The 63,387-nt window shown below is 41.9% G+C and overlaps 1 protein-coding gene across 1 annotated transcript; it reads left to right on the top strand.

Moving 5' to 3' along the window:
* Nucleotides 1-21,388: 21,388 nt before the first annotated feature.
* HEMK1 (HemK methyltransferase family member 1) lies at nt 21,389-55,423 on the top strand. Its single transcript, XM_044676046.1, has 9 exons — nt 21,389-21,455; nt 22,508-22,601; nt 39,868-40,026; nt 40,855-40,919; nt 49,992-50,041; nt 51,715-51,823; nt 52,151-52,246; nt 53,856-53,969; nt 54,504-55,423. Exons 2-9 carry the CDS (start codon nt 22,509-22,511, stop codon nt 54,565-54,567), a joined length of 750 nt encoding a protein of 249 aa, XP_044531981.1. The 5' UTR covers nt 21,389-21,455; nt 22,508; the 3' UTR covers nt 54,568-55,423.
* The last annotated feature ends 7,964 nt before the right edge of the window (nt 55,424-63,387 follow it).

Below are 63,387 nucleotides of genomic sequence, written 5' to 3'. Positions count from 1 at the left end.
GAGGAAGAGGAAGAGGAAGAGGAAGAAGAAGAAGAAGAAGAAGAAGAAGAAGAAGAAGAAGAAGAAGAAGAAGAAGAAGAAGAAAAAGAAGAAGAAGAAGAAGAAGAAGAGAATAGCAGTAGATAGAAGCTGGACCTACAATCCAGGACTCATCTTCCTGAGTTTGTATCTGGTCTCAGACACTTACTAGCTATACTTCCCTACCCAAGTCATTTAACCCGGTTTGTCTTCATTTCCTCATCTGTATAATGAGCTGGGGAAGGAAATGGCAAACCACCCCAGTATCTTTAAAAAAAATAATAATAATAATAAATGGGATCACAAAGAGTCAGAAACAACTGAAATGACTGAACAGTAATAGAAGAATTTGGAATCTATTTCCCTTACCTCACCATTTTCCCCTCTAAGACCATTATAAAATCTGATGAAAAAAATAAAAATCAAGGCTATTTTTGATTGATTTTGCAAAATTGCTTTTTTTTCTCAAGAGAGCCTCTTTTAATGGAGAATAATAAGTATGTGGGTTTTATTTTTTAATGGATGCCTTTTGTTTTTATATCATATTCATTTCTGAGTATATCCCTCAATTCAGAGAGCCATTCATTCCTTGTAATTCTTTTTTAAGCTTTGTTACAAGGGATTGCTCAATGCATAAGGAAAGGGGAAAGGGTATTAAAAATGAAAGAAACAAAAAGTGAAGATATCAGTCAAAATATGGTAAAATGTTTCAAAAAATATCAGGCAAAAAAACTCAAACCAGTTCCCTAAACTCAGCTGCTCAGTTCTCTGCCAGTCAAGATTTTGTGGATTTTAGTCTAGTTAGCTACAGGTAAGAGGAAGTTTTAAATGTCTTCCTTCAATCACCACAAAACAAAACAATTAAAACCGAATATTGCAAAATTGTCAAGAATAACTTTGGTCACAAAGAAGAGATCTGAGGAGATTCCCCCCAACTCTTTTTCAGAGGTGGGAGTCCATAGGTGTGGAGCATTGCATATAATGTCATATTTTTTTAATATGTTGATCAGTTTTGTTGATTTTTTCTCTTCTTTTTCATTCTTTAAAAAATTTTAATTTTAAATAATTTTTAAAGTTTAAAAGTTTCTTTCTTATAAGAGATAGATCTCTAGGAGGAAGAGAAAGAGGATGGATGGACATAGGGAAAATCTAGGCAATGTAAAAACAAAATATGTCAAAAATTCTACTTAAAAATAAAATTCTTCATAGTCTTCATGTTTGAAAGCAGATAGCAAGGGACAATGGGGAGGGGGCAAGCACTGCCTGTAATAGAGGCTGACTCTCCTCCCACAGACCTGTGAATAAACCATCTCCTTTCTTCATTTCTTTGTTCTTTTGTTCCTCACAGAGAAATAATACAGAAGACATCTCACAAGTTTGACCTAGGATAGATCCAAGATCAGCCACACAGTACCAGAATTTGAGTCATCCAAATGTCACAGATCCACTAAGCCTGAGCACTAAACTAATACAATCCCCTCACTTTATATTTATGTAAATGAAAGTGTAGAGAATGGAAAGTGATTAAAAGGAGAAGCTGCTGCCCAAGATGATGCTCAATGGGTTGATGATGCAGTTAGAACTAGAACCCAGGTCTTCTAACACCATTACCTCTTGTGTTTTTAGTCTCAGTGACTTTTCCCCTAAACAGAGCTATCTTTGCAGCAATTCGTAGGTAGTCTAAAATGGCCACAGAGGAAAGGAAATGGGTTCAAGATGAGAGAGACTTAGTATTAGTTTTAGTGACCCCTTCAGGGCAGGGATTATTATTTTTTCTTTCTACCCCCAGCACCTACTTTGCTGCCTGGCACATAATAAAAGCATTGAATTGAATACTTTTGTTACCCTAAAAATGGAATCCTCCTCTTCTTAAAAGGTTGAGAAACATTGGCATATACTAAAAAGAAAGAAGATCTTGGTTTTAGAGGATTTGACAGAAAAGAGATGGGATGAAATCTGATTAAATAAGTGTCAAGTCCTGATTGAAATCCTAGTTCTGAGGTCCTTTCCATTTTACAAATCACTTTTGTCACAATAGCTTTGCTTATAATAAGCAAATGAAAATATGATTATATCCACTTTACAGACAAGGAAATTGAGGCTTAGACTAAGGCTGGGAAGATGTGAGGTGGGAGAAACCTGTCAGCCTAGTATTTGAAGACTTCCACGATCTGCTTCCCACCTATCTTTCCAGACTTATGTTCTATCACTGCTCTTTACCCAGTTAAACTGACCTAGCTATTTTCTGGATATAGCCTCCCATCTGCAATTGGCTATTAATCTTTTGGGGTATTCCCCAAGCTTGAAAGGCTGTCTCTCATCCTCACTGCCCCTACAGTCTTGAGCTTCCTTCATGGCATAACTCAGCAACTACTTCTTATGTGAAGCCCTCCTGATCTCCCCTTCCCTCTCTACCTAGTTGTTGGTACTATCTTCCATGTTGAAGCTGTATCCCTGATAGAATGCAAACTCCTTGAGGGCAGGCTATTTCTGGTCTTTGTATCCCTAGCACCTAGAATAGTGAATAGTACATAGGAGTTGCCTAGGAAACGTTGCATGTTGTTTTGTTTTTTTTTTAGTTGAAAAGTAAAATTGGATATTTGTGAAATCTTGTCCGTGTAAGAGTGACAAGGTATGATGTTTGCCTGTAAGAACAAGTATCTGTGTGAATGGGCACAGGAAACCCACAGGATTAAGAGCTGGAGGGGGATCTAGAGACTGTCTACTCCAACCAACCCCTTCTTGTTACAGATGGGAACTGAAAGCTCTAGAAAAGGGAAATGACAAGACACTACATTAGCAGAGCCAAAATTTGAATCCAATTATCCTGACTTTGAGTATCTGTATGTGTCCATAGATGTGAGAGAGATTAGTACTTCTGCTTGTGATATAGGCATTTAAGTTGAGGGTGTGTATGTACACTTACTCAGTGTATCTCCAAATGAGCTAAAGGGTATGATGAATGACTGTGTGTGTGTGTGTGTGTGTGTGTGTGTGTGTGAGAGAGAGAGAGAGAGAGAGAGAGAGAGAGAGAGAGAGAGAGAGGAAAAAACACTGATTCCACAAACATGACTTTTGGTTGCTTGGAACACAATGTCCCTTGTTGTCCTGCCTGCAGTGTGGCTCTGGCCTGCCATCTGTCATGCTTGGTTTTATCTGCAGTCCTTGGTACTATCATGGATGAAGATATTTTCAGCATTCCCTGAATCCCCAGTTCTGACTCTCCAGCTCATGGTCCCTCTGTGGCTCTAAAGAAGGGACCCCAGGTGAACCTCTAGGCAAGCCAGCTCACTGATAATGGGTTGAGAGCTCAGCCTAGGGGCCATTTTTTCCCCATCTCTGTCACTGGTCCTTCTTGACTCTGAAGGGTAGAACTAGGGGTCATGGGACGCCGTTGTACACAGACTGATTTTATCTCTATAGAAGGAAAAATGTCATATTGGTTAGTTATCCAAGAGCAGGCTAGTTTGCCCCAGAAGAGGGTAAACTTCAGATAGCTGGAAGTCTTCAAACAGAAGCTAGGGATGTAGAGACAATTACTGCCTGGTTAGAGGGTGGATTGGATGCCCCCAAGGTCCCTTCCAAATGATATTCTATGATTTTGTGACAGTGTCTCTCCTCTCCTAACCCTGGTCTGTATCTCACCCCATCTTAACCCATCAATCACATGAGCTAACCCAGTAGGATTCCCTTTATAACCCATTTGCATCTTCCTCCACTTTTCACTTGTACTGCTTTCAGCAGAAAACTGGACCTGCCCTTGGATCCAGGCCAGCTCTCTAGACACCACTTTTCTAACTAGCTTCCTTCTACACTCTTACTACTGTAACTAAAGGCCCAGTGGGGGGGTGGGGGGGTGCCGGTGACCAAGCTATACCTACTCTCTATAGGCACTCTCACTATGACAACTCTCTTCTCTAAGGAATCAGAGGATTTTAGATCAAGAAGAGATCATCTCGTCTAACCCACTCATTTTCCAGATGATGAGTCCCAGGATGGTCCAGTAACTTCCCAAGGAGGGGGCAAAGTTGGGATATGACTTCTAATGCAATACTTGTGGATTCTACTGCTTTATTTCTGTTTCTGGCCCTCCTACTTTTTCCTTTTTCCTCCTTTCCCATGTCCCCCTCTCTTCTCAGTCCTTTTTCTCCTTATACTTCTCTAAACCCGTCTTCTCAGGCCCCATTCCTTCTTTGTCCTATACCCATCTTCTGCCCTATGCCCACCCCCTGATTTTCCAGTCTCCCTTCTTCTTCCTTCCTTGTCACCACTCCATATCACCTTACCTTCCTGCCCACATCCTCCCAGGCTCCTTCCTCTTTCATTGTGCCCATCCTATATCCTCCCAGCCTCCCTTCCTGTCTCCTCTACTGTGCCCATTTCTACAACTTTTCAGATTCCCCATCTCATTCTCTTCCATCTTAGCTCATTCTAGCCATCTGATCTCCTTTTCCTATCCCTTTGCTGTCCTACCTCCTCTCCTCTTCCTTTTGACTGTTCTCCCATCTTCTCTTCAAACCCATTCCATTCTAATATTCCTAATGTAACATAAACAGCTCAAGGAGTAAGGGATCAAGATATCTGGGCTCTTGTCACTCAATTTTTGTGTGACCTCAGACAAATTGCTTTACCTCTCTGTGCCTCATTTTCTTCATCTGTAAAACATGATTAACAATATTTGTATTACCTATGTCACCAGGTTTCTTATAATGAAAGTAAGTTACGGTTGTTTTTACTGTTCACCTCTCTTGTGAGACGTCTAAATTGAGAGATTAGGACTAGACAGGTGATCTCAAAGGTCCCTCCCAAATCTAAAATGTGATGATTCCGTACAATCCAATATAAGAAACATTTAGTGCCTAAAGTTTAAATAAGGAGGTTTTGAGGGAAATAGACAGTTTAGATAAGTTCTCCACCTTCAAGAGCTTCAAAGATCTCCACCTTCAAAAAAAAAAAAAAAACCAGCTATGAAGACCTGAGTTTGTCATCGACTCATTGTGGGACCTGGGGCAAATCAAGTCACCTGTCCAAGTCTCAATGTCTTTCATCTGTAAAATGGAAATGACAATATCTACTTCACCTTGTGAAGCTCTCTAGACACAACTCGGGTTAAAATACTTTATAAGCTATCTACATCTCTGTGCAAATATAAGAGATGCTTATTATTGTTGTTATCCTCCCTTCTCCAGAATTCATCCTGTGCCCTCCCAGTCTTCCTTCCTGCCCATCCCTTGTTACCATCCTACATCTTCCCAATCTCTTCTCCTGTGCCCTTTTCCATACTCATTTTCTCAGGATTGCTACCCATTCCCTCTTTGTTCTATGCTCATCCTCTGCCCTGAGTCCACCCCCCTGCTTTTCTAGCCTCCCCTCTTCCTCCCTTGTTACCTCTCCACATCTCCCCAACTTCTCTGCCTGCCCACATTCTCCCAGGCTTCTCTCCTTCCTCTTTCATTGTGTCCATCCCATGTCTTCCAGCCTCTCCTCCTGTGCCCACTCTACATCTTCTCAGTCTCCCCATCCTGTGCTCACTCCTGCCCTTCCAGTTTTCCTCTCCTCCTCTCCTGTGCCAGCCCCTTTTCCTCCCAGCCTCTCCTGTCCCCTCTTTTCCTGTGCCACCCCTAGCCCTGCCAACCTTCCCTACTGTCCCCCTCCCCTGGGTCCACCCCTTATCCTCCCAGTCTCCCACCTATTTTCCTTCTGTGTGCCCACCCAGCCTCCCCTCCTGTCTGAAAGGCTGGAATAAAAAGAATGGGATCGGCACTTACTTGCTTTCCGTTAAAGTCACTCGCGGGTTTCCAGCTGCTGGCTTTGGTGGACTGGGGACTGTGGGGCTGGTCTTGGAGCCGGAGGATGCGAGAGCCTCTAGCACCCCGCCCCCCTCTCTGGCAGTCTGTCTGTCCACCTGTCTGCTCACTTGCCAGCCGAGCTGCCCTAGCTGCAGAGCCAGGTGCAAAGTAGTCCTGGCTGCCTCTGGGGGCCCCTCAGGGCATGGAGCAGTGAGGGGGCAGCAGGTTAGGGGAGGGGGAGGGCTGCTACCTTCCTCCCAGCGGGCATCGAGGAGGCGAGTGACCTCAGCAGTCCGGGAGGCGCTGGCTCTGCAGAGGGCAACCTGGCACCATGCCCCGGCCTGATGGGTTTGGCAGCGCCGATGCCAGGGCCTGAGCAGGTTCCAGCGAGGCCCGGGGAGCAGGCGCAGCTGTCAGCCCGTTTGTTTGCATTGTATTTTCCGAAATGCCAGGAGTACCTGGTCCCGCCTCCCCTGCTCGCAGACCTGGGCCCGCCTCCTCTTCTCCTGCCCTACGTGGGGATTGGTGGCCGGATTTGGACTGGGGCTGACGATTGGCTACTTCGCCTGCCATTCTCCCACTGCTCGGGCTGGAGTGCTGTACTAGCCAGGCCGAATCAGCACTGGATTTGTGGCAGGAGGAGCTGGCATCCCCTTATGGAAATGCTGGTGGGGAACCGGCAGGGCACGGGCTGACATCCACCAAATCACAGATCTCCAGGCCTGAGGGTTGGGCTAATCTTAGAATCATAGCATGTGAGAGCTAGGAGAGACCTTTAGAGAGCCCCTAATCCAGCGGACCCATCTTACAGATGGGGAGACTGAGGCCCTGCCCCAGATCAGTTATGAACCAGTAAAGAGACAGCAGAGATGCTAGGCTTTAGAACCTTCTATTTAAATTCCTGTGCCTTCCCCACATACACTTTAGAGAGAAAGATGCTGACACCCAGGAAAGGGATGGGCAAAATCTCTTTATGCACTTAGGAACATTAATCCTATTAAGCCCTAGTAAACATCCTCCCAAACCACAGTGAGTCAGTGGCAGGACTCTTCCCACTTATTTTTTTCAGTGAGGGCTCACTCCTTTCCAGTGGAAGGTTGGGTGTGTGTGTGTGGGGGGGGGTCACCTTACAGGGGTATTGTGAGGAATGTACTCTAAAAGTGAAATTGGAGTCTGCTAATGTTATCTCATTGCATCGTTATCAATCAATCAGCTACCATTTGTTAAAGGTTAATAAGAGCTTTTGGGCCAATCCTTTTTCAACGTGTCTGACTTTTCATGGCCCCATTTGGGATTTTCTTGGCAAAGATACTGGAGCAATTTGCCATTTCCTTCTCCAGCTCATTTTAAAGATGAGGAGGCCCAGGGTCACACAACTAGCACATGTCTGAGGTCGGATTTGAATTCATGAAGATTTGAATTCCTAACTACAGATTCCAGAACTCTATCCACTGTACCAAACTACCTGCTCTTAGCAGAGCCAGAGTATGCAAAACAAAAGGAAGAGCACTCCCTGCCCTCAAGGAGCTTACAATCCATTATCAAATGAGATACAAAATGTTTGTAGCCGAGCTGCTCAAACTCTAAAATAATACCAGAACTGTGAGTTGCTGTAGGGTTACCTCTACTCCTGCCCTGCCCAACAGTTCAGTCACTACTACTACAAAGGAATAGAATGGACAGACGGCTGGCCTCCAAGCCAATAAAGTCCTGCTTCTGTCCTGTACTGGACATGTCACCTGCAGCTCTCTGAAGCTCTAAATTGTGCAGAGAATACTGACCCACATTTCAAGGGAAAGTGTCTTCAGCCATGAGAGTCCCAGTGAAGTTATAATCTAGTCTATGCCTCCCAAGGGTGAGACCAGCAGCAGCTGGGTGGTAAAGTAAATAGAGTTCTGAGCCTGGAATCAGGAAGATTCGAGATCAGATTTAACCTTAGATGCTTCCTAGTAATGTGATCTTGACTGAGCCATTTATTCTCTGAATTGGTCTCAGTTTTCTCAACTGCAAAACAGAAATAATACTAGCAATTACCCCCAAGGGTTGTTGTGAGGATTAAATGAGATAATATTTGTAAAGTGGTACATAGCAGGTGCCTAATAAATGCTTATTCCACTGCCTTCTAATAACTTCATTAAAAACAGTATAAGATCAGTGGATTGAGAGTCAGGCCTAGAAACAGGAGGTCTTAGGTTCAAATCTGGCCTCAGACACTTACCAGCTGTGTGACCCTGGGCAGGTCACTTGACTCCCATTGCCCACCCTTCCCACTCTTCCACCTATGAGCCAATACACAGAAGTTAAGGTTTAAAAAAATATATATATATAAGGAAGTTTTAAACAGATATCATCTCCAAGCTATGAGGAAACGGAAAGCTTCCAAAATACAGAGATCTAACAGAAGAAATTTAAATCATATGGGGGTAGGAGGCAGCTAGGTGACTCAAAGGAGAAAGCCAGGCCTGGAGACAGGAAGTCCTAGGTTCAAATTTGACCTCAGATTTGTGGGTGACTTCTAGCTGTGTGACTCTGGGCAAATCCTTTAACCCCCATTGCCTAGTCCTCACCACTCTTCTGCCTTGGAACCAACACATAGTAATGATTCTAAGACAGAAAGTGAGGGTTTAAAACAAAAATCATGTTGAACCAGGATAAGAAACACAATCACTCCTGTCATCCTAACTAATGTTGGAATTCTCCAACAAGCTACTCCTTCAGAAAATCTCCATCGTTCTTGTTATTCAGTCATGTCCAACTCCTTGTGACCATACTGCCCAAGGGGTTTTCTTGGCAAAGATATTGGAATGTTTTGCCATTTCCTTCTCCAGTAGATTAAGACAGAGGTTAAGTGACGTGACGTGTCCAAGGTAACTATTACTATACCTAGGAGGCTGGATTTCAACTCAGGTCTTCCAGAGTCCAGTCCTAGTGCTCTATCCACTGAGCCACTTAGTTACCTTCTCCAATACTCTTTCTCATTTGTAAAAAGTCAATTTTTTATGTCTATCCAAAATTCCTAAAAGAACATTAAAAGAGTAATAGCAGGATAATGACTTATCCCAGGATCCTTTCTAGCTGATTATTATTGAAAAAAAGGTGAGAAGAATCATAATAATAAAATTCTGAGTGAGATCCTTTACCTATCTGGTCAATTGTTTTAGGACTGGTGGCTACATCTAAGAAGTGATTGAGGCTGGAGAAGGAGTTAACCAGCTCCAAGGATGGAAGGTTCTAAGGATGTATGCCTAAAGACCAAGGAATTATGTATAGATAGAAGTTATTAGCTCTGGAGCTGAGCATCATCAGTAAACTCCATGAAAGGCTGTTAGGTAGCACAGTGGATAGAACATGGAGCAGAAGTCTGGAAGGCCTGAATTCAAATTCAGTCCTAAGATACTAGCTCTGTGGGGACAGCTAGGTGGCTCAGTGGATTGAGAGTCAGTCCCAGATATGGGTAGGTCTTGGGTTCAAGTTCAGCCTCAAAGACTTCCTAGATGTGAGACCATGAATAAGTCACTTAATCCCCATTGCTAAGCCCTCCTGATTTGAAATCGATAAATAGTATTGAGTCTAAGACAGAAGGTAGAGGCTAAAATATATATATTTATTATATATAATTAATTATTAATTATATTAATTAACTATAAATTGTAATGAATATATAAGATATTTATATACTAGCACGTGACACTGGGCAAATATTTAACGGCTGCCTGCCTCAGTTTTCTCAATTGTAAAATGAGGATAATAATAGCACCTGCCTCCCAAGGTGGTTGTAGGGACCAAATGAAATAATATTTGTAAAGCATTTAGCAGTGTCTGGCACAGAGTAGGTGTTTAATATAACTGTATGTTTTCTTCCCATACTAATGGGGTTACCCTTCAGGGATGCCTAGTAACCGGCTTTTCTTGAGATTTAATTTTCTCTTTCTGTTTTCAGGGGATCCAGAAACACCTCCAGTGGCCAACCGCGGGCATAAACCGCCGGCATTTTGAGACTATCCATACAGGGGATACTGACATTCCAGATAAATAGAGGCATCGAGAACGCCTAAAAGCAGACACACTGAAGCGTCGGCACGCTCGGGCACGGACAGCGGAATTCAGAAGCTTTCTGTGCAGGTAAGGGAGGGAGCTAATCATGGGGAAGCAGCAGAGGGAACCCGGGTCAACTGCGCCTGGTAAGATCACTCACAGCCCACGTGGTCTTTACATCCCAGAGGGAGCGCCAGGTGGGAGGAGCCCTGCCTCTTGAGGGAGAGAGCGAGGGAGCGGATTGGATGAGAGAAGAGGGAAGGGTGGGGACTGTTCCGGGCTTGCTGGAGAGGGGAGGAGAACCTATGCCTTGGGGGCGGAGCCACCAGCGAGGCTGCTTCGCTTCCCGGAAGGAAGGAAAGACTCTTGGTAATGGAAAAGGAGCGGGGCTTAAGTCAATTCCCACACTTCTAGAGAACCCCGAACCTCGGCATCCAGTGCCCAGAGCGGCCTGCCCAGGTATGGAGGTTTTTTGTTTGATGGATTTTTTTCTATGATAACATTTATTCCTTAATTACTAAAATAATAACAATATTTTATTAGCTATCCTATAAAATATTTAGTCTCCAATTCTATTAAACATGTATTTTACTGAATGCTTGTGATAGGTCTCTTTGGGGTGTTCTGGTAACTATAAGCAAATTATTTTTGACCAGGGAAGAGGGAAATGGTAGGAACACTTCCATTGGCCAGCATGGATTGCTAGAAAACAAGAAGGTAATTTCTCTTGCAAACTTATCCAGAAAAAGAGGCTCTGAGCTCTCTGGAGATGTGATTTCCAAGACATGAACCTCTAAAGACAGAATCTGTTTATTCTACAAATTAGTGAAGAATAGGGACACTTTGTAAAATGTATATTGATGTATTATATGATAATATATGTACAACCTATTTCAGATTACCTGCCTTCTTGGGGAGGGAGGAAAAACAGAATGAGACAGATTTTTGGATATAGCTAATGTGAGAATTTGTTTCTTTTGAATAAGCATATTTATTATAATTTATTATATACTTATAACAAATCATATGTATTATATTATTGTTATATTATACATGATATGTTTTATATTAATGAAATAAATGGTAACTCAAAAAAGAAATAATGCATATTGGTATATACCATAAACATTAATACTTAATCTTCCTGAAATATTTTTTAAATTACACTTACTATTCATCTCAGAATCAATATAGCATATTGATTTCAAGGAAGAAAAGAGGTACGGGCTAGGTAATAGTGTTTAAGTGACTTGCCCAGAGTCACACAGCTAGAAAGTATTTGAAATCAGATTTGAACCCTGGACCTCCTGTTTTCAGGCCTGGCTCTCAATCCCCTGAGCCACCTAGCTTCCCTCCTTTGAAATATTTTTTATGTTTAACTTACAGCTCTCTGTTATCTATAGAAGTATATCCAGATTCCTTACAATACTATTCAAGGTCCCAGACCTCTTGAGAACTTGATGAATGAGAGATTTGGAGTAAATAACCTCAAAAATCTCTTATATCCTTTTTAAGTTTCTTTTTTAAAATAATATTTTATTTTTCCCAAATACATATAAAAATAAGCATTTTTTAAAACCCTTACCTTCTGTTCTAGAATCAATCCTGTGTATTGGTTCTAAGGCAGAAGAGCAGTGAAGGCTAAGGCAACAGGGATTATATGACTTGTCCAGGGTCACACAGCTAGGAAGTAGCTAAGAACAGATTTGAACTTAGCACCTCCTGTCTCTAGGTCTAGCTCTCAAGCCACTGAGCCACCTAGCTGCTCCCTGTAGAAATAATTTTTAACATTCATTTTAACAAACATTTATTTTTAGTTCCAAATTTTGTTCTTCCTTCTCTCTCTCCCCTTCTTCTTCCTCTCCGAGATGCTAAGCAATTTGATATAGGTTATATATGTACAGTCATGCAAAATATATTTCCATATTGGCCATGGTGTAGAAGAAGATACATATAAAAAAACCCCACAAATCCACAAAGAAATTAGAGTGAGAAATAGTATGCTTCAGTCTGCATTTACTCTCTCAGTTCTTTCTCTGGAAGTGGATAGCATTTTTTGTCATTGTCTTAGATCGTTGGATTATTGAAAATAGCTAAGTCATCCATAGTTGATCATTGTACAATATTGCCATTACTGTGTACAATGTTCTCCTGGTTCTGCTCATTTTGTATCAGTTCATATAGGTCTTTCCAGGTTTTCCTGAAATCACTTTGCTGATTGGTCATTTCTTATAGCACAATAGTATTCTATCACAGTCATATACCGCAGCAACTTGTTTAGTTATTCCCCAACTGATGGACATCCCCTCCATTTGAATTCTTTGCCACCACAAAAAGAGTTGCTATAAACATTTATTTTTAACAAATAAGTTCTTTCCCACCTCCTCTTTTTTACAAAATGTCTTTGAGATACATGATGTAGTAGTAGTATTTTTTAGGAAGACCCCAGGCTCATCTGAATCATCCTTTCTCAGGTGGCTCCCATGTTGGAGCCAGTGTCTAGGGCATTAGGCCCTAGTAGCTCCCCAGACTTACAAAGGACCCACAAGCTTCCTCACCCTCATGTTCTGGGCTCTGATTGTTAGAATCCAGTATCTAACTTGGAATGATAGGCTCAGACAGAGTCTGATCAGAGACATCCATAGAATGTCTGAACTGAAGGAGACTTTAGAGAAGGAATTATTAACGTTTGTGTGAATCCTGGACCCCATGGACAACTTGCTGAAATTTAAGGATCCCTTCTCAGAATAAAGTTTATAAGTACATAAAATAAAATATATGAGATGGCAAAGACAACTAAGAAATAAAGTTGTAATTTTTATTTTCTTTCCAAGGTCATGGATCCCCTGAAATCTATTCATGGTACCTTCCATGAAACCCAGATTAAGAAACCTAAACCTGATTTAAAGTTTGTAGAGTCTGAAGGAACCAGAGAAGCTATCTAATCCAACCCCTTCATTTTAGAGGTGACAGTGAAGCCTAGGAAGGTGAAGGGACTTGTTTGTGGTTACACAAATACTAAGCTCGGAGGGAGAATATGAACCCAGATCCTCTTTACTTCAGAGCCAATGCTGTTAGCTCATTCCAGAATAACTTGTCTTTGTATAGCTCTCTTAAGTTTTGGAAAATACTTTGTGTAGAATAATCCCATAAGGTAAAGAGCTCAACTTTACAGAAAAGGAAAAGGATGTTAAGATCTTCAGTGATTTACTCAGATTGACAGAAAGTATCAGAGTAGGATTTAAATCTAGATTCCATGTTTTGACATTACAAGATGCTTTCAGGCTAACATGACAGGATGAACATTTGAAGTCAGATTCTGGGAAATCAAGCCTGGGATTCTTTCTCTAATACTCTGCTTCCTTCCTAGGAAAGCCAATCAATCCATTATTTTCAGACTCTTCCCCTCTTCTATGCCACCCAATTAGCTCTAGTTCAGGGGAAGACTCAGTCTGGCTTAGAGAGGCAGGCCTGGTATTGAAAATAAGAATAAATCATAAACTATTTTATTACCATAATAATAATAAATAATATATATTAATCATAGTAAATAATCATAAAAATCTTGAAATGCTCCAAGAAGAATATTGTAAACAATTATGAGCACAGATAGCTATAGATGCAAAAGGCTGGCTATCAAAGGAAGGAGGGATCCTCATGGTGGGAAAGACTTTCTGAGAGAGGTGGGCTAAGCAGAACCTAGAAAGATGGGCAGGGTTTGGAGAGAAAGAAAGACAGCCTGTGAAATGGGAGGATGACAACCCCAAGCCCCATTCCATTCATCCAGCATGTATTTGTGGAGAATTTTTTCTATGAAAGGTATTGTGTACTGCAAGCCATGGAAGGAAGATTTCTCTGGTTATATGGAAAGGGCTGGGTGCCTGGTTCAGAGAGAGCTGAAGCAGTCCAGGTAATGAGACCTGGATCAAGATGGTTTGGGAATAAGAGTAGAGATGGGTATCTTGGGGAGATGGATGGGGGTGATGTCCCAGAGGTGGAAGATACCCCGAATCTATCAGAAGTTCTTGGAGGGAGTGGTGTCTGTCTCTCTCTTTCCCAGTCCTAGGTCAACAAAGAATCACCAGCTCCAAGATCCTCAACCTTGGCTGATACTCCTTCTACAAACTCTGTTCCTCTAAAACATGTGGCTTTGGCGCATGAAGCCATGGGGCCTCGGACCTAGAGGAGAAAAATGGAAGGGAAAACTCCAGTCACTTCTTGCTTTGCAACCACTGAGGCTGGCCAGTGGCTGCAGGCCCCCATCGGTGTCAGCAACAGCCCTGGTCAACCATTGGGCACAGCTATTTGAGGAGAGAGGAGTGCCCGAAGCCCGGGAATCCAGCGAGTACATCGTGGCACATGTACTTGGAGCCAAAACAGTTAAGTTTGCTTCTAAACAGAAGCCAGACCCAGATAATTCCCCCTATCCTCCCCCAGGGACAGAATGGGAGGGAGAAAGGTCAATACTGGGAGCTGTCTCTTGAGCAGAATTTGTCACTATTCAACAAGCATGTACTCCTGCCAGGAAACTGTAAGGTCTTTGGGAGCAGAGAGCATTGTGTTTCTATCAGTAGGTCAATAAGCACCTATTAGATGCTTGTACCGTTCTAGACACTGCTCCTTGAGGGCAGAGGCTATTCTCATTTTTGTTTTTGCATTCACAGTGCCTACCTAATACATTTTTTTTTTAAACTCTTAACATGCATCTTAGAATCAATAGTTTATGGGTTCTAAGGAGGAAGAATGGGAAGGGCTAGGCAATGGGAGTTAAATTTAAACTCAGATCCTTCTGACTCTACTGTTCCTTATAGTAAAAATTTAATAAAAGCTTGTTGAGCTTTTGTACTGAGTGGCAGCATCCCTTTATTTATTTATTTAGTGTTTTGTTTTTTTTTTAAGCTCTTAACTTCTGTGTATTGGCTTATAGGTGGAAGAGTGGTAAGGGTGGGCAATGGGGGTCAAGTGACTTGCCCAGGGTCACACAGCTAGGACATGTCTGAGGCCACATTTCAACCTAGGACCTCCTGTTTCTAGGCCTGACTCTCAATCCACTGAGCTACCCAGCTGCCCCGGCAGCATCCCTTTAGGTAAATCTTTTCCCTCTCCTAGGGCCTCAGTTTTTCTAGCTTTATAATGAAAATGAAAGGGTTGGCATGGATAATTTTTGAGGTCCCATCTAACCTCAAGTATCTATGAGTTTACTGTATACTTGGCATTCTATAACCACTGTGGGATGGAGAAAGAATCTAAGACATGTCCTTGTCCACAAAGAGTTTATAGATTAATTTGGAGTTTAGTGGAAAATCATCTCACAGTTAATCCAGGGCATGACCTGACTCTGAACTCATTTTTTGTAAAATGTCTGTACAAGGCCCACTTTGCCAAGAGCTTAGTCATCAGGAAAAATACTAATGTTAACTCTTAGAGTTACAGAATGTTAGAGCAAGAAGGGGCCTTTGGGATCATAGGATCAGAGATTTAAAGCTGGAAGGGGCCTTGTCGGGGGTGAATGATATATTTGATGGCAACTCAGGGTAGGTGGTGTATTCGTTTTATGACTAGAATGGCTCTGGTGCCATTTTGCTAAGTAATTCCTTCCCTTTACTAGTTTTGTAGATGGGGAAATTGACTAAGTAGATTCTGAGGCAAGATTTGAATTCAGATCCTCCTGATTCTTAAGTCCAGTCCCCTATCCACTATGCTGCCTTTTAATCCCTTTTCCACCCCATCACAGTTTTACAGAGGATTAAACAGAGGCCCAGAATAGAAAGAGAATTGTTCAGTGTCCCAAAGGTAGCAAGGAGCAGAGCTGAGTTTAGAACCCAAAGTCCCCTAATTCCAAATATTTATGTGTTCTTCTTACTGATACTCATAGGGAGCCCTGTGGCCCTTTCAGCCCAGGATTCTGGCTCTGCTAAGGATAGTTCCATCCTTGCCCCTTTTTGAATTATGAACCTCTTGGGTAGTCTATGGACCCCTCCCAGAAGCATGTTTTCAAATGCATAAAATAAAATATGTAAGATTGCAAAGAATTCAGTTTTATTAAAATATAATTATCAAAGTATTTTTTAAAAGACAAGTTCACAAACTCCAGTTCAAGAATCCTTGGTTTGGAAGAAGCTAGGACCAATTTCCTCAAGGGTTTAGGAACAAGTTCTAAACTCCTTTATTGCTCGACTGATGATCTGCTGTGAAATAGACAGGAATATAAGTTTTTTTATTTAATTCAACAAATATTTATCAATTTCCTGAACTTATTTATAGTTCTGATCTTTATTACTTAGAGTTATAGACCCTTAGGACTCATAGAGACTTGAATGGTCATTCCGTCTGAGCTTTATCCAAAGCAGTAATTCCATCTGCAACATCACCCATCCTGTGTCTAGTAGAAAAGTCTCCTCTATCCTTAGCTAACATATTTGCCTACTAGTACTATCCACTACTCCTAGGGGGCAGCTTAGGGGATGCAATGTTCAAAGTGCAAATCTTGAAGTCAGGAAGACTTCTCTTCTTGAGTTCAAATCCAGCCTCGGACATTTACTAATTGTGTGACCCTGAGCAAGTCACTTAACCTTCATTTCCTCAACTGGAAATTAATAGCACTTACTTCCCAGGTTTGTGGTGAGGAACCAGTGGAATAATATTTGTAAAGCACTGGCAATAGTGGGCACCATATAAATGTTGATGCCCAGGCCCTTTAGGTACACACTGTATTTAGAGCACCATATTAGACTGTGGAGGAGATGCTAAGTTTAGATTAGGGTTATTATTCCCATCCTCCATTAAGTACACACTGTCTTTAGAACACTGCATTAGGCAGGAGTGGAGATGCTAAGTTTAGATAAAGAACGGGTCATGCCCTAACGGATGTCAGCAATCTAGTAGAGAGATGAGACACCAATATTGATAACTGCAATACACAATAAGAGAGGGCCTATGCATTAGGTAGACACAAAGATGTGCTGGATTGGGGGAGGAAGGATAGTTATCAGCACAGGGAGGGGGTGATTGAGTTAAGCTTTAATGGAAGGCTAAAAATTGCCTATCTCATGGCCTGCCAACGTCTTCTCCAGGCTCCATACCCTTGACCCTTTCTTTCTTTTTATTTCTATGTGATCTCGAGGAAATTACTTGACCCCCATCACCTAGCCCTTATTACTCTCCTACCTTGGAACCAATACACAGTATTAATTCTAAGATGGAAGGTAAGGGTTAAAAAAAAAAAGAATCAATATTAAGTATCAGGTCTTTGGCAGAAGAGCGGTAAGGAGTTAAGCTAAGAAGTACCTGAGGTCAAATTTGCACCCAGGACCTTTTATCTCTAGGCTTGGCTCTCTTCTCCACTGAACCACCTAGCTGCCCCTGGCTCCTTCTTTAAATGCAGCATCCTTCAGTAGAGAATAAGTTCCTTTGAGGAACTTTAGGGACAGATACTTTTTTTAAAGTGGATCCTCAATTTTCTACACTAATTAGGCATCCCATAATTCGACTCTTCCAAATCTGTTAGATAACATCAATACATTTGCAGCCCACTATATAAAACATTCCTTCCTTTCCCTGTTCCCCCGTGGATCTCTTTGAAGCTTTATGACAGAGCCCCAGGTTTTTATCTCTGGGGTAGGTGGGGGAAGCCCTTTCTCCTGTATTCTCTTCCTTAGGAAGATGCATAGACTTTTAACTCTCCCCCTCTTTTTGGCCTGTCTGTCCAGAGTAGGATATTTTTCTTTCCAGTGTGTCCTCATGGGCCTTCTCTCTCCTTGTTAGCCTCTGTTGCCCTTCTCTCAACCTCCCCCAGTTCTGCTGCCTTTCTAAACCACATGATGCTTTCTGGCAAAAACTCTTCTGCTGGAAGGGTGTAAACCGGTCCCTTCAGTTCATTAGCAACTAATCACTCTACTGATTTCAGAATGAGATTGAATTTAAGCCCCTTTTCTGCTCAGGACCCTTTAATGGTCTGCTGGAGATATGAAATAAGACACTCTCTGCTCCTATTCTGTGCTGGCTCCCTCTGAGGCAGTTACAGATAAAGCTAAGCTGGAGTGGGCTCTGCCCTGCCAGAGTTTGTGCCTTGGGGAGTCCTTCTCCTCCAGCCTTCCTGCCAGTTCTTCTTACCCCTCCTCTATACATTAGCCCTCTTGGCCCATGACTGCTCCTACTGCTTGGATAAACAGAGTGCCACAGACCATACTCCTTCCCACAAAACAGAGGGCCACTGGACTTTGCTATTGGCTCAGGAAGATCTGTGTTCAAATTCAGCCTCTTGTTAGCTGTGCGATCCTGGGCAAGTCATTTAATTCTTTTTGAGCTGGAGAAAGAAATGGCGAATCATTCTAGCATCTTTGCCAAGAAAACCCAAAGAGCTAGACAAGACTGAAATAACTGTAAAAACAAGGGATTACCTTGGGTGAAAGGGAGTGGAGATGGGAAGGCTTTGGAGGAGATGTTGCCCGAGCTGGGCTTTGAAAGAAGAGGCAGATCTCAGGAGGTGGGCATAGGAGGAGACCCGTCCAGATGTGGGCCACAGAACAAATAGCATGGAGTTGGGAAAGGGGAAGAAGAGATATAGGAATATCGAATGGTTCCATTTGGCTTGGTGACAGGGAACACTGAGATAGGGCACTTGTGCCTTAGGAAGATGGCTTTGTCAGTTATGTGGAGATTGTTATGAAGACAGGGTAAAATTGGAGATAACAACAACAATAGCTAACATTTATATAGCACTTACTAAGTGCCAGACATTCTGCCAAGCACTTAACAATTATCTCTCATTTGATCCTCATAGCAATCTTGGGAGATAGAGGCTATTTTTATTTTTTTAATTTTTGGTAGGGGCTATTCTTATCTCCATTTTACAGATCAGCAGACTGAGGCAAACAGTGATTAATGACTTGCCTAAGGTTACAAAGTAGGAAAAAAACAGTTAGGAAGCTATTGCTTTAGCCTAGGCAAGAGGTAATCAGAGCCTGAAGTGGAGTGAGTGCCTGAAGAAGTAAGAGCATGAGAAGGAATGCACTTTCTAGCCACCTCCACCACTCAGAGTTCTTCAAGGCTCAGTTCATGTCCCATTTCCCAAGGGAAGCCCTTTCTGAACCTCTTGGTCATTTTTCTCCTCCTCCTGAAATTATGTATATACTTATCTTTTTACATGTTCTATCTTCCCCCCACTAGAATGGAAGCCCCTTGAGGGCAGAGACTGCTTTTCAGTTTGTCTTTATATCCCCAGTGCCTAGGAGCATGCTTTACACTTTAAAGTAGGACTTTAATAATACACTCACCAACATAGTTCATTGTGGTGGGCTATTTTTCTTCCTTTTTTCAGTTTTGATTTTGGTTGCTGTAGAAATAGTAGTAGTAGTAGCCGTTGTCATCGATGTCATAACAAAATGTTCAGTTGTGTCCTACTCTCTATGCCCCCATTTGGGGTTTTCTTGGCAAAGATACTGGAGTAGTTTGCCATTTCCTTCTGCTTATTTTACAGATAAGGACATTGAGGCACAGAAGGGTGAATCTTCCTGATTCCAACCCCAGTGCTTTATCTACTGAGCCACTTAGCTGACCTTGCAGGGAAAGTACCAGCTATAGCAATAGAAGGGATTGTCTCACCTTGGAGTTCTTTGTACCAATGAAATCACAGATTTTTATCTGTCCTTATATTAAATTTAAAACCATAGTATCAACACCATCTGCCTTGTCTTTATCCCCTTCCGAACCCTTTCTGCCGTCTTTGGTGATTAAATTTTTTTTTTCATTAACATACTTTCTGCCTCCCTTTTTTTGTATTATTGTCACTCCTCTCCCTCTCAACCCCCCACCCCCCACCTCATCCCCCCCCAAAAGAAAAAGGATTCTCTTGTAACAAAAGTCAAATCACACGCTTGTTGGGTCTATTGGAAAGTATATGTATGTTCCCTTTTAGCAGAGCACTCAACCTCCAGGGTCAACTTTTACGACTTCTACCTCCCATTCATTCATTCCAGAAGCTTTTAGGAAACCTTTGCTGGGTACCAAACATCAGGAATGCTGGGTGCTGGGGGAGTCTAGATAAGAAAGGGTTTTTGCTCTTGCGGAAATCATAGTCTCACCCCATTGAGAAGGCAAGCGATATATCATGTAAAACATATTTTCATACTTATAACAACTTAATAAAGAAAATTAGACTTGTTCTTCCCGCTTACACTTCCATTTTTGCTTGTCAGAATTCTACTCACCTTTCAGGCTCAGATCATTGTCACATCTTTTTTTTTTTTTTTAACTCTTACCTTTTGTCTTAGAATCAATACTTTGTAATTGGTTCCAAGGCAGAAGAGTGGGAAGGGATAGGCAATGAGGGTTAAGTGGCTTGCCCAGAATCATACAGCCAGGAAATGTCTCAGGTCAGATTTGAACCCAAGATCTCCTGTCTCAAGGCCTAGCTTGAGTTGCCAATTTTTTCAGGAAGCCTTTCCTGTTTCCCTTTTCCTACATATTATCCCCAAAGCCCTTCCTTTATAGCCTCTTAAGCCAATAGCCACCATCTTTTGTGTGTGCGCCTTAGACAATAGGTTCCTTGAGGCCAGAGACTATGGACTTACACACCTCTGCAGTCCCACACCACCAGCCCAGGGCCCTGTAGATAGTAGGAGCTTGGGTATTTAGGGACTGACTGTGTAACCTCACACAGGCCTCTTCTACTTCTCTGGGGCTCAGAGGTTTTTAGCTAGAAACAATTTTTGAGATTATTTAGCAGAAACTGTTCTTTTTCCAAAAGAAGATACCTGCCCCCCTCAAAAAAAAGGGGGGGGAGTAATTGCCCATAGTAGTAAATGACCAGGATTCAGACTCACAACTATTGATGCCAAATATCCAGCACTCTTTTCACCACCTTTCCTTGCCTTGTGAAGTAGTTTCTTGAGGCTTATTTTGTATTGAACAATGTCCAGCCTTTGTGTTTGGGATGCTAAGGCTGGATCACGTAGAGGGGATGGATGACCCATGGATAACTTGCTTTGGTTCTGTCCCTTAGAAGCAGGGAGAGGGTAATAGGAATGTTATCAGTTGTTCTCAAGTTGAAGAAAAGGAGACAACCTATACTTTTACCTGGAAGCTGGGAGCCATGAGAACTGGGAGTCACTTAGCCTCATTCTCCAGTCATCTATTCTCCTGTTCTCTTTTGTCCCACCAGCAAGACTCCAGCTCAGGCATCAATCTTCCCTCTCTGCCCAGACATGAGTTTCTGGATTCTGGAAGCCTCTGAGAAGCTGGGGCTTGACTTAGGGTCATAAAGTTAGAACTCCAATACCCTCATTCTGCAGATGAAGAAACTGAGGCCAAGAAAGATTAAGTGGCTTGCTAAGGATCCCAGAGCTTAAAGTCTGGATCCAGGCCACCTGGGGGAATGGGCATACATTTGTTTTGGGAGGATTCTCAGGAGTGGTTTCAGCTTTTGCTGCTACTAAGCCACCATCTTGGCTCCACCCTTTGGGCATACATTGGACTGGGAAACCAGAGCATGCATCTCAACTCAGAGTTGTTTGGTGGTTAGTTTCAGAGCCTGTCAGCTAGCCAGAGATGTGCCCCCATCACTGACCTTCAGAAGAAGCAAATTGGAGAGCTGTGTACACGAAGGCTTCAAAGGTGAGATTGAGCCAGTCAGGCCCATCACCTTATTTCTCTCCTTCCTGAGCCTTGCCTTCCTATTTCTCCCTCTCAGTGACTCCAGGCTTCTGTTCTTTTGCTACTTCCAGTTTCCTCTGTCTTTACTTTTTCTCTCCTCCTAGCCTGGTTAAGAGGGCCAGGGGGAATCGATAAAGCAAGGCCCCAGGATAGTCCCTGATGTGACTAGGAAAATACAACCCTGCCCTGAAGGAGCCCTTGATCTGAATTAGGGAGCCCTATTTTGGGAGGAGGAAAGGAGATACCTGTCTATAGCCTCCATCAGAACATTATTCCCCTGGTACTGACTTCTGTGATGATTAAATATTCTGAGAGACTTCCTTCTGGCTAAGAAAATGAATTTATTTATTAGATTAGCAATAACCAATAAGTTAATTGATCAGTGTTCTCTCTCAGTGATCAAAGATCCCCGAAAGAAAACCTTGTGGATCCTTGAATACAATTTTGGAAGCTCATTATTCAGCCCTTCCTTAGACATCCCAAGACATCTGTAATTGGTGAGCAACCAATGAAGAAGTAATCCATCATTCTCCCAGTCCCTCCTCCATTCCTTGGTTAATGATAGAAAATCACATGTCTGAAGTCTATGATCAGGTCCCATCTGGTTAAGCATGACATTCTCCATTCACCCCAATGGACAGACAAGGACTCTGTTCTGCTGCTTGCAAATACACCTAGCCTAAGCTGGTTTTTATTCACTGTTCAAAATAGAACCCATAATATCACTTTTCATATCATCCTAAAATGGGAGATACTCTAGAGTGGAAGTATTCCTTGAATTTTCCAGGAACAAAAGAATGTATAAAGAGATCTGAGGAATAAACCTGGGCCTTCATTCAAAACTCAGAAATAGAAATAATTCAGTATATTGGAATTAGATCTTCTCACCTCCTTTGGGGTTGATAGCTACATGAGTGTGCCTGTGTCTCCAGACAGGTTGTTGACTTCTGGGGATCCTTAGTTTTGGAGTGGGCTGAGATGGGCTAGATCTTTAGGGTATTTCTCTTTTATAGAATGCCTGTGCAGTATATCATCGGTGAATGGGATTTCCAAGGCCTTACTCTCAAGATGGCGCCTCCAGTCTTCATCCCACGACCTGAGACAGAGGTAGGAAAGCTGCCTGTGGCAATGAAGCTAGCTCTTCCTGGTAGGAGGAGTGTGGTTATGGATGACCAGGATAATGTCACTCATTCTAGGGGTTCAATATCTACTGTGTGCAAAGCCATGAGCTGGACTGGCATTAAAAGGGATGCAAGGATGAGTAAAGCATCATTCCCATCCCCAGGGAGCCCACAGTCTAGAAGAAGAGATAAACTGCATATTTCACAGTCCCTAGGAGTCTATACCAAGTGATAATATTAGATGTTATAGCTTCTATTTATAGGGAAAGAAATAATCCTTTATTTATTTAAAATCCTTACCTTCTGTTTTAGAATCAATACTTAGGCAGAAGAGCAATAAGGGCTAGGCAGTTGGGATGATGTGACTTGCCCAGGGTCACAAAACTAGGAAGTTTCTGAGGCCAGATTTGAACTTAGATCTTCCTAGGTCTGACACTCAATCCACTGTACCACCTAGCTGTCCCTTTGTATCTTAGTTATATCATAATTATATATAAATATATGATCACATATATCATAAATAGTATCCATGATTTACTCCTCCACCTTCTGGTCTCTGAGATCCTTGCTGACAGAGACTGAACCTTCTTCATCTTTGTCTCCCCATTAATGCCAACATAGACCTTGTCTTATACCTGAGGCAGCTAGGGGGTGCCATAATGCACAGAATACCAGGCCTGGAGTCAGCAAGTCTAGAATTCAAATCCAGCCTCAGACACTTTGTAAACTCAGACAAGTCACTTAACTCATGTCTCCCTCAGTTTCCTCAACTACAAAAAAAGGGGGTAATAATAGTGTCCACCTCAGAGGGTTGTTTTGAGGATCAGAAATGCTTAATACAGTACTTGGCACATAGTAGGTGTGTAATAAATGCTTATCACCTTCCCCTCCTCACACTGGCCTCCATGCTCATTGACTTAAGAGTCCTACACATGTTGCTCAGTAAATATATATATTGAGGCTATCTGGGAGGATAAAGATGATGCTCCTCCCTCCCCCAATTCACGGTGCATTTAGTTTAATTCAACAAACGTTTATTAACTTCCTGCTACCTATAAGGAATACAATATCAAAAGAAAAATAGACCTGTCTCTCTGGGAGCTTATATTTTATTAGAGTGGGAGTCTATAGATAAGTATAGAGAAAATAATTCCAAGGACAGCAAACATTAACCAGTGGGGAAGTGATGGTGGGGGGGGGGGGGTTAGAGTCAACATTAACCACTGGAGGGGTTCAGAGTCAGCATTAACCACTGGGTTAGGGTGGGGGTAGGGTCAGAGACAGCATTAACAGCTGGGGAGTTCAGAGGCAATATGAACCACTGGAAGGTGTTCTTTCCTATAGGAGGTGGCACTTGACCTGAGCCTTGGAAGGAGCTATGAATTCTAAGAGGCTTTGGAGACAAGAGGAAGGATGAGTTTATCAGACATATTGTATCAATTGTACAAAGACCTAGAGGATGGAGATGGAATGTCATAAGCAGTAACTAGAAGGCCAATCTTTGACCAGAACAAAGGGTTCTGGAAAGGAAATGATAGGAAATGAGATTTGAGTGGGAATTAGATGGTGAAGAGCTTTACAAACCAGGCTGAGAAGTTAAGATACTCTAGCCTGGTCTGAAGGTCCAAACCAGGCAGGGCTTCAGAGGCCCCAGCAAAGGCTGGCACAGAGGTTAATTAAACAAAACTTCTAGCCAGGAGGCCTCCTCCAAGACGAGGTCTTTTCGGAGGCTAATGCCTCCAGAAAAGCCAAGGAAAGGGAGTCAGCCTTTTCACTCACCCATGTGGCAATCCAAAAGGAAGTAGTCTGACTTCTCAAGGCTGAGCTCCTCCAAGGCCAAGTTCAAAGGAGAAAAAACCTGCTCATAGGAAGTTACCATCATATTTAAAAGATAGTTCTTTGTGTCATTTCCTATGTCTTCCTTCCACTTAAACATGGACAAATGGCAGCCTTAACTTTGCTTTAGACTGCCCAGAGGGCAGTCAGTTGTTTTTGATTTGTCACTCACTAGCACACATGAATCATAGACACCCCCACACACACTTAAGGATTAAGTGGTGGGGGAGAGTGTATAAATTCCTGGTGGCTAAGTCTAAAGAATAATAGGGGAGAGTAAATCCCATTTTCACAATTTCCCCATGATCATTTGGGAGACTCATCTCCCCAATTGATCATTTAACATAATCATCTTGTACCTCTAAAAATCTTCTAACTACAGGTGCATGCAAAATTGCACCTTCTAAGAGGAAACTACAATAGTTAGAGATAAGAGGGAAAATAGAAGAGAGAGAAAGCAAAACCAATGTTTTGCTAGGTGCATTAACAAAAACCAATTAAGGGGAAATCTCCTTTGGTATAAAAGTTTACATTCAAAATAACTGTTCAACCCCCTTCAGTTCAATCAATTGTACCTCAAAGTTCATTCTGAATCTTCTTGATGCAGTGTAGGTTTTGCAGACATCTTTCTGCAAACAATTCATTCTCTGGATTAAGGAGTTAGCAAGCTTCGTTCCCTGAAAATTTTTCTCAATCAAAATTTTAAGTCTTGGATTTTTATGAAAATACAATCTCCCCTGAAGAGGGTGTTGACCAACACCCAGATCAGCTCTGGATACATGGTTGAGTTATGGAGTGTATGAGTCAATTATCAAAAGAAAACCAAAAACATAAAAAGAAAAACAAATAGAAGAAAAATTAAACTTTGGGAGAAAGAAAAAATTCAAAATCAGAATCAAAATATCAAAAATCTATGTATATAAAAATTTCCGAGTAAACAAGAATAAGTTCATAATAGGCCCTTGTATTAGGGTCCAATTAAAGTAATTTTGGACTCACAAGTCTGTAGGACAAAATGCAGTAATATTGCACTTACCCATTGGCAGCCAGGACTACAGGAAGTTGTCATACTATAAGAGAGAAAAAAAAGGACTAGATATTTGTGTGAAAGGGAAATGTCATTCCTTGGTCTGATTTTACTTTCACGCTCAGGGATAGGGGGAGCCAGGATAATAGCCAAACTTCGGTACTTGTCTGAGAGTATTTCACAAGAATACAATACAAGGAGTCCTGTGTCTTAACATATGTCAAATGCTGCAACCTTGAGTCTCACACTAGGTATTGTCATAGAAGTTCATCAGTCCTACCTGGATTGGTTTGGTCCTTTTTGACCTTGTGCTCCTAGACACTGAGCAGATTCTCATCAATCCCATTGGGATTGGTTGGTCTCCTTGACCTTGTACTTCTTTGCACTGTATAGTGGCTCTTTTGTTCCCTTCTCCTGAAATCAGACACAGTCATTAATCACAGTCCCATAACATTTATAAATAAACGGCAAGTTTCCATAGTCTAAAGCTTTGGGGTATGCATTAATATTATAGCAAATATATTTTTTAACTTATATTACTGCAAAATCAAAAAAATTAATATTGATTATATGTACTTTAAGTACAAAAAATGAGGAAAGGGGGAAAATCATTTAAATAAAAAGAAAAGCAATAATAAAATAAAAATTTAGGAATTCAATGTGTTCCTAAAAACAGTGTCCACTTGTCTATGGACTATTATCTCCAATGCATCTGACAGGATACAGTCAATCAGTTTCGATAAAAGATGCTCTTTTTACATGTGAGCAATGAATCCAAGAGTCCTTTTCTCCAATTTTTATAGCTGTTGGAGTGGTTAACAATATTTGAAACGGCCCTTCCCAGGAAGGCTGAGTTGCTCCAGTACACTGGAGTTCTTTATATACACTTTGTCTCCTGGGTTCAGGTCATGAAGTGAAAAGTCTATTGGTCCTACTTGTACTGCAGCTCTGGATTCATGGAGTTCATGCAGTTTGTGCTGTAATTCCTGTATATAAGAAGCAATAGAAGTAACTCCCCTAATAATGATGTATATGCAGGAGAGAAAGGGAGGGAGGGGTGTATATATTCCTGGTGGCTAAATCTAAAGAATAATAGGGGAGAGTAAATCCCTTCTTCACAGTAGCCATGGAAGGGTTTTGAACAAAGGAATGGCATGACTGATCTGTGCATAAGGAAGATAATTCTAGCCAAGAGAATGAGTGGAGGGGTGGGTAAGCTGGCAAGATAGAGACAGGAAGCTCTAATAGCTGTTGTGATAATCCAAGCAAGGGTTTTTGGAGCTTATACTTCAGTGGTCTTAGTGGACATAGAGCAATGTAGTAGGATGGAATGGGTACTTACTTTAGAGCAAACTTGGCCCAGGTTCAAATTCTGGCTTTACCATATGCTGCTACTTATCAAGCATTCACCTATAGATTTGAGTTTCCTAATCTGTAAAATGAGGGATTTATATGCTTCTAATCATAGGATTATGGGTCAGGAGCTCTCAGAAGCCATCTTATTCAATAGTTGGAGAAATCATGACTTCAGGACAGCTAGATAGCACACAGTAGATAGAGCAGCAGCTGGGTTCAAATCTGACCTCAGACACTTTCTAGCTCTGTGACCGTGAGCAAGTCACTTAATCCCAATAGCCTAGCTTTTGCCACTTTTTTTCTTATAATTGATACTAAGACAGAAAGTGAGAACTTAAAAAAAGAAAAGAAATCAAGGCTTCAGAAAGTTAAGTGACTTGCCCAAGCTCACACAGATAGCAAATATCAAAAGTGGGATCTAAACCCAGATGCTTGAGGAAAGCAGAAAGACTGGAGAAACGCCATCAGAGTGGAAAGGATAGGATTTGCTGACTGTACTTGACAAGTGAAGGGTCAGAAAGATGATGCCAAGGCTTTGAATATCAGGACTGAAGTTCTCAACAGGTACTTCTGAGCTTTAAAATTCTGTGATCAGAGGCTATATCCTCAATGTCTGTAGTTAAGAAAGGAGAGGTTTGTAGGAGAACAGGAGTTTCAGCTCTAGCTTTGGTGCCTTTTTAGGTTTGGGGCAAGTCCCAGGGCATCAGTTGCCTTCTCTGTAAAATGGGGATTTTACATGAGACCAGGAGAGGTTTGTAGTTGAGACAGGAGAGGTTGTAGGACCCCAAAGTGGGTCAAGAAGAATTGACTCACAGACACAACTGAACCTACTGAAAGATAGAAACTGAAACATTGTCTGGGAAAGCTGGGTCGATGATGACGCTGTGCCACCAGAAGAGGGCACTCCGGTCCCATCCATCCAGCTGCCAAATTCTCTATAAGGGATGTTTTGACTTCTAGGAATTATTTTTCTTTGGTTTACTTATTAAACCCTTATTGAAAGCTGGGAAGAACTGAGAAGAGGGTCTGGACTGTGAAAGGAGGAGGACATGACCCCACCAGGACAATGAAAGGGGTAGGAGTCCCTCTACTCTGGGACAGATGGATGTAATCAATTAAATCAATTAAAGTGCTACTCTGTATATTAGCAATCTTGGGGAAATACGAATAACCTTAACTCCCATCTCTCTAGCAATTCAAATTTCGTAAGTGCATCCCCATTACAGCTCTAGGAAGACAACTCATCACAACTCTAGGAAAATCCCTATTTTACAGAGAAGGCAACTGATGCCTTGGGACTTGCCCCAAACCTAAAAAGGCACCAAAGCTAGAGCTGAAACTCCTGTTTTCAGGTTCTTTCCACCCTCCCCTGGGCCCTCTTTGTGTCAATGTGTAGATGATTCCTAGGGACATGAAGCACCTACCTTCCACTGAGGTCATCCCCAGTCATGGATTGACCAAGTGGAATGAGGCAACCCTGATTATCCTGACCTGGCCAGGAAGACTGACGCATAGAAACGGCCCCTTTTCCCCATGGCAGGGGAAGGGGTGTTGAGAAACAACCTCTGGGGAAGGGAACATGATGTCATGGAAAGAGTGCTGGGTTTTGAAGTTAAAAGCCTGCTTTGAGGCTTAGGTTGGCTGCTGATTCCCTGTGTGACCTTGGAAAGATCATCTAATCTTTGTGAGTCTATTTCCTCATCCATAAAATGAGGGCATTGGACTAGAGCTTCTAGCTCTAAGCTATGTGGCCCCAAGGGTCAGGCCCCTTCCCAGCCTCCCCAACTTTTCACATCTCCTGGGGAAATTTTTTTGTGAATAAGTCCTTTCCTTCATTTTGTGACCCTGGAGAGGCCCCTTTATGGCCTTAGTTCTAGCCTCCCTCAGGGTTAAGATGAACACTATCTGGAAAGCCCAGGAGATCACTGACAAGAGATATCACAACAACACAGGAAGAGCTCAGACCTGGCCATTGGAGTTTGAGTCTGGGCTCCTGTTGTTACTCCCTGTGAGACCATGTGCAAATCATTTTATTTCCCTGGCCTCAGTTTTCTCACCTGCAAAATCTGTGGTCCTCTGAACTCCATCATCTACTGGGAAAGTCTCTAGCACCTCTGGGGTCTTTCTTTTTTGACTGGCAGGCATCAGAGGAAGAAGAGGCCAAGGCAGGGTAGAGCTGGGCTGGAGCCAGACAGGGCAGTCCCCAGAGCATTAGGTTCTAGGAATGTGTGTTTCTGGAAAAAGCCTCTCACACAAACATTCCCTGGAAGAGCTGGGCGAGAGACAGAGAAGTGTGAAATGGACAGAATTCAGGTCTTCCCCTTCCCTTTCCCAGGCCTTACCTTTTCTTTCTCCTCAAGAATGATTGAAAATTGGAGCTGAAGGGACCTTGGAAAGTCATTTAAGCTTTCTGCTTTCTTTATTTTATAAAGGCTGGTGGGGGAAAGATATGCCTAATTTCACATAGGTAGTAACTAGCAAAAAGACCCAAAGTCAGGTCTTCTTAGAGTTAAGATCAGAGTAGCATAGGTTTATAGCTGGAAGGGAGCTCAGAGACCATTGAGTCCAACCCCTTCTTTTTACAGCCAAGGAAACTGAGGCAAGGAGATATTAAATGACTTGTCCAAACTCACACAGCTAGTATCTGTGGCAGAATCTCAACCTAGACCTTCCTGGTTCATGTCCAGTGTTTTATCCACTATATCAGTGATGGGCAAATTTTTTAAAGAGGGGGCCAAAGGAAAGGAAATGCTCATTTGTCAGTCTGTTTCTAAGGCAACTCTTTTGAAGTTTCATTGTATTATATCCTACTCATTGTATTCATCAGTTTTGGAATATCTCGTGGCTGGATAGAACATTTCAGGGGGCTGCATCTGACCTGCAGGCCCTAGTTTGCCCATCACTGCACTATACAGTGCTATCTGGAACCTCCTAGCTTGGTTTGCTGGCTCTATGCTATATTAACCTTTCTTCTCATTCAAAGATGAATTTTTTTATTCCCACTTTATTTGGGATGTTTTAGTACAGATCTCCAACTCTCACATATATATTTGGGGGAAAAATGGGGGGGGGGATGTGTATGCAACTGGATGACTCAGTGGATAGAAAGCCAGGCACAGAGATGGGGGTCCTGGGTTCAAATTTGGCCTCAAAAGCTATGATCCTTGGCAAGTCACTTAACCCTGATTACCTAGCCCTTATTGCTCTTCTGCCTTGGAACTGATACCAATTCTAAGGCAGAAGGTAAGGGTTAAAAAAACAAACAAACAAACAAAAAAGCCAAATGGGGTTGGGAAGTGGGGGAGTTCTTCCTTTTTATTCCCTATTCTTCCTTAGTTTTGGTTGCTATAGAAACTTGAAATGTGTAAAGGAGGCTTATCCACTAGGGTACAACTGGTTCTCTATACTTAAAATGTCTCAGATGGTTCATTATTTCCCCCCACTATAGAGATGAAGAAGTTGAGGCCCATAATAGGACTCATCAGATTGGATCAGAGCTAAGACAAGCCCATCTTTCCATATCCTTCCCCTCATTTGATCTTTAAAAGAGGAGGCAGTGTAGTCATTGTTTTTCCTGAGGCCTAGAGACAGGGAGGCCACTTCCTCTGTTGTCTGGAGGTACTGGTGGTGAACTGGGCCTAGAGGTCAGGCTAGAACAGCAGGGATGGTTTGGGGTTATCAGGGTTTGGTAATGAGGACCCCTTCCTTTTCCTATGTGAGCACAGTAAGGGCCTTCCTCCAGATCAGGATAGAATTCACCTGTATGACTTTCTCCTCCTTCCACCATCATTACTGCCCTCTGAGGAATTTAATTCCTTTGCATCCTCTGGGACCAGATCCCGGCCCTGAATTTGGCCTCATTAGTCTTGGGTTCAAAGCTGGCTCTACTTCTACTACAGTCAAACTGTAACCAAGTCCCTTCCCCTGTCCAGACCTCAGTTTCCTCCTTTGTTAAATGCAAGAGGTAGACTAGATTCCTAATTCCCCTTTCTATGGTCAAGGTAAGCTGGAAGATTTCTCCTTTGCCCTAGACATGACTTCCTGCTCTTGGGGCCTGGCTGGTTGGCTGCTGTGCACCATCCTTGTCCCAAATACATCTGGGCTGGCCAGGCAAAGACATTCGAGCAGCCAGTGGGGTGGAGGCATGGGTGGGGGTAGGGATGGGGGCATGAAAGCCTGTGGTTTAGACGCTGAAAGACAGTGTACTAGCTTTCACTTACAGCCTCAGTTCTGAGAAACGGAGGGTTGCTGGGCCCCGTGAGAAGCCATGTGCTGCAGCTGGGGGTGGGGAAGAAGGACCAAAGCATCAGCATCTCAGCAGAGGGGCAATGGGAGGGGCAGAGAGAGCCTATACCAGATACCAAGAATCAGAGAGGACGTGGGCTGTGGTGGGAAACGGGAGGGTGGAATGCTTGCACATGTATACCTTTTAGGGGTAATAGCTGACATACTCAGCTTGGATGATGCAGAAGGAGCTCTGTGTGTGTGTTTGTGTGTGTGTGTCCGTGTGTCCGAGCTGGAGAGCTATCAGGCAGGACAGGCTAGAAGGAGGGATGACACAGGAAGAAGGCTGTCATGGATGGTTCTCCCCTCATTCTACTGTGCTGTTCTCTGATGAGTTCCTCTGGATGGTCCTAACTGGGGACAGAGCTCATAGGATTTAGAATTGAAATGAATCTCCAAGATTATCCTCCTTGTTTTATAAAAAAAAGAAACTGTGAGCTACACAGAAGAAAGGACATGCCCAAGGTCATACAGACAGGTGGTCACAGAGCTGACCGAAAAAGGCTAAGATTCTCTTCACCCCATCCTAAGGAGCCTCATCTCTGTTCTGTCTCTGAATGATAATATGGCCTTGGACAAACTCTTTCATTCTCTGGGAACCAGTTTTCTCACATGTAAAATGAGGTACTTGGGAGAGATCTCTAAGGCCACTCAGCCCTAATAATACTGATAATGATATGACTGTAGCTCAGATTAATATTGGTCTTTATTCATTCCACAAGCATTTATTATACTAAGTGGTAGACACTGGATATTCACAGATAAGGCCTAACTCTGGGAGCTTCTATTCTACTAGTGCAATAGTAGACCTTCCCTAAAGTCCTAATTGATAAGACATAAATTCAGGACAGCTGGTAGCACAGTGGATAGAGCTCCAGGCTTGAAGTCTAAAGGACCTGGGTTCAAATATTGGCTCAGACACTTCTAGCTGGACAAGTCACTTAATCCCAGTTGCTTCACCCTTGCTACTCTTCTGTTTTGGAATTGGTAGTATCAATTCCAAGACAGAAGGGTTAAAACAAACAAACAAACAAACTTCTTCATGGCAAGGACTGGCACTTTTTGGTCCTGCTATCTCCAGGCCCTTGCACAACCTTTGACCCTTGGTTGTTCATCCTCAGATGATGTTAGCAGTCACCAAAGATTGAGTTATTTCACCACAGATGCTGCAGAAATCATCTCCTGAGGCTTTTGGGGGCTGTGATTCTCCTCAGCTCAGACAATCCTTGTACCCAAAAAGTCACGTCCTTCTGAGGTCCTAATAAAGGAGAAACCAGCATTTTTTTTAACCCAGTTTATCCTTTCTCTGCCCCCCTCCCCACCCTGAGATGAAAGAGGAAGAAGCAGAGCAGCCAAGCAAAGAGCCAGCCACTCTATGTCACATATATGTGGCGTTCCACACTCCTCGGCAGACCTCTGCTGAGGAAGGTGGGAGGTGCATTTGGTTATCTGTTTTTCAGGTCTGCCATTGATTTTCTGTGTGACCTTGGATAGGTCTCAGCCCCACAGGGTCTCTAGTTCTTTGTACAAGATCTGGGAGCCAACCTTGAAATTCTCTTCCAGTGCTCATGGTCTGTGAATCTATCCCAGGGTGCTGGAATGATTGGCCCTGGGGAGATCAGGGGAGGGAGTAACGAGTTATCACTTCATCTGGGCATGGAAGGACAGGAAGAATTTCAGTTAGCAACAGCTTGGAGGGAGACGTGTATTCCAGACATGGGGGGCAGCCTCTGTAAATGTAGGTTTGGGGGGACCACCAGTGTAAGAGTTTAAGCAAGCCTACATTTTGTAATTGAGAGATGGAATACTGAGGAGAGAGAATGAGGAAACGTAGGCTTGCCAGAACTCTTACACCAGGCAATAGCTGGAACACTGGCTGTTTGTTTTCTTAATTTTAATTTTTAAAATTTTTAGTTTTAGCTTTATTTTATTCCAATAACAAATTTACAAATAGTTTTTTCAGTTATATAATTTGTGTTGTCTCCCTCTCCTCTCCCTCCCACCTCCCAACACTGAGTGTTTGAAGAAGAATTCTGTGAAATAAGTTTGGGAAAGGAGGTTGGAGCCCTGAAGGACAGGCAAAGAAGTTTGCCTTTTGCTCTAGGGCAGTGATGGGCAAACTACAGCCCACAGGCCAGATGCAGCCCCCTGAAATGTTCTATCTGGCAGTGGGACATTGTTCCTAATCTGACAAATACAATGAGTAGGATACAATACAATGAAACTTCAAAAGAGTTGCCTTAGAAACAGACTGACAGAGGAGCATTTCCTTTCCTTTGGCCCCCTCTTCAAAAAGTTCACCCATCACTGCTCTAGGGGGTGGGGAGCCAACCTCTAAATTAAGAAGACAACTCTGAAGCTTGTGCAGGATGAACTGCAGGAGGAGAAGGCAGGGAGAGGTTATGACCAGTGAGGAGTCCAGGTGATCCATGAAGAGAGCCTGCCTTGGGAATGGTGGGATCCAAGAGGAAGGACAGGAGAGGGAGTTCAGAGGTCTTGGGCTTCTCTCCAAGGTCAGCTAGGTCTAGAGGGTTCTAATATGACTTCAGACTGTGTGACCCTGGACAAGTCACTTCACCCCCATGGCCTAACCCTTACTGGTCTGCTTTGGCACCCATGCACAGCATTGATTCTAAGATGGAAGGGAAGGGTTTTAACCCCCCCCCCCCCCCAAACTCAGGGAGGAGAGTCACTAGTTTTAGAAGTAGCGATGAACTCATTACTTGGGGAAAAGGGTTGGAGAATTGTGTCCCGCATTCTGGGACCCGCTCCGTGTGAGGCCCCACGCCCTGGCGCCCCCTCCCCCCCCCAGCCCCGCTATCTAGATGGAATCCTGCCCGGCCAGTAACCACTTGAGGAGGCCGGGAGGCTCTGGCCTTCTCCTCGCCTCAGAGGCTGTTGGGCTCGGCTGGAGTTCTCCTGGGGAAGCTGGGGACAGAGTGGAGGGGGAGGGGGACAGCGGCTCCCCTCTCCGAGGTCTCCGGCTTTTGTTTTTGCCGTAAGAGCCAGTTGCCATGGGAACACGGAGCGCCTAACAGATGGAGCCGAAGCAGCCGGGGGAGGAGCAAATATCCTGTTTTCGCACCCAGTGCCCGCGTGCCCCACCCCCAGCCAAGAGATAAAGGCTGGGACCAGGCGCGCCCCTCCCGGCCCCTCCTGGCTCCCCAAACCCCGTTTCTGAAGTGAAAGTTGGAGAAAGTTTTCCACAAAGTGTGGGCTGCCTTCAGACCCTCCAGAAGGGGGAAAGTCCAGCCGCTCCCCGACGGGGCAGCTGCTGGTGCTGGGGTTGCACCCCAACCCTGGGACTGAGCCCATCGCTCCCCCGTACACCGTGGAGCCCCTAACCACACGTGTACTGATATTACTGATACTTTGCTCTCTGCAGCAGCACCTCCGCAGACTGCATGGCCCTGTCTGCCAGGAAATATCACTTACTGAGCTCGCCCTACTCCACAACTGTAATAGAATAACAATAAATGTCTCCATTTCTGTATTCCTAGAGACAAGAGGCCCTGGATTCAAATCCAACCACAGGCATTTATTTCCTGGCTGTGTGACCTTGGGCCAGTCACTTCCCTCCATTGCCTAGCCCTTGCCACTCTTCTGCCTGGGAACCCACGACAAAAAGTAAGGGTTTAAAAACCCCCCAAAACTTAGGGAGGAGAGCCACTTGCAAAGTGCTTTTCTCACTGGAGAGCCTGAAAGATAGCTCATAGCACAATTATTACTGTACCCATTCTGCAGAAGAGAAGACAGCCTCAGAGGCAAAGCAGAGTGGGATGAACGAAAGGCCCTGGATCGGTGTCATCAGAGAGGAGGGGCGTTTATTTAACCCTGTGATTAGGCAAGTTACTAGGTCTTTGGATTTGTTCACCTGCACCCTAAAGGAGTTTGGACTCAGGGACCTCCCAGATCCTTTCCAATTCTAGGCTTGTGGTCCTCTAAAGGGACTTTCCCCAGAGTCATACAACTAGGAAGTGTGGGAGATGGTGTCTGAGTTTCAGTTCAGGGCTCTGTCTCTTACACTCCCACCGTCTCTGGGGGTGGGGGCTAGCACTAAACACTATGAGGGAAGAGAATAAAATCAGAATCCACAACACCCTTGTAGAACTAAGTGACAAATACTTTCCCCCACTTCTATGTCTTTGTTCACACCTTGCCTCTCTGCTGAGCTTTGGGGCTGGATAACACAGTGGGAAGAGTACAGTATTTAGAGTCAGAGGGTCCAGGTTCAAATTCCACCCTGGTCACTACCTTTGGGCAAGTCACTTGGCCTCAGAAACTCATGTATAAAATGAAGGGCTCAGCTCAGATCCACCAGGTCCCTTGTGGTCCTAAATGCGATCCTGGGCATCCTGGATTTACTGTCCACAAAGGTACACTTGCACTTCATCTCTGCGTGACCTCAGACAAATAAGTTACTTAGCTTCTTGGGGGTCTCAATTTTCTCCTCTGAAAACGAGGAGGTTGGACTGAAGGTCCATTCCCTGTTCAGGGCTAGCATGGTCCTTCTCCTGTAGATCTGTCTGCTTCTATGCTTATTATATGTCCTCCATGACATCTCTTTTCTTCCCTAATCCCCTCCCTTACAGCCCAGAACGAATCTCTTCCTCTTTCAGAGCCTTGTAGCATTTTTAGAGGCCTTCTTCATAATCTCCTGGGTCTGAGGGGATGGGATGTACCTCCCTGTCTTATCTCTCCCACTGGACCGTGAGTTCTGGAGGGCTGAGCTTTTTCCCTTGATGATCATTGCCCATTCCCCCTCATGACAAGTAAAATGGAAGATTAGATGAAAATGCCAGGCCTGGAATCAGGAGGTCTTGGGTTTAAATCTGACCTCAGACACTTCCTAGCTAGGTGACCCTGAGCAAGTCCCTTATCCCCCATTGCCTAGCCCTTACCACTCTTCTGCTTTGGAACCAATTACATGGTAATGATTCTAAGATGGAAGGTAAGGGCTTTAGGGGAGGGAAAAAAAAGAATCTTAAGAGAGTGCAGCCAATTTATACCTTAATTCTCTTTAGAATTAAGAATGATTTCTTCTTCAGTGTCCAATGTGTTTTGGGGTAGAATAGCATTTCAGATTTCAGAGCACTGGGCTTAGAGTTGGTCAGACCTGAGTGTAAATATGGCCTCAGCCACTTGCCAGCTGTGTGTAATCTCTGGTTTGCTCCAGTGACCTTACCTATGAAATGAAAGAGTTGGGCTAGACGGCCTCCGAGGTACATCCCACAGAGGATGTAAATCTACCATCCTATGATAAGTACATCATAGTTGTGCAAAAACAGGGTTCCACGTTAGGTCCAAGAGATCATGAAAGGCTGCCTAAAGGAAGTGCTATTTGATTCGGGCTTTAAAGGGCTGGTGGAAATCCATCAGATAAAAAAAGGGAAGGAAGGAATGGCAAAGACTACTACTCTGTGAGCAGAGGCATGGAGGTGGAAGAGTGCAGAGCATATTTAAGTGAGAGAGTCATTCGGTTTGTTTGGAATATTGAGTTCTAAGAGGGGAGCCAGGCCAGATGCGGGCAAAGAGTGGCTGATTCTGGAGGGTCTTGAATACCGACCAGAAGAGTTTAAATTCCACTCAACAGACCTTAATGGGAAGCCACTGAAAGTGTCAAATAATGGAATAGCGGAGGCAGGAGAAAGATTTTGGTGGTTGTAAGGCAGATGATTGGAGAAGGGACTGGACAAAGAGACACTTGAATACTCATGGTCATGTGCACATAGATACCTAAGGGCATTCCTTCCTTCCTTTGTCACACCCTATGGGGATGATTGTGATGATGATGATGGTGGTGGTGATGATGACAATGATAGTCATCATGATCATGAAAATTAATAGTCTTTGCATCATGCCTTAAAGTTTGCAAAGGGATATATATACATAGTCCTATGATTCTTTCAACAACCCTCTGAGGTAGGGGCTATGATTATCCCCATTTTACAAAAGTGGAACTGAGGCTGTTCCACAATTAGTATTTGAGATGAGCTTTGAAAAATCAAATCTTTTTGACTCCTGACCAGCACTTTTACCTACTCCACCATGTTATATTTTGTAAACATTCATAATCAAAATGGTATGTGTAGCAGTGAAAAGAGGAAGCTACAAGCCTCAGTTTCCTTCCCTATAAAATAGGACAAGGATAATTCCTGCCCTCTCTCTGGGCTGTCCTGGGGGTGGAAGGACAGAATGGTGGAGACAGAGCTGGGAAGCAAGAAGGTCCAAGCCTCAGGGAGGCAAACATTTTGTCAAATGAGGTTTTCATTGTCACCAGTGACCTCTTCCCACCTCTCAGCCCCCTACTCAACCCCTTTGACCTTCTCACCTGTGGCCTCTTTGCCTTCTGAGGCTGTGAGATAGAAATCCAGGCTGGGCCAGGGAGGAGGAGGCTGACCACAGTGGGTACCTAGGGCTTCCCCAGAAATTTCGGTTCTCAGAAGTGAGTGGGCCCAAACCACAATGCTGGCTCACCGAATCTCCACTCCCCCCCGCTGCCTGAGTCTCCTTTGCTGAGCGAGCACCTCATCCCCTGCCCTCCCCCCAAACCCCAGCAGCCTTGAGAATGGAAACAGAGCTGCTCTCTCCCCATCTTCCTCTTTTTCTTCCCTGCCCCTTTGTCTTAGTAATATTCTCACAGCCTGAAGAGGCTTCCCAGCCCCCTCAATTCAAGGGAAGATGGTTGAGCTCCCAAATTGGGGAACAGATTCATTCAGAGTCATACAGGTGATAAGAAGTAAACTGGGAGGTTTGAATCTTTTTTTTTTTTTTTTTTAACTTTACCTCCCATCTTGGAACCAATACAGTGTATCTCTGTCTATATCATGGGGAGGATGCCCCAGATGTTCTCTGAGATCTCTCTCAGTTCTGACTTTCTCTCTTCCAAGGTCCCTTCCAGCTCTGAAGTCTTAGGATCCCCTAAGATAGGGCCTTCAAGGGGTTGGGAGATAGGAGGGAGACCAGTTGGCAAGTAGAGGGAGGGTCACAATATGTGGCAATCCAAGCCTTTCTAGCCATTCTGTTGGGGCAGAAGACTGAACTTTCTAGCAACCTGGCTTTGGCCACCATCACTGGCGGGACTTGAGCCAGCCAGGGGCCTCCCCAGGAAATGTGGTTTAAAAGGCTCTGTCCCTGGTTGACCCAGAGGAGTGACCCCAACACACCAGATGAAAGTAATTTGACAGCTGCCGATGATAGCAGGCACTGGGTGGGGTGCCACTGCCCACAGATGCCTTTGTGCCAACTCTACCACCTGCTCTGGACATCTTGGTTTTTCTGAGCAGACTGGCACCATGTCACCCCCTGGTGTTGCAAGTGTGTCTTTTTCTCTTTCACTAGTTGGGGAACACCACAGGTAAATCTGGGTAGGAGAGTGGGCACAACAGGGGTATCTTTGAGAGCAACAAGATGGCAGAGGGAAAGAGGCCCTGGGTTCATTTTCTGACTCTTATATTTGTACATTGTTTGATCTTAAGCAAGTTATTTAATGTCTTGGAATCCCTGTTTCCTCACCTGGAACATGGGGCAGTAATTTTTATACATCCTTTCCCAGAGTTCTGAGAACAGGACTCTAAACTTCAGAGTGCCACAGAAATGTGAGCTATTATTATGCATGCTCAGGGATCATATGCCTGGCTTTGGCCACTGGTAGAGCGGAGAAAAATGCTGCCCTTGACATCAGGAATACTGGGGATTTGAATCTGAGTCTTATAAACTGTGGTTTAGGGTTGTAGAATCTGACTTCTCTGAGTCCCAGTTTCTTCATCTATTAAACAGAAATGATAATACTAAGTACTAAGGATAAAATATCCCTGCCCTCAAGGGAGTTACATTCTGTTGGGGGAGGGAACAGACACACATTAAATACAAGACAAATAAGGGATAGTTTGAGGAGGGAGAGGCAGCTGGAGGAATCTGGAAAGGCTTCACGTGTTTGAGCAGAGATGGGGAGCTGCAAGATGACTATTTTGGCTAGTATGGAGAATGCAGGAAGGGCCATCATGTACAGGAATGTTGAGAAGGTAAGTTAGGATCAGGATCAGGTTGTGAGGGCTTCAAATGCCAAATAGAAGAGAATTCCTATTATCCAGGCATTCTGGAAGGCAATTTGAAACTATACCCAAAGGGTTTTAAAAGACTGCCTGCCTTTTGATCCAGCCATACCACTGCTGGGTTTGTACCCCTAATTGATAATAAGGAAAAAGACTGGTACAAAATTCCTAGTTTATCTAGGTAGTCTCTGAAGTGGAGAGACTATGCTTCAGCTTTGCAGAGGATAGATGGAAAGGGAAGAGACTTGAGACAGGGAGACCAATCGATTAGATGAAGGTCTTGCCTCCGGGCCACAGAAAAGAGAATGGGGACCTGAAATAAGGTGCAGGCTATGTGAGCAGAAAAAAGAGGAATCAGATGCAAGAGCCATTGCAGAGTTTATTCGGTGGAAGAGTGAATGGGGAATTGAGAATGATGCTAAAGGGGAGAACCTGTTCTCACTGGGGGAGTCTGGCTAGGCAGTAGTGAATCTGAAAAAGATCTGCTGGTTTTAGGGGACTGCAAGCTCTATTTGAATCATGTGTGATATGTCAGCAAAGAAAGCTAAGGTAACATTAGGTTGCATTGAGAAGCATGTCATCTGGCCTCTATTCAGACTACTTGGGTGGGTGGAGGATGTTAGCCAGCATCACATTCCCCTTTGCACACTGTCTTTCTTTCAGGAGCTAAGTTACATTTCTTGTTCACCTTGTAGGAGCTGGTCAACTTAGTCCTTCACGAGGAATCCCAGAGATGCCAAGAATCCAGAGGAAAAGGAACTCTAGCCCGTCAACCCCACTCCTGCCCACTCATCCTGGATGTGTGCTGCGGCTCCGGGGCAATCGCCCTCAGCCTCCTGAGCAAGCTGACCCAGGTGAGCCCTCCCACCCCTGCCTCTGGACCCAAAGAGTCACACACACACACACACACACACACACACACACGCGCGTGTGTATGTGTATTTATACACATACATATATACACATACATATATGTATATTTATGTATCCATACACATACATATATACATATACATATGTATTTATGTGCATGTGTGTATGTATGCCCATACAGTACATATGCAAATGTATATATACTTGTTATATGTGTTTATATATAGTTACATGGCTAAATAGATGCCCTTTCCTTTTTTTAACTTCCCTATGAGTCATTTTTCCACCCATCCCCAATAAATCCCTCCTTTAGCAACAAATGAGAATAGTCAGATCAATACGAAACAAATCAGTGCCTTGATCAGGTCTAAAAGCGTATGCCTCATTCTTCCCCTATGGTCCACCAGTTGTCTTTCTAGCAAGGGGGAGACCTGCTTTGACATTAGTCCTCTGAAGCCATTATAGCATTCATCCTATAGATCTCCAGATAATTCTCAAATTGATTCTCAGAGTTGCAAAAGACTCAGAGATCATCCAGCTCATCCCCTTCCTGAGGATCGATTCCTTTTATGCCATTCCCAAATGGTGGTCATCCAAAGCTGGAGAACTCATCGCTTTCAGAGGCTGTCCATTCTCCTTTGGGATTAGCAGCTTTTATAAGCAATGCCATTACTGGGTAATTAATTTCTGCATACATCATGCTAGAATCTGCCCTTCTCTAATTTCCTCCTCATTGGTCCTAGCTCTTTCTTCTAGGCCAGGACAGAACAAGGCTAATCGTCTCCTTATTTTTGTCCTTCTGTTGCCAGAGCCGTGTGGTTGCAGTGGACAAAGGGGAAGAGGCCGTACAGCTCACCAGAGAGAATGCTCAGAGGTGCCGAGGGCAGGAGGCATGAGCTGGGGACCAAGGGCAGAGGGCTGGAGACATTGCATTCAAGGCTTTGAGGGCTTTGTAGTATGGTTTGTGGTTCTCTGGGAGCTTCCACCTCCCTATCACAATTGGAGAATGGTGGGGAGAGCAGGACCTCAGAAAGCCTGAGTTGCTGAGAGGTCCCATTCTGTGTCTCAAAGGCATTTCCCCTCTGGCATCCCTGGCAGGGCCCATTCAGCTGTCTGTGATGTGCTCCACTCTTAATCGCCCTCTCCTTGGCAGTGACAACTCTTTTTTATCTTGTGACCAAACTCTAAAGGGGAAGAAGGAAAAGAGGGAGTAGATGTTGGAACCAGGAATCAAGATAGGATACAAATAGTGATAGGAAAAGGGAGGCAGAGAACTCTGAATTGGGTACACTTCAGAGGAAGTCAGAAACATTAGGGGGCTCCAGGGCTCAATCTAGACCTTAGAGACTGGTTGGTTTTAGGAATTAATTTTTAAAAAATTGTCCTGGGCCTAAGAGAAGGGAGCCTGAAAATGGTTTCAAGGAGGAGCTAGAATTTTAGGCAAGCCTATGGTCCAGGGCTACATCCTTCACAGGTCTATTGATAGAAGTGGCAGGCCTAAATGAATCAAGGAATGAACTTTAGAGCTGGAAGGGACCTTATAGGCCAATGCTCTCATTTTACAGGTAAGAAAACTAAGACCCAGAGAACTCAAGTAATTTGCCAAAGGTCAAATAGATAGTGGCAAAAACATTATTTAAGCTACCCAGGTCCTCAGACCACAAATCTTCAGACTGCAGCATCCTTTTTGCCATCCCATGCTGCTTCACCTAAGCTGTTGCTTTATAGGGAGTTGTAGCCAACATTGAGTTCTTTTTTTTTTTTTTTAATAAATTTTATTCTTTTAATAATATTTCCCCCCAATTACATGTAAAAACAATTTTTAACATTCTTTTAAAAAACTCCTAGTTCCAAATTCTCTCCCTCCTTTCCACCTTCCCTCTGTTCCTTTCTCCCACTCTTACCCACTCCCTGGGACAGTAAGTAACCTGATATATATTTTACATGTGCAATCATGTGTAACATTTTCCCACATTAGTCATTTTGTGGAAGAGATCTCAAACAAAAAAAAAAGAAGAAGTAGAAACAAAGTAAAATAGAGTATGTTTCTGTCTACATTTAGACTCCAGTTCTGTCTTGGAGGACAGATGGCACTTTTCATCATGAGTCTCTGGGATTGTCTTGGATCACTTCATTGCTGAGAATAACTAGGTCATTTACAGTTATTTGTCAAAAAATATTGCTGCCACTGTATACAGTGTTCTTCTGCTTCTGCTCAGTTCACTTTGCATCAGTTCATGCACGTCTTTCCAGATTTTCCTAAAATCATTCTTCTCATCATTTCTTCTAGCACAATAGTATTCTGTCACAATCATATATCACAACTTGTTCAGCCATTCCCTAGTTGATGGACAATCCCAGCACTGAGTTCTTAGAACTCACAAGGAAAGTGAGGATTAATAATAGGAATGAAACATTTTATTTTATTTCATTTTATTTTTATTTTTAAACCCTTGCCTTCTGTCTTAGAACCAATATTGTGTATTGGTTCCAAGGCAGAAGAGCATAAGGACTAGCAAGTGGGATTAAGTGACTTGCCCAGGGTCACACAGCTAGAAAGTGTCTGAGGTCAGATTTGAACCCAGGACCTCCCATCTCTAGGCTTGGCTCTCCATTCACTGAGCGACCCTGCTGCCCCCAAATGAAGCATTTTTTAAAGCTTATAAATAAAAGTAATATGGCGTCATGGATAGAGTGTTGGATCCAGAGTCAGGAAAATGGTGTTCCATCCTGCCTCCAACTCTTTCCAGGTGGGTGACCATAGGCAGGTCATGTAACCTCTCTTGAGCTGTCGCTTCATCCCAAGGTTGTTGTGAGACTCAATAAACATGATGTAGACATCAAGCACTTCATAATCCTTAATGTGCTCTGTAAATAACTGCTCGTGTTATTATCATAGCAGCACATAGCATAGTGCTGGGCTTGGAGTCAAGAAGAAGAAGGATTCAAATCCTGTTTCCACCATTTAGTACATGACTTAGTCAAATTAATTTCCTAGGCTTTAGGCAATTGCCTATGATATATCTACTAAGACTTATCCAAACTGAGGGATTGCAATCTATGTCAGCGTTCTTAGTCTACTTAGAATTTCCCCTATCATCATAATGAATTCACAGATACTTTTGTATAGTTGAGTGTTGTTGTGAGGAAGATTATTTAGTTATTAGCTTAGTATTAGTATTAGACCTAGCAGGAAGGGCTGGAGAATTCTACATGGAATGGGGAAGCAGGAAGTGGCTCTTGCTCTCTGAGAAGGACTCCCTGGTGATTGGGACAAGCAGTAACTGATTCCCTGGGAGACCTCAGAGCTTGTGGAGTTGCACCCTGATTCCCTGGGATCCTGGAGTGTGGTGAAGGTTGGAAGCAGAGGACATCTATCCTGCATGACAGCACTGAGAGTAGGGAGTGATCTGCAGTCTGGTGGACAGCTTGCAGACTTCCTCTCCCTACTGGGCTACTTTGGACCATCAGTTCTGGAGGAGTTGGTTCCTGGCATCCTGAAAACATCTCTGTACTCTACTGTGAGGATTCCCACTCCAGTACTGTTATTCTCTGGGCTCTGCCTGGCTTAGGTCTTAGATTAGTGTAGATAAATCCCTTCCCTGACCCTGGGGTTTGCCCCTAGTCTGAAGAGTGTAATAACCCCCATTCCCATCCTTATTCTTAGTTGTCCCTGATTAAAAGTGTTATAAAACTCTTGCTTTTACTTGCTGGTTTCCATAGGCCTACACTGGATACTGCAGGGTGGCAGTTGGGCCTAACTGCCACTTCAGTAGCAGTCACCTCCTTGGCAGTAAAACCTGGTCTCCCAACCCTGTTTGGTCCTGTCCATCTGTCATTCCTGTCTACCTCACCCCATTGTGAACCCACAGACAATTTAGTTAACTTCCCTGGTAATCCTCCATTACAATGTTATTGTTGTCATTGGTATAAAAACTGCTTGCTAAGCTTGGCAATAACCCTCAAGCTTAATCCTTCACTATGACAGTTTAATTTGGGGCACCACATCTTAGGAAGGGCATAGAATAGAGAAATGTATAATATTCCATTACAGTCATGTTCCTCATTGTTTGCCCATTTCCCAATTGATGGGCATCTTGTTTACAATTCTTTGCTATCACAAAACTACTGTATATATTTGGGTATATATGGAGTTTTTCTTCTCATCAGTGACCTCTTTGGATACATGGGAAATGGACAAAAGTGAAAACATTCTTCACACTTATGCAAGGCTCTATATAATAATCTTGAGGAGCAGATTATAAGCAAAGTGCTTGTTTCTTAGAGAAATTTAACCAGTTAAAAATAGTCAGCCACTAATAAGGTGGTTAAAAGAACCCAGAAATTTTCTGGGACAACAAATTTTTCCTCTGCAATCCGGTTAAGAATGACTGGCAGTCAGGGGCAATGCTGGTTTAGATTACAGACTTTGCAAAGCAGGAAGGAAGTTGCCACAAGATTATAAGCATTTTTGTGTCACAAGGCAGGTAAAAGAGAGAGAGGAGGAAAACAAACCTGTAAGGAACTTGGCATGTAACCCAGCAAAGCCAGATCATCCCTAGGGCGTTGTGGATATCGAAAGGACAGACAAAGTAGAACAAGTTGGTATAGCAGAAAGGGCCTTGGTTTTGAAGTCAGGAGATTCAGATTTGGCTATTTATTAGCTTTGTTATCTTGGTCAAGTTCTATATCTCAGTTTCCTCTTCTGTAGAATAAGGATGGATAAGATGTTCTCTAAAATTCCTTCTAGAGCTAAATCTTATGATCCTATAAATCAAAGATTCCTAATCTATGTTCTTTGAATTTTAAAATAGATGAGGGCAGCTAGGTGACTCCGTGGATAGAGAGCCAGGCCTGGAGATGGGAGGTCCTGGGCTCCAATCTGGCCTCAGACACGTCCTAGATGTGTGATTCTGGGCAAGACATATAACCCCAGTTGCCTAGACTGCACCACTCTTCTCCCTTGGAACTGATACTTAGTATTGAGTCTAAAACAGAAGGTAAGGGTTTAAAAAAAAAAAAAAGATAACTGTACTTCTGAATAATTGACTTTCTTTGTAATTCTAAGAATTTATTTTTATGTGCTTAAAAAACATTATTCTGAGAAGAGGTCTATGTTTCATCAAATTGCCAAGAAGTCTATGACAAACAAAAAAGTGAAGAATCTCTGCTATAAATGAAATCTGTTGGTGTTTCTGTAGCTATCTGTTTTTCTCAGTGACAATAGTAAAGCCACTGGCGTTTGGAAATTATCACCTTCGTACCCAGTAGTACCAGGAGAAAGAAGAGTTGGTGGAACTTAATAGAAAGTTTGGAATACTGAATCTGAACAAATGCATGCATAAATATTGTTTTTTCTGTTGGGGGTGCCATGATTTTGAGGGCTTTCTGGGTATAATTTAAAGCTATATCAAGGAAAAGAAGTTAAAAGAATAGAAAAGATCACAGAGGGTGGTAAAACAGGCAACAGAAAAGAACAATTATAAAATAATGTAATATTTTTATGACACTTTCATAGGAGGTATCTTTGATAAAAACAGGAGAAGGGACTAGAAGGAACTCAATAGCTGACTACCTTTCACTGCTGAGATTTGTAGAAAATATGAGAATCCACAGTGCCTACTGTTTGTAGATCACATAAACCATTTGAATTAGCAACCTTAGAAACTCCTGGACAAGATTCTCTGCTTGAATATGTTAAACTCATTAAGAATTCCATGATAAGGAGTTAGCACCATGATAAAGGAGCTAGGTGGATTGAAAGCTATGCCTAGAGATGGGTGGCCCAGGGTTCAAATCTGGCCTCAGATACTTCCTAGCTGGGCAAGTCACTTAACCTCCATTACCTTGGAACCAATGTTTAGTATTGATTTTAGGACAGAAGGTAAGATAAAAAAAAGAGAGAGAATTACATGACAATTCTAGACCCTAAGTTTCTTCTTGCTTTTATTTTTGTGTCTTCAGTACAAGGGGCAGTGCATAGTAGAAGCTTAATATTTACTTCCTTCAGGAATGGCTATTCTTCCCATTTTCATTTATTCTGAAAACACTAAGCAATACTAATAAAGATAAGAGAAAGAAATTTTAAAACTTAAGATAGATAAGGAAGAGACAGAATTATCCCTATTTGTTGACAACATTGTAGCTTAGTTGGAAAATTCTAGAGTATCAGCAGAGATAGTAATTGAGACAGTAACTTCAGCAAAGTCTCAAGCAACAAAACAATCCCCCCAATCAAAGCATTTTAATATAATTTAGTATGTTAATAACAAAATCCAAGAAGAAACAGCAGAAAGAGAAATTCCATTCCAAATGACTATAAGATGCATAAAAATATCTGGAGATCAAATTATCAAAGAACAGAAAAGACTTGTATAGATTGTTACAATATGTTCCTCAAGGAAATGAAGAACAATTTAATTAGCTGAAGTCATATTCAGTGCTCATGGCTGGGCCATGCCAATATAATAAAAATAATAATACTAACAAATAATACTAACTAAAAATAATACTAACAAAATTATTTTTCTGTTTTAATGCTATATCAATTAAGTTATCAAAGTGATACTCTGTAGAACTTGATAAAATAATAAAATTAATTTGGGAAAATAAAATATCAAGGGAATATCAAAGGAAATAATGAAAAGAAGTAAAGATGAAGGGGAAAGAACACTTTGAAACCTTAAACTATATTATGAAGCAGCTGTAATTCAAAACTATCTGGTATTGGTTAACAAAAAAGAGAAGTAGATCAGTATAACAGATTAGATAAGAGGCTATCAGAAACAGTGGAACCCAATAACTCACTATTCAATAAGCTGGAAAACATAAGTTACTTAGTAAACCAATATTTTATACCATATTTACACCATATTCTGCAGTACACTCCAAGTACATATATAACCTTAATATTAAAGATCACTATCATACACACACACACACACACACACACACACACACACACACACACACAATTAGAAGAGAAGTAGGTCATATACTTTTATTTTTTAACTCTTACCTTCCCTCTTGGAGTCAATACTGTGTATTGGCTCCAAGGCAGAAGAGTGGTAAGGGTAGGCAATGGGGGTCAAGTGATTTGCCCAGGGTCACACAGCTGGGAAGTGTCTGAGGCCAGATTTGAACCTAGGGCCTCCTATCTCTAGGCCTGGCTTCAATCCACTGAGCTACCCAGCTGCCCCCAGGTCATATACTTTTCACAGCTATGGATAGGAGGCATTTTCTTAACCAAACAAGGTACAGAGACAGTGACAATAGATAGTTTTGACTACAGGAAACTGAAAAGCTTTTACACAAATAAAATGAATGTATCTAGGATAAGAAGGGAAGTGGTTGAATGGGGGAAATCTATGAGTTTGGTATCCAAATGAGAGAGAGAGAGTCTAAAAGCCTTTCCTCAATAGATAAGTCATCAAAGGATATGAACAAACAGTTCTCAAAAAAAGAATTGCAAACTATTAACCACCAGAGGAAAAAATGCTCCAAAACACTAATAAGAGAAATGTGAATCAAAACAACCTTGAAGTTTCACTTTATACCCTGAAAATTAGCAAAGATGACAAAAGATGAAAATAGTCAATATTGGAAGAGTTGTGGGATGCTAGACAAATGAGAGCTTTGTTGATGGAGCTATGAATCAGTACAGCCATTCTGGAAAGCAATTTGAAGTTATGCAAATAAAATGACCAAAATGTCCTTACCCTTTGACCCAGTGGGCAATAAGGAAATAGGAACTCTATAAGGAAGCAAATTCCTCTACTGGCTTTATATCCCAGACAGGTCCTTGATAAGAAAATCCTCATGTATACCCATATACCACAGTGCTTTTTGTAGTAGCAAAGCATTGGAAACAAAAAAAGATGCCCACAATTGGGAAATCAGTAAACAAAATGAGGAACATGAAAGTAATGAAATATTCTGTGCTCTAAGAGATGACAAATATGATGAATACAGAGAAGCATGGAAAGGCATGAAAGTAAATGAAGTAAACAGAGTCAAAATAACTACAGATTGACAGCAGTGTAAATGAACAGAGCAACCCCAAAAAATGGATGTTGTAAATTTTAAAAAAACAAGCATAGCCCTAAAGAAGAGATACAAGAAGACATTCTTACCCTAAGACTCTGATAGGGAGAGTTATCCATTAATATGACACTTTACACATATCTTCAAACTTTTTGGATGTGTTGATCAGTTATGCTGATTTTTTTCCCTATTTTTTTTTTTGGTCTTTAAAATATTCTTTGTCATATGGAGTGGTTCTCTCTGACAGAAAGAGAGAAAGATACTAGTGGCAAGACAAAAGAAATCAATAAAAACGTATTTAAATGCTTGCTTACTTGTTCAGTCAAGACATGATTTGTTTAGAGTTTGCTAAGTTTCATGATATGCTCATCAAAGTCGATGACCAGTGTTTGGGGGATTGTTCTGTACAAAGTCCAAGACGAAGGTGGATTTCTTATTGATGAAAAGGTTCTATTGATTCCTCTATTTGCTCTTTTACAGAACCAATTACATTTAGCCCCCAAGCACCCATAGAGAACCCTAACCACCCATACAGAACAAACCAAATGAAGAATTAACTTTGCCAAGCTTGTTACAATCAACTGAATGGGCAGCCCATTGGGTTAGTCCACTAGTGGACAGTAGTTCAGACCTAGAAACAAATTGGAAGAAGAAAGCCTGAAGTGCATTTGGAAAAATAGGCATCCTTTTAGTATCCCCAAGCTCCTCCCTGCCACTTTAGTGATGCTATATTGCTTTGAATTGTGACTAACTATTGTGATTCTAGAATTAAAACTGTAGATTTCAGCTCAAAATTAGGAAAAAACTTCCCAGTAATCTATCAGTATGCTTCCCAAAAAGCTATCAAAATGGCCTCAAAAGGGAGTGAATTCCCCTCCCTGGAAGACTTCAAGCAAAGTCTGGATATCTATTTGGTAGATATGTTGGAGATGGCGTTCATATATGAAATGGATGAAATGACTTGAGATTCTGTGGTATGGAACTCTTTGTTGGATTGCTATTTCCATCATACCCTGACTCAACCTAAGCTTCCTCCATCTTTGTTTGCTGGTACTCTTGCTATGCTCAAACATTAATCCTCCCTTCTCTTGCCTCTCTGGACTTTGGCTGATTTCTGACTATTTTGGCCAGTGGCTCTTGGTGCTAACAAGTCTCTGGCTCTTCCCTACTGGAACTAGGACAAGACAGGATATGTGGGAGGCAGCGTAGGTCCTATTACTGATTCACTGTAATACCTTGGGCCTCAGTTTCTCTTTCTGTAAAAATGGGGAAAAATAGTCTATAAGGTCCTTCTCAGCTCTAACATTTTATGGTTATCATTTGTAATTCTAAAATTTAGACACAATCTTAGATTATTCTTTCTGCCTTGATGGGCTTGAGTCACAGGAGGTGCATTGTTCTTGTCCCCTCTCTGGTACATCCCGGGACTTTGGAGGTGGATTAAGCTGGCCATAGGTGGTTATAGCCATCCAGATGTCAATCAAGCTGTCATGTGACATGACCTATAAAGCTGTAGACATTGTGTATGCCCATGTGGCACAGTTGATAGAATATCAAACATTGGTTTAGGTAGACCTGGTGTCAAATCCTGCCTCAGACACTTATTAGACTAAATCATTTCACCCCTCAGCTTCAGTTTCTTCATCTGTAAAATCATGGAAATAATACTTACCTTTGCAGGGTTGATATGAAGATCAAATGAGATATCATGTAAAATCCTTTACAAACCTTAAAGCCCAAGAAAATATTAGCTGGTATTATTACCTCTATATGGACACATCTACTAAATCATGTAAATACATGTATTTATGTTATGAATATCTGTGTTTGTCCTCTGGGTCCATGAGCATATACAATGTGAGACACACTCCTCACCCTGTTATTTTCCTTTTCTTCCCCACAGGCTCCACCTAGAAGATAGGATCCAGATTGTCCGCCATGATATCACCTCTGGTATGTTCTCTGGATTTCTTCTGTCTTCCCTCTCTCACTTGGTCCTCAGTATCCTGGCAGATACAGCCGACTCTTGAATCTCTCCATTGGGGTCTCTCCCAAGTATATGACTAAGTACCTGGAACTCTTGCTTTTAGGTTCTTAATTACATTGATAACTCCTCTTAACCCATTTATGGCTGCATACCCTCAAAGCTTAGCTCAGGTGAAGCCTTCCTTGGTCCATCATGGCTCCCCAGCTATTAGCACAGCTTCTAGCCCTGAATCACCTGGTCTTATCCTTCTCTTCATATGTATTATGGTCTTCCAGGGGATTGTAAGCTCCTTGAAGGTAGGTATTATTTTGTTGTGTTCTTGTATCCCCCCAGCACCTAGCACAATGCTTTGTAATATGTTTGTTAAAAAGAAGACCTTTGTTTATGCTTGCCAAAATAATTATTTTTCCTTTCCCTTCCACCACCTGTTTCCCATACTAGAAATCTTATAGCCAGCTCAGATTTCTTCTGGTGCTTTTACTTTCACCAAAGGAGTCATATTATTCATTCCCGGTGGAAAGCAAGGAAGGAGAAAAGACTTGAAAAATGCTATAGTTATGGGGCGTCTCCCCAGCCAGATCTGAATAGTATGGTTTTATTACATAGTATGAAATGCTGTAAATGTTAGATGAAACTTATTTGAATGTAAATGCTAAAATCCTTCCCCTCTACATAATTTTTTGGATTATACACAATACTGCTCTTCCCTTCATGGGCATAAAAAATCAAGAGTTGATTCTAGCTCTTTAGGACATTAAAAAAAAAAAGACTCTACTCTTTATATAGTTCTTGGGGATTGGAAAATCTTGGAAAACAGGGTTTGGGGGCTGATAAATCTTGCTTACTTATTTGCAAGGCTGATTTACAAAGTCCCACAGCATTGATTCAAATCTTGGCTCAGCATCTAGCTACTGGTATTCCTTTAGGCAAGCCTCCTCAGGGCTGGGGTAGATGACGTCTAAGATCCATTCTAGGTCTCCATCCTATGATTCTGTGATCCTTTGGGCCATGCTATGCCATGTAATCATCCTATAAAATGGGTCCTGGCCCTTTAAGAGTTCTGCACCTAAAAATACAAGTCTAGTCAAGAGAGGCATAGTTCCAGTGGGTATAGGAGGGAACTGATTATCCAAGGTGGAGCTGTTTTCTCGGTTTATAGAATGAGAGGCAATGTGTCATCATAGAAAGAGCCCTGCATTTGGAATCAGGAAGACCTGTGTTTGAAATCCGTCTAAGAGACTTCGTAGTGGTGTGACACTGGCCAAGTCACTCTCTTTTAGCCTCAGTTTCCCCACCTATAAAATAGGGATAATGGCACTTAATAGTGTTATTGTGAGGATCAAGTAAAATTATAAATGGAAAATTCTTTGTAAACATTAAGACACTATATCATTGTCAGCTGTTATAGGATTGTAAGCTTATAGAAAGAAGAATTTTTAACCATCATTAAGTCCAACTCCATTTGGAAAGTCATATAGGAAGAGAGTGTCAGAGCAGAGATTTGAACTGCCCATCTTCTGATTCCAAATCTAGTGTTATTTCTTCCTACCTTGCCTGCCTGTCTGTGGCTCCTCGCCCAGTGAGTCATAGGCTGGGTGCTGTCCAGCCCGGAATAGAGGAGTCTTCCTTCCTGATACAGGAGTGAACAGGGAGCAGCTACTTCCATGGGGACCAGTAGACTTTGTGGTCAGCAATCCCCCATACATCTTCCATTGTGACATGGTGCAGCTGGCCCCAGAGATCCTCAGGTATGCGTATCTTCCCATCCTTGGAGGAGGGTCCCAAATAACAGAAGGGAGAGAGGGAGGAAATGAGAAGCATGTAGGGACAACTTGATTAATTTTCTGGAGTTGGGGAAGATGTCATCCAAAAGGGCCAGAGATACCTTTGAAGAAGCATGTTCTCTAGCTTCCTAAAGTCCTTTAGCCCTGGGTCCCATGACTATTTTAGCATCTAAGCAAGTTAAGGTCATGAAGCCTGACTGTGAGTGGATCGAGGAGTGGTGTGGCCCTGACCTTTCAAGCCCAGGCTACAGGAAACTCCAGGAAGCCCCCTTCTCATTTTTCTTTCTCCAGCTATGAAGATACTGACAGTCTGGATGGAGGAGAGAATGGCATGAGGGTGATAAGAGAGATCCTGTCCCAGGCTCCCGTGCTGCTGAAAGACTCAGGGTATGAAAAGAGAGAAACAGGGTGGGAGTTTTCTGGGGTAAGTCCCCCACTGTTCCCCCATCCTAAGGGGATGCCTCATAGGTGATCTCCCTATTGTAAAGATTCTGCCCAGGCTTAAGGCCAGTCAGGACCACCTGGGATGACAGCTTTTCTCCACTGCCTACCCATACGCTCTGCCACTCCTAAGCATGACTTAATGTGTCAAAGCACAGAATAGAAAAAAGCCTAAGCCGATGGCCAAGAGAGCTGAATTCAACTCCTTATTCGGTCCACTGACTTTCCTTTTATGATTTTGGTTAACAAACTTCCTCTAGGGAGCATTGAATTTTTTTCCCTGCAGTATTAGAATTAATACTACATATTTATTGTATCAATACTCTGTATGCCACCAGGGAACATTGAATTTTAAAGCTGGAGGAATCACAAGGATTTCCTTAAACCTCAGTTTTCCAATCTGTAAAATGGGAGAGTTGGATGAAATGCCCTATGAGAATTTTAAAAATAAATAAACTCATTATTTATTTTTAACATTGAGATTTTTTAAATTTTGAGTTCTGAATTCTCTCCCTTCTTCTTATCTCTCCGATCACCCACTGAGAAGGCAAGCAATGTGATAACAGTGATACATGTGAAATCATGTAAAATATATTTCCATATTAGCCATGTTGTAAAAAGAAAAGCAAGAGAAATAAAGAGTTCCTCAGTTTTCTCCCTTGAGATGGAACCCTTTGGAATTGTCTTGGATCACTATTGATAGCTGTCTTTCACAATTGGTCATAAAACTTTTCAAGAGGCATACTCATAGGGGTCGGCTAGGTGGCTCAGTGGACTGAGAGCCAGGCCTAAAAGATGGGTTCAAATCTGACCTCAGACATTTCTTAGCTGTGTGGTCCTGGGCAAGTCACTTAACTCCCACCACCTATTCCTTACTGCTCTTTTCCCTTGGAGCCAAAACACAGTATTGATTCTAATACGGAAGGTGAGGGTTTAAAAAGAGAGAGAGAGAAAGAGAGAGAGAGAGAGAGAGTGTGTGTGTGTGTAATAATGACAGCTCATATTTATTTAACATTAATTAAACTCTGGAGTTTACAAAACATGCCATGTGCATCATCTCATTTGATTCTAACTACTTTATGAGGAAGGGAATATGAATATTATTATCCTCATTTCAGCAGGAGAGGAAGCTAAGGTTCATCTATCCTTTATACTCTGTCATTCTAGAATATGGACCAAGTCAGTCTCACTTTGCCCCATGACCTTCCTCCTTGGAAAAAAGCTTCCTTTAACAAAGGAGCTGAGTTTATTCTAAAGAGAGCTGGTCTCTTGCCAGGATCTTCACGGACAAGGATGCACTATCCCAAGCCATTAAAAAAAGTCATTTGGTCTCTCTGAGACATCCTTAGCACTTTCAAGTTGACAAAGAATATTCCTATCTGGAAAAAAATGTTAGGTGTTGTTATCTCCATTTTATAGAAGTCAAAAACTGAATCTTCAGCCCAGAGTCACATAGGAAATAAGTGGAAGAATCAGGAATTGAATTTCAGTCTCCTTGACTCCAGACCTAGTGCCTTCTAATCAACCTTCTCACCATTTCTTTCCCTCTCCGCAGAAGCATCTTCCTAGAAGTTGACCCTCGGCACCCAGAGCTAGTTGGGAAATGGTTACAAAGCCAGCCTGACCTGGGTCTCTCTCTCTCAGCTACACATGTTGACTTCTGTGGCAAGTAAGGCTTTGCATCCCTAAACCCCCAACTGTTCAGCCCCTGTGAATACCATCAGTCACTGGACCATTCCTATATGGTCCTTGTGCTCCTGACTTTGTTGCTGCACCTTTTATTCTAAGTTGGGTCTCCAGCAAAGGAGATGAGTTATTCTTACTCTCAGCTAGTCAGTTTCATGGCTAAAATCAGTCATCTGTAAGCCCTCCAATGGCCATGATCAAGGCTCGGTCCTAGAGCTAGGCCTAGGCAGTGGTCAGTCTGGGGCCAAGAAAAGAGTTTTTCTCCATTCAAAATTGAGGAACAACTCCACACCTGCTTGTCCCTCTTAACTTCTGTTTTCTTGACTATCCAGGTTGAATTTGAGCTCTGGATCTACAAGCTCTGGGCATATATTCTCCCAGGCTGTTTGAGTTGGCTTTGTCTGCTTGGACAGTCCATCTCTCCAAGGAGGGCCCTTCCTGGGAACCCCAGTGTCCATACATTCAGGCAGAGACTTTCCTTGCTAGTGCCTGCCTTATTTCTTCTCATTTCTTTTAGACCCAGGTTCCTACACATCCACAAGTTGAGAGGTTCTGGCAGTAGGTGCACCCAGAATGTGTGAAACCTCTAGTTCGTGGGAGATTCTAGAAAATCCATCTTTCTAGAATGCCGACGATGCAACAAGAAGCCAAATTGTCCTTCCAGGATTGGAAACCTAGACTCCAGGAGTGCGGGGATGGAAGCTATAATGATGATATTAGAAACTAGGTATTGTTATATTAGTTTAGAGATAAGAAGTAAAGAAGCTTGTTTGAGAAAGAGTTGGAGTTTGAAGCAGAAATTAGAACCAAGAATGGTTTCACTTGGACCTCTAAATGTAGAATACTCTTTTCTTTTAATGCCAAATTCCCCAGGGAATCTAGTGGGTAGGGATCTTCTTTGTAAATTGAGAGCAACCATAGTATGTACACTAACTGGAGATATTTCTTTGAAACACCCAGAAGAATCCCTTAACCTTTTCCCCTGTATTATTCCTGGATACAGTACTATCAGAGGGGGGAAGGGAATAACACCTATCAGATACCAGATGATATTCCAAAAGGCTTATGGGCTACAGATTCCACAAATGTAAGTTTATTAAAATCAGCAACCCCTGTTAAAGTGCTGACTAAAGGAGATCCATCACCATACATTCCACAGTACCCACTTAGTAAAGAGGCCATTGATGGGATCACCCCAATAATAAATTCATTATTACAGCAAGGCATAATAATACCATGCATCTCTTAATAACACCCCAATTTTACCGGTTAAAAAGACCTAAGCTAGATGCCAAAGGATGAATAGTCTATTGATTCATTCAAGATTTAAGAGCTATGAATGATCATGTGGTAAAATCTTACCCAGTTGTACCAAGTCGTGCTACCATCATTTCCTCTATCCCAAATCAGGCAAAATATTTTACTGTGGTTGATTTATGTTCTGCTTTTTTCTCAATACCTATACACAAAGACTCACAAAAGATATTTGCATTTACATGGCAGGAAAATATTCATGGTCCCATTTGCCACAGGGATTCTGTGAAAGTCCTTCGTGGTTTTCTCAAATCTTGAAGTTTTGAAAAATATTCAGTTCAAGGACAATAAGCTCATTCACTTTGTAGAGGATCTACTTCTAGCATCACCATCTGCAAAAGTGTGCCTGCATGATAGTAAATGTCTTCTGTGTGAGCTCTACAAGAGGAGACACAAAATATCAAAGGCTAAACTTCAATGGTATATTCTTTGTGTAGAATATTTAGGGTTCGTGCTGTCTGAGGAGTCGGGAAGCATTTCCCAAAAAAGAGTAGCAGACATATAAAAGGTTAGTGCCCCTAAAACCAAAAGACAACTCAGAGCCATCTTAGGAACCACAGGTTTTTGCAGACAATGGATATCTAATTACGGTGAACTTACAAGACCACTGACTGCTTTAACAAAAGACACTGAGTGGAATCACCTCTAGGAATTGATGCAGAGAGAAAGGAGCAGAGCCAGAAGAACATTGTACATAGAGACTGATACATTGTGGTAAAATCGAATGTAATGGACTTCTGCACTAGCAGCAATGCAATGATCCAGGACAATTCTGAGGAACTTATGGAAAAGAACGCAGCCCACATTCAGAGGAAGAACAGCAGTAGTGGAAACACAGAAGAAAAACAACTGCTTGAACACATGGGTTGATGCGGACATGATTTGGGATGTAGACTCTAAACAACCACCCCAGTGCAACTATCAATAATATGGAAATAGGTCTTGATCAATGACACATGTTAAAACCAGTGGAAATTTGTGTCATCTGTGGGGTGGGGAGGGTGGAGGAGAGAGTAAGAACATGAATCATGTAACCATGGAAAATTTTTCTAAAAAATGAAAATTCAAAGTCGTAAAAAAAAAAAAAAAAAAAAAAAAAAAAAGACACTGAGAAAGATCCACTGAAACTGAAACCAGAATATTTGCAAGCAATTACAAAGTTCCTGCTCTAATTATTGGAAATCTAATTATTTGAAACCATTCTCGCTCTATGTCCATGAGTGAAAGGGAATAGCTTCAAGAGTTTTGACACAGAGCTTAGGACCCAAACCAACATCCTATTGCATATTATTCCAGTCAACTAGATCCCATAGCCACAGGAATAGCTCCATGCTTAAGAGGAGTGGCAGCTACTGCATTGCTTGTTACCAAATCTTCAGATTTAGTGTTAGACTGCCCACTGACACTTTATTGTTTACATCAAGTTGAGGCACTTCTGCGAAAGTTCAGAACACAAGCATTTTCAGATCAACACCTGGATAAATATGACATAGTACTTTTGGGGAATGAACATATAACACTAAAGAGATGCAACACCTTAAATCCAGCTACATTATTACCCGATTTATCAACACAGGGAGAACCATTGCGCAATTGTGAAACTGTAGTGCAATTAATAGAAAGACTTCGAGAAACTCTGTCAGACACACCTCTTGACAACCCTGACCTGATCTTATTCACAGATGGATCATCATATATCCAGACTGGAATAAGATTTACATGTGCTGTAGAAGTAACTGTATTTGAGACCCTATGGCTTGCTTCACTGCCTAGGAACATAAGTGCTCAGGGAGCAGAATTAATCACTTTAAAACATGCATGTGAGCAAATATTTACACTGATTCCAAATATTTGCCATGCCGTCAGTTCTCTCTGGCTTCAGAGAGGATTTTTGACATCTAGTGGGGAAAGAATTGCTCATGCTGAAATAATTCGAGAATTACTATCATCTCTCCAACTACCAAAGGACTTGGCAGTGATTCACTGCAAAGGATATTCTTTAGGAAAAGACTTAATTGCCAGAGGAAATTGTAGGGCGGATATGGCTGCACAATATGTGGCACAAAATGCTCCAGCTTGTATTATGAATCATTCTGTTATAGATACCACAGATTTAGAAAAAGCGTACAATGACAAAGAGGTTCAGAAGTGGGAGCAAAATTTTGGAGCTAGAAAAGAAAATGGGATTTGAATAGTGTCAGTGGGAAAACCAATTCTTCCAAAAGCATTTTACTCTTACATCTGCCAAGCAATACACAAAAGGGTAATTTTGGGACACAAGCATTAATTGATACTGTTAAAAGAACTTGGATAGCTCTGGGAATTAGCACTGTGGCAAATAAGATCTGCTCAGCTTGCTCTGCGTGTGCACAATTCAATCAAACCATATTTAAGCAAGAAGCTTTTGGTGGTCTCTCCACTATCTCACACACTGTTTGAGCATTTGCAAATACATTATATCAGTATGCCCAAATTAGGACAATTTAAATTTTGTCTAGTGATAGTGGACCAACTAACTAGATGGCCAGAAGCTTTTCCATCTAGCAAAAACACATCAAGTTTTGTAGCCAGAACCATGTTGAAAGAGATAATTCCAAGATTTGGTATACCACTGAGAGTAGATTCTGACAAAGGGAGCCATTTTACTGATTTGGTTCTAAAACAAATTTATGAGAACTTGGGTATCACGCCAAAATTTCATGTTCCATATCATCCACAAAGTTCTGGTCAGGTGGAGAGACTAAACCGAGAAATCAAAAGTGTAGTTGGGAAATTATGCATGGAAACTCATTTGAAGTGGCCAGAGATTTCGCCTCTAGTGCTCTTCTATCTGTGCACTAGACCAAAAGGAGATGAAATATGAAATGTTATTTGGACATTCACCACTGCAGGCAAAAAGTTTTAAGACAGCTTATGTATCTATGCTTGGAGGAGATCTTGAACTTGCTGAATACATCACAGAGTTACAAAACAGGGTTGGAGATTTATAGGAAATGGGATTTTTAACTCAGGGGGTCCATTAGATTATGCACTCCATATGATAAAACCTGGAAATTCATTTAACATAAAAAACTTTAATAGAACTAGCACAACACAACCATTATGGGAAGGGCCTATAAATATTATTTTGGCAACTCCTTCAGCTGTTCTTGTATTAGAGAAAGAATCATGGCTGCATTGCTTGCATGTGAAAAAAAGCAACAGCAGCAGAAGAGATTATATCAGACAACACGGCTGCAGGCAAAAAGACATCAGAAGAAGAAATTGTTCAAGACGAAGAAGAATAACTTGGAGACAGATCAAGACAAAGGAGAAGATAACAGAAGAAACAGAAGATGACAGCAGAAAGGACAATTGAACTGTAACAAAGACATTGCAAAAAAAAAAACAGAGAAGAGGAACACAGACTGAATATGGACATGAACTGTAAGACTTTTGCACCATTTTCATGTTACATACTTTCACTGTAGTTGCAAACAAACACTACATAGTAACAGCACAAAGACAGAAGACAGTAAAGTCTGTAACTTTAAAGATTTAGTAAGAATTCACTACAAAATAACACACATAGGACACATTTCTCACAAACTCTGTAACATCATAACCAGGTGATGAATATTCATAGAAATAAATAAATACAGATAAATCACCTTGGGAAGATCATGATAATTGAACACATTAATAAGATCTTATCTCACAGGAAGACTTTATGTGTTCCTAGGAGATAACATTAGGAGAACATATATATCTTTCTAAAGAAAATCTTTAAGGTTTTCTTAGACTATCTTGGGGGGGAAGTTTATTTTCCTCCTACAAAATGTAAATAGTTTGTAAATACTATATACATAGTATTTTATATAATTTGTACATAACATATACATAGGTGTAGAAATTGTACAGATCTGTATATTTCTATAGATGTGTATATATAGTTAAATTGTTACAAAGTTTTTATTTTAATAGTATAGTAAGTTGACTTTGAGTTTTAATGTAGTTAGTTTTGGTTTTCTATATTAGTGATAGGATAAGGTCTTAACACAGTAAAGAGTTTCATTTAAATTGTTCAAATAGGATTTATAAAATGCCGTTTGCATGAGTTTTTCATAGTTATTCTTTTAGATAGACTTTAGTTTTTTGTAAAACATAAGTTAAATTGGTTTTTGTAACTACTTTATTGTTTCAAAAGTTTGCATTTTGTATTTTGCATTTTGAAATTCTTTAATTGTATGTTTTATACTTGCATTTGTGCAGCTACATTTTCACTGATTATTTGTTTTCATTGAAATTTTCTTTTCTTTAATTTATATCCCTAGTGTAAGTTAGCATAGATAATTTATAGCAATAAGAAGGGGGGAAATTATAAGGATGATATTAGAAATTAGGTATTGTTATATTAGTTTAGAGATAAGTGAAGAAGCTAGCTTGAGAAAGAATTGGAGTTTGAAGCAGAGCTGAGAGAGTGTCAATTTCAAATGTTGACAGTTGTAACGGTTTTTCTGTGACAGTTACTCTCTTTGGAAGTTAGTCTCTGGCAGTTGGCAGAGTCACACAAGAGGACTCTCTCTCTCAGGGCTGGAGGAGGTAACATCTTTGCTTCTCTCTCACTGTCTGAGGGAAAGACCTGAAGGAGCTTAGTGTTTTCTTTTTCCAACTTGGGAAACACTACTGACTATCTATTGCTGTTTTTATAGATTATTTTAACTCTGAGAAGACCAAAGAAAGATTTGGTCTTTGGTTTGGACTCTGAGTCTGCCAAGACTCAGAGTCCTAACTTGATTTTTGTTGAGACTCAACCAGCTAGCCTTTGTTATTTTTATAACTTGAAGGCAAAGTTAAGAATTATAAGGATAATATTATCAGTTTATTTAGAATAGTAAAAATTTGGGTTAGTCAGATCAGGAAGGATTAGAGTAACCTGTGAAAACAGGAGAAGTGGTTCCTTACAGAACCAGGGAGTTTTATTTGGGTGGAGTTAGAATCCCTTAGAGTTAGAAATCCTTTTTTTTTTCTTATATATTTCAATAAATATTTTATTTTTTATAACAAAAGTTTCTTTAGCATCCTTGCATCTGACCCTGAAGAGAAGTTCATTTATGAGCTTCACTTCACTGATATAAACTGAAGATACTTTGTTAGCACAGCAAGCAGAGAATTTAAAATCAGTTTATAATCTATAATCAATTCTTTACCTATTATTTTTACAGTCATTCATTTACATTTATTTTTACAAGGTGAAAGAGGTCTATGAAGATTTTTCTCCCTCCAGCTTCTTGCTATTGAGATACTCAAGATAGACACTGGAGGGTCCCAGATTCTTGACTTTTTTATGAAAGCACCATTATCCCTATCTGGGGCCCATTCACTGGCACTGATATTGAAGGAGTGAGGGTGTGCAGTTTGTTCTCCTGCCTCAGAAATATTCCTTATGGTCCCAAAGGAGGACTTTAACCTTCTCTCCCTAACCCTGCCCCTCTTACCTTATCCATAATCAGCAAATATGGAGAAAAACTGTAGGGATAGACAAAGAGAACCTCTGCTGATCCTTCCTGCCCTGTGGAAAGAATACTGGATTTGGACTCAGAGGACCACGTCTAGCCAAGGGACCTCTGAACCTCAGTACCTCAATTTTCTCTCCTGTTGAAAGGAAGATAATGATATTTTCATCCCCTTCCTCACTGGGTTGTTAGGATCAAATGAAATAATGTACATAGCATATTTTGTAATCTTTAGAGTTTAATGTTCAATAAAGCAAGTCATCATTATGTCTCCTGAAAAATCGATAGATTCCTCATGTGGGTATGTCTGTTGGGGGAATGAGGATTTTATTGTATTTTTATTATAAATAGTTTTATATACAATATAAATAAATATATTTTATTATAAATACCTTACTTTGTACTAATTACTGGTGACTAATATGTCAAGCCTCCCAAAAAGTTTCTATTCACAATTCAATCTTTTATTTACTTCACTAAATCAGTGGGCCAAGCCAAGTGAGATTGTGCTTCCTCTCTTGTTTCTGAGGCCAATTGTTGGCTTTTAAAGTAGTATTTGCATTTTTGCTCTTCAGTCTTTTTTCAGTTGTGTCTGACTCTTCAGGACATTATTTGGGGTTTTCTTGGCAGAGAGACTGGAGTGGTTTTCCTTTTCCTTCTCCAGCAAATTTTACAGATGAGAAAACTGAAGCAAACAGGGGTAAATGACTAGCCCAGGATCACCCAGCTAGTAAGTGTCTGAAACCAGTCTTTCTAACTCCAGACCTGGCACTCTATATCCACTATACCCCTTAGCTGCCAGCATTATCCCAAGCTTATCTTGTTTTTCCTCATCACTGATGGGTTGTTCCTGGAGATTTTGCCAGATTAGAAACTGAAGAAGTAAATCTGAATGCTGGTTGCCTCCAAAGCCCTTGGTTCTACCAGTTGATTTTTGCTTTTGTGTAGTTTGCCAGAGAAGAGAATAATCTGGAAGATTATGCCTTCTCCCCTTGCTAAAGTGCAGCAGGCAGTTTATGCTTTGGGTAAAGCTCATAAAAAGACTGAATTGGCAGTTTCCCTCCATCATACCCAAGGGAGAGTAAGGGACTGTGTGAATGACCACTGTGAGGACTAGGAGGAGACAGGGCTTTCTGCAGTTAGGTGGATAGAGCACTGGACCTGGAGGCTGGAAGACCAGAATTTGAGTCTTACCTCAGATGCTTACAATCTGTGTAACCCTTGGGACAAATCCCTTAACCTCTGTCTGCCTCAATTTCCCTAAAGGTGAAATGGGAAATAATAATAACACCTATCTCATAGAGCTATTGTGAGGTTCAAATGAGATCATTATGTGCTTTTTTGCAAACTTTAAAGCACTATATAAAAACAGGTTATTGTTACTATTATTATTTCAGTTGCCAGATCATGTAGGAAGTAGGCCCTGAGCTGAAAGATTTCCACAGAGGGATATGGGGATGGAAAAGAAGGCAAGGTGAGTCATTATCATTATTTTTTTTTAAATTAAAAATAAAAAAGCTTCTTTAAAAAAATTTTAAAAGAAACAAATAAGAATATAAGCTTCTTGAGATTTGCATTAGTTTATTTGTTCATTCATTCATTTGTTTCTTTATTCATAGAAGACACTGAGATAGAAAGAACTGGATGAGACTGGAGGAGTGAGTTTGTCTAGGTGGAATATAGAAAAGAGGAATTCAGGGCAGGGAGCAGACGCCTTGGAGAGGCGACATAAGAGAGCTAAGACGTCTCTGTCCCACATGGTTTGGAAAGATGATGGACTTGAAAGAGCCCAGCTTTGCCTTGGGTCAGGAGCAAGGGTCCAATTGGGAGAGAAATAGATAGGACCCCAGACAGCCAGAGATGCCATGATAATCCCTTTGGTGAGAGTTGGGTTTCCTGGGACGCCATGTTGGAATCAATCCCAAGCATGACTAAAGCTCCAAGTGAGACCCCCTCCATTTTTCCTTCACATTTTGGTCATTTATCACTTTGTGCCATAAATAGCTTTCTGTTCTGGGAAAACCAGGGCCTGTGGCAAAGGGGGGTGGGGGTGGGGGAAGAACAGGAATTCTGGCAGACTTTGACATCTTCTGGGGCCATCTCCCTCCCCAGCAGGGTCAGACGCTCACCCCCTGCCCATCATCTCCCAATCCCTCTCACTTGATAGTCAGAGGCGTAGGAGATTGGGACAAAGGACAGTTCAGAGCGATGCTTCTGACTCCAAATCAAGGGTCGATTCGTTTGTTTGTTTGTTCTTTTTTCTCCAACGACACCAAGCCGTACTTAAATTTATTTTTCTATTCTTTACTATTCCCCTTGGCATTTATTCCCCAACAACTCCAAGCTTGTGGATTTGGAAATCCTTGCTGACCCTGCAAAGACACCAGCAGAGGGTGCTGCAGTCTCATCCTTGGCCTTGGACGAGTGCCCTGTACCACCTGGGCTTGATTCTGATGGCAGTTCTGAAGCCTGGTCACAATGGGGACTAGAGATCTCTAGAAACACTTAGTCCCTAGTTCTGGGCTTGGGAAAGGGCCCTGCCATTGTGGGCTGGTCTCCCCATATATATATATATATATATATATATATATA

The sequence above is a fragment of the Gracilinanus agilis genome, chromosome 1, assembly GCF_016433145.1.
Source record: "Gracilinanus agilis isolate LMUSP501 chromosome 1, AgileGrace, whole genome shotgun sequence".
In the NCBI taxonomy this organism is placed as follows: domain Eukaryota; kingdom Metazoa; phylum Chordata; class Mammalia; order Didelphimorphia; family Didelphidae; genus Gracilinanus; species Gracilinanus agilis.
The sequence above is the reverse complement of the archived record's forward strand: the minus strand, read 5'-3'. Positions and strand labels throughout refer to the sequence as shown.

Excerpts from the sequence above, each read along its gene's own strand:
- HEMK1 (XM_044676046.1), top strand. The coding sequence starts at position 22,509 with ATGCCTGTGCAGTATATCATCGGTGAATGGGATTTCCAAGGCCTTACT. Across the intron at positions 40,027-40,854 it reads TCCTGAGCAAGCTGACCCAG|AGCCGTGTGGTTGCAGTGGA; the intron begins GTGAGCCCTCCC and ends TTCTGTTGCCAG. Across the intron at positions 53,970-54,503 it reads CATGTTGACTTCTGTGGCAA|ACCCAGGTTCCTACACATCC; the intron begins GTAAGGCTTTGC and ends CATTTCTTTTAG.